General features: G+C 37.5%; 1 protein-coding gene across 8 annotated transcripts; it reads left to right on the top strand.

Annotated features, from left to right (window-relative positions):
- Positions 1–4,523: 4,523 nt before the first annotated feature.
- On the top strand, positions 4,524–59,599 carry DPP8 (dipeptidyl peptidase 8). Of its 8 annotated transcripts, XM_087428533.1 has the most exons (22): positions 4,524–4,708; positions 6,473–6,609; positions 9,113–9,382; positions 14,227–14,339; positions 24,501–24,674; positions 25,508–25,676; positions 30,560–30,670; positions 31,896–32,024; positions 32,862–32,923; positions 34,644–34,744; positions 35,442–35,619; positions 36,487–36,646; positions 38,492–38,571; positions 41,808–41,960; positions 42,225–42,360; positions 43,697–43,842; positions 49,301–49,447; positions 50,681–50,833; positions 52,097–52,239; positions 52,807–52,918; positions 53,155–53,226; positions 55,363–59,599. In XM_087428533.1, the coding sequence occupies exons 2-22, from the start codon at positions 6,573–6,575 to the stop codon at positions 55,483–55,485; spliced, it is 2,769 nt and encodes a 922-aa protein (XP_087284659.1). In that variant the 5' UTR covers positions 4,524–4,708; positions 6,473–6,572; the 3' UTR covers positions 55,486–59,599. The 8 variants fall into 8 exon arrangements, with proteins under 8 accessions (XP_087284659.1, XP_087284660.1, XP_087284658.1 ...); XM_087428534.1 differs by lacking the exon at positions 6,473–6,609; XM_087428532.1 differs by lacking the exon at positions 4,524–4,708 and having other exon boundaries at positions 4,729–6,609.
- The last annotated feature ends 2,659 nt before the right edge of the window (positions 59,600–62,258 follow it).

The following is a 62,258-nucleotide window of genomic DNA, read 5'->3' as shown; positions in this document are numbered from 1 at the left end:
CCACCCCCATGACAGGTTGAGGGATCTGGGGAAAGAAAAAAACCTGTGCTCATGCCCAGGCATTAGTGCAAGGCCTTAGAGAAGCAGGCCCTTAGTTTAACAGCAATGAGTGGAGATAGAGGTTAAGTGTTGACAAGAGAAGGCCTGAGGCTTCACTGGTGTGATTGTAGGTGCATCTGACAAGGGCCTGCACTTGGAGTGAAGAGGAACAGAGAGTATGGGCTGACAACTGGAAACTGACAGATAACAGATATCTCATTGGGTACATCATGGTGGGGGAAGGTCACATCTGAGGATTAACTAGCGTATTCATTTCCTAATGCTGCCATAACAAAGTACTACAAACCAGGTGGCTTAAAACAACAGAAATTTATTCTCTCACAGTTCTGGAGGGTAGAAGTCCAAAATCAAGGTGTTGGCAGGCCACGCTCCCTCTAAAGGCTCTAGAGAAGTATCTTTCCTTACCTCTTCCTAGACTGTGGTAGCTGTTGGCAATCCTTGGTGTCCTTTGGCTTATAGCAGCATCACTCCCATCTCTGCCTCTGTTGTCACATGGCCTTCTCTGTGAGTGTGTCTGTGTCCCTATGTCTTCACATGGCCTTCTTATAAGGATACCAGTCATTGGATTTAGGGCCCACTCTAATTTAATATGATTTCATCTTAACTAATTACATCTGCAAAGACTCTATTTCCCAATAAGGTCACATTATGAGGTTCTGGGTGGACATGATTTTGGGAAGATACTATTCAAACCAGTACAGCTGGGATAAAGGACATCTTAGGGGATCCTGGTATGGACCAGGGACTGGCCATCATCTCCTCCACCAGGGAAGATCCTAAATTGAATGACTGGGTTTGCCTGGAATGAATTAAGATTACACTTTTTACCGTTAAGTGAAATGGGTCATATAAATACAGGTTGCATTGAATTATAGAGAAACTAAGGAAATTAAATGTATGTACACATCTGTATGTGGCTTAAAAATGTTGCTCCTGCTACATATGTAAAATATATTTACAGAACAAAAAAGTTATGGTAGGGTAGTTGGATTATTGGTGGATCTTCCTTTAATAATGTCAGGCCAGCCCTGTGGCTTAGTGGTTAAGTGCGTGCGCTCCGCTGCTGGCGGCCTGGGTTCGGATCTCGGGCGCGCACCGACGCACCGCTTCTCCGGCCACGCTGAGGCCGCGTCCCACATACAGCAACTAGAAGGATGTGCAACTATGACGTACAACTATCTACTGGGGCTTTGGGGAAAAAAAGGAGGAGGATTGGCAATAGATGTTAGTTCAGAGCCGGTCTTCCTCAGCAAAAAGAGGAGGATTGGCACGAATGTTAGCTCAGGGCTGATCTTCCTCACAAAAATAAATAAATAATGTCAGAAGGTTGTGTTTACACTAAATTCAAGTTGGAAGAATGATGCATGTTGTTGGGTGGAGGTGGTACAGGTAGTGCCATCCAACGAGACTTTGGGCATGTCCCTCTGGGAAGCCAAGTTTCCCAGAGTTTCTCTTCCTCTGCTCTGGGTCATGCTGTAAATCCAGGAAGATATTAGTACATGTTGTGGATTGATTTTGGAAGTTCTATTTGGAAGTTGCCAATAAGTAGCTGTGTGACTTTGGGCAGGTCATGCTCCCTCTCTGGGCCTTGGTTGTCCTGTCTGTGAAATAAAAGAATTAGGCTCAATCATCTCTAAAATCACTCCCAATTCCTTGATTCTATGATTCCTTGATTTTAAGTGTAAATATATACATATATATATAGTATATATGTGTGAATATATTTTGGAGGGCTGGGGCCAGAGCCAGAATGGTCTTTCCCAGGGAAATGGCCCCTGCCCTAACGCTGGATCTCTGGGACACATTCAGGGCTCATGTTTATGTTAGCTGCCTCCTCCTTCTTTTCCGACCTTCTCAGAGGAAAGGTTTCTGTTGTTACCTTCATCATTATCACCACCATTAATAAATAGAATTAATAAATGGAATGCTTATTGTGCACCAGGCATTGCTAGGCACTTTAAATGCATTATTTCATTCATTCATTTCAACAGTGTTACTGTACTCATTTTACAGATGAGAGACATAAAGCTTAGAAGGGTCCATATTACTGTTAGTAAGGAGAGGAGCTAGGATGTGACCCCAGGTCTATCTGACCCCAGGACTTCATGTTCTTGCTCATGTGTACCCAAGGGAAAGTACCACTGCCTAAAGATTAGGGACTGTTAGATGCAGAAGGACTGTTAGACAGGTTGGTCTCTGATGAGGCCCAGTGTGGAAATGTGTCAGGTTCTCTAAAACATGAGCCCAGAACTGGACGAAGACCTGATTATCTCAAGTAGGCACTTGCTCCAGGATGCAGCGCAGGTTTCCCCAGGGAGAGTCTCACCTGGCCTTACCACCCTAGCTTTCACTTGGACTTATTTGCACACTGTCCATTATGCCGCCATAGGACTGTTTCATTATGCTTTGGAATTTGTTTCAGTCTACAGCAGAGACAGATTTGTGTGAGCCCTGCCATATTATTTATTCAGACATCATGTAGCAGATAACTTGCCTTTTCCTGATGAGTTCCTAGAGTGCAGGGCAGCATAAAGCTAAGTAGGCTTTGTCAAGCACACACACAAGTTTGGCAAAGCCCAGGCCAGACTGATTCAGCCAGTAAAGATACGAGCCACTTTAGATTCTGACAGTTTATTACTTACTTAAACAGCAAAAGGAAGAATGCATAAAGGTGCCAACTGCCAGTGGTCCTTGTCCTACACACCAAAAAGGATAATACTGAAACAAAAGGGGCCAGATGCCTGCAATGTGGTTATGGAATATCTGGTTGCTGAAGAGCCAATTCTAGACTGCAGCTAAGAGGCTGTTATATTCTGCAGCTCTATTTAGAGGGCGGTGGGGCAGAAAGCCCCACACTTCATCAGAACCTGGGAGGAAATGAGAAGCTGTCTCGTGACAGCCTCCCAGGGGAGATTGCCTTGAGGTCCTCATAGGCCTCCTGTCCTCTCCTGTTCTGGAAAGATCACAAAGCATTCTGCTAAGACCCAGATAAGCTTTGGTTTAAGCCTTTGCCTGTGAGGCATATGTGGATACACGCAAGGTTGCCAGCGTTCATGGTGGAGATGTTCCCTTATAGCTTTCTCAGGGTTTGAGGCTTGTTAAGCCCGCCATAGAGGAAAATAAGACTGAAAAACAAGAAATCTGAATTCAAATCTAGTTCAATCCATAATTAGCCATGTAATTTAAGCAAGTCTTTTACCTCTCCAGGCATTGTTTTTTTACATCCATAAAATTATATATTTTTTGTTTTTTTGCTTCTGGGGAGGTCTTTTTCCTCTTATCAGAATGTAAACTACACAAAGACAGGGATTTTGCCCACTTTGTTCACTATTGTAGCCCCAGTGCTTAGAACAGAGACAGGTACATGGCAGAGATTCAATAAACACTTGGATGAATGAAATGAAGTGCAAGATATTTTATTGTATTTTGTTAGTATGTGCATAGTGCAGTCAAAACCTAAAAACCTACTTTTTTTTTCGTTTGCAGAAAATTCATAGAGGAATCCCAGTGAAAATGACTATACCTTTCTTTTAGGAAAGCTCAACTAAAAAAAAAGCCTGAGGGAAGACTCACTTAATCTCAGAGTGAAAATTATATACTGAGGTGTGGAACATGGCACCCAAATAGATCTTTATTAGTGCAATTATAATAAATCTTAATGATGCCTCTGGCACATGGTTTCTTGTAACAACAGAAATAGGGGAGGCTCACATTTTCCACTGTTTTGTTCTACTCCTACCACTCTCCCAGTCATATCCCCAAACTCTCCTTTTCTCTTTCTCTCAGCCAATGTGTGGTGTAGACAAGGAAAGAAACTGCGGGTCAAGGGACCTGCCTGTGGTTCTAATTACAGCATTATTTCCCTGCTCTGGGCCCCAGATTCTTCATCTTTATGTGTTAGTATGACACACATAGTTTTCCTTAATTGCAACTAAGTGACCAGTTGTTCCTTTACAGATAAAGAAACCATGGCTCAAAGAGATTGAGTGACCTGCTGAAGATCACTTATTAGTACTAGAGCCAAACTCTCTGACTCCAAGTTCAGGTTTCTTTCCAGCATAACAATGAGACGCTCAGAAGATCCCCAAGGCCCTGGTCCTTTCCCTCTCTATGGCATCTCCATGAAGGGGCAGGGATTTTTGCCTGGCTTGCTCTCTGCTCTAATCTCAGCGTCTACAACTCGGCCTGGCACACAGCAGGCACTCGCTATATACTTGTTGAATGAAAAAAATGGATGAGTAGAGACGCGCCGCAATTCGTCCCGTGACTTGGAGCAAGACGCTGCCCCTTCCCGGATTTCATCTCTGTCCCCTACCCCGACCCAGTCTCTTTCCAGCGCCTCGTGCGCTCCTCCAGCCAGTAGACGGCACTGTCGGAACGGACCCAGCCCAGCAGGGAGCGGCGCTCTTCTTGGCCCCGCTGAGCTTTCGCAGGTTGGAGGGCCGGTCGCGAGGAACCGGAAGTGCCGAAGCCGCCACCGCCGCCACCGACGCTTTTAAGTGCCGCGTTCGCCGGCCGGGTTACCACCGGCGTTGTCGCCGAGGAAGCCGCTGCAGCCGGGTCAGGAGTGGAGGCGGCGCGGCATGAAGCGGCGCAGGCCCGCTCCGTAGCGCGCGTCAGGACGGTCCGGGCGGGGCCGGGGGGGAAGGTGCAGTATCCGCTCCATCTCCTTCCCCTTCGCCCGCGAGGCCTGGGCCCTCGGTCACCCGGGCCCTCTCCGTCTCACGGAGGAACTGCCCGGCGCGTTCTCCCGGTTGTCCCGCTCTGCGGTTTTCCCCGGCGCGCCGCGCGCCCCGCGCGGGCCAGAGCCGGCGGCGGGGCCCCGCTTGCCGGAAGAGGAAGCCGAGGCTCTGAGATTCCGAGTCAACCAACGTTCACTGGGCGCCCGCTGCGCTCTGGGTGCTGGCCTCCGGACTTGCACGTCCGTTATCTTAATTGAGCCTCGCTGGGTTTGGGAGCCGGGTATTGTCCGGGCTTACAGATGAGGAAACGGAAGCCCACAGAGGCGAAGGGATTTGCCTCAAGTCTAGCGGTGGCAGATCAGATTCGAACTGAGGTTTTATGGATTCCCAGCTAGTGTTCCCTTCTTTCTACTGCCTAACTCTAGGTCGATTCCCTCCTTGCTCACTGGCCTCCTCTCATTCTATTTCACCCGCCCGGGGCGGGATAGATACTTTTCTTTCCTTTTTCAAAGTTCTCCCCTCACACGCTTCTCCTAAGACTTCTAAGATTTGGCACCTCCCCCCCCCATCCCGTTCCTCAACATTCTCTGCTGCACCTCTCCTCTTGGTCATTCATAGCTTTCAAGATCTTTGCCCTCTTTGTGATAATGAACCTCTCAACTAGCTGTGGACCCTAAAGTGAGATAGCTAGGCTTCAGTGAGGTTTGTGTTTAAGTGGACGACCGTTTGGCCCTTGGATTAAAAATTAAGGAATGAGCTTTGAGTGGGTCCAAATTCAAGAGCCCTGAAGCTGTTTTCTAACCCAACATGCTCTTCTCTGAGTGAGGGGCTTAGTGCATGGGAAAGTGTCTTGACATTAGTCCATTGTTGCGGTGCTAGCATAACTTCACTGTTTTCCCTCCGTCTGCCACTGAGCTTTTCTCACGCCATCTCTCTCCATCACTTACTTGGGCTATGAGAACCCAGAATTAAAACCGATAGCAAAGTAATGGGTAAAATCACAGAATCTCCTTGTTTTTTTCATTTACTAAGCCAGAATTTCATCAAATTTAATGCTTCCTTTTCCAGAAAAGTTACCTAATTCAATTATTTTCAGATTATACGTGGAAAGGAAAGAAGCAAAAGTGGAATGCACTTAAAATGGATAGTACTTTCTTTATCTTATGAAAATCTTAAATTATCAAATGCAAGTTAGTTCTCTTTTCACAAAATGGCCTGCTCCATAATTCTTATTGATTATTCTACTGAGTCTATTCTGTCTCTAACCAGCTCAGTATGTATTATGTAAAATAATACAAGTGTATTATTATGTAAAAGAGAAACAGGACCAGGCACATAGAAATAAATTTTATTAATCATCTGTCATTTTTGAGGATTTGTGGTTGCCATGAATAACCTCACATCTGTATGCCCTTTATACTTTTTAAAGTTCTTCCATAATTTTCCTTTTAATGTATGTCTGGACATCAGGATTTACACTATTTTTAGGATATTCTTTTGAGTAAATTGGGCTATACATTTCTGAAACAAAATAATTTTACAATTTTAATAATTTAAAATGCAGATACAAAATGAATATTCAGACATTGTATATTACACCAAAAACAATATTTCTGTGTCGATGTTAAGTACTATTTAAGACATTTTAGATTTAATCTTTTTGGCCACATATGATCCATTTTAGTAATGATCAACAGCCTTATATCTGATTTCGTTATCCTGGTGAGCAGGATTGGATGGTGAGAAAAGGAAAGACTCCTGTGAGAAGAGAGCAGGATGAGCGGAGGGATCTATGCTTCAAGTTGAGTCACTTGAAAAAGATCTCTTTGAATGTGGAAGAGATCTGAGCAGATGAAAATACAATCAGGTAGGCACCAGGGAAGGCTTTAAGTGAAGAGGTAGGTGGGGCAGTGAAATATATGCACTGTGCTGAGAATGTTTGCTGATCCTATTTTATTTCTTTCTTTCTTTCTTTCTTTTTTGTGAGGAAGATTAGCCCTGAGCTAACATCTGTCTCCAATCCTCTTTTTGCTGAGGGAGATTGGTCCTGGGCTAATATCAGTGCCCATCTTCCTGTACTTTACATGGGACACCGCCACAGCATGGCTTGACAAGGGGTGCGTCAGTACGCCCTCCGGGATCCCGACCCTGCGAACCCGGGGTCTGGCAGTGGAGCGCAGGAACTTAACCACTATGCCTCTGGCCTGGCCCCCGGACCCTATTTTCTAATTTTTGAAATTAGAAAATTCAGGTCACATATTTTGTGAATGTGTTTGTCTATAAGATATTATGGAAATCTGAAAATTAAATCATTTAGTTAAACATTTGTGTAAATTACTAAAATTCTATAATATCAAGTCTATCCTGGAAAATGCAGGGTATATATTTACCATAGAGTAGTACAGTATCATTTGAACTGTAAAATTTGTGTGTATAGACAGAAAAGTAGTGAGTCCAGGGACCTAGTACAATCTAGGAATACCAGATAATTTTGCTTAAGTGCAAGCAAATGCAACTTTTACATAGGAGAGATGTCAAGTTAATGATGCCTTAAGAAGCTGAGCAGTAAGGCTTGGGAAGTCTGTCTGCTGAGCTTTCCTTTTCTATTCCCTTGCCCTATTCTTGCATGCAGTGGTTTGGAGATGAAGTTCCAGATGAAACACAAGGAGAGTTAAGAAAAATGAGCCCAGTTTGTGTAGCTTCTTCTCTCCTTTGTCCTTTACTCTGTTAGAAATAAAACTAGATCCTTTGACATATATGATAGAAAATAGAGCCTCCACTAGCTTTTAGATGAGCAAACAACCACCACTGTCATCTACTGCCACTTAATATCAGTATGCTGAATACCAGGTGAGCTAAATGACTTTTTCTCTGCTGAGCTGTTTGGATTTTAATTGTTGGAGATAAATGCCCAGTTGTTATAATATTATAAGTTATATACTTGATATAACTCTCTAATGGTTTTCTGGCCACTTTTGCTAGTGTTATATTGAAAATGGTAGTATAGTTCACTGTAGGATAAAAAAAGACACAGTATTTTGGCCACATAGTTCAGTTCGTTTTGCATGCCATAATGCACTCCTGATGGACTAATTCACAACCCACACCTGCTAATTACTTTTTCTCTGTGGTTGGTAGTTCTTACCACAAACTCCTGTTAACCTGTGAAATTGAGCTTTAAAACAGACATCATGTTAAATACACAGCCATGTATTGATTGTTGTTCTAGAAGTAGTTAATCATTATGTGAAATTGGTTATTTAAAAGCAATTTAGTTTCCCTCTCAAGTCCACATGTTTTTGACATGTCTTAGTTCAAAAAGAGCAGGTTGCCCCAGAATTTTTGTTTATGTTACTTCTTTTTGGTAGTGTCATGAATAATTTATGTCAGAATGTCACACAGTGGCTTATGATGATACTTGTTATTTTCTCTGATACTTTGCTCCTTGTTACATTTAAATCTTGAAATAGATAAAGGAAAAATAAATCCTCTTCTGGATTTGTAAAATGAAAAGAAACATTAGTAGATGAAATATTAACACTTTTGGGATTGAACTGGTATATTGGGTTCAGACTTATCAAAATATTGATAGTAAATACATTAAATGCTTTCTGCATCAACTACTTCAATTAAAGCCACTTGAAGACAGTATTTTTTCCTCTTATTAATCATGAAAATAAAAGTTGTATAATCTATATTAATAGTCACATAAATTTTTTATAGTATGGAGTCATCACAAATGTCATAAGATAGTGATGTCTAGGCAAGAACAGAAGACAAAAATGTACCAGCCAGTTAGGTCTTTTGTTGTTTGGAGTTCTGTTTAAAAGAAAACAGTATTTATATTATCTTGGGTAAGTGCCCTAGGAAGGTTATTACAAGTACATTGTTTGCAACAGTTTTATTACTGTTCTAATTGGTCCTGATTATTTCTGTTAGCTAAATAAGTCCACATTTATCAAATATGTTACTTTTTTCAATGCAAAAACACTTAATTCCCTTGGCACATTTAACTTCACTATTGACATGCTCTTGGATAGAGCATAGCAGCCAGCTGGCATATGGCCTGTTTCCTTCCAGTGTGGGAAAGAAAAAAGGAATTTTGGCAAGAGGTACCTAAGGAGAGCCTTTTATAAAAGTTCCCAAAGGGATTTATAGTCACTGTGAAACAGACATGACCTCGATTTTTTAAAAATCTCATTTTTAAACTAACACAAAAGGGGGAGCTGTTGCTTTTGTTACTAGGTTTCATTGCAACTATACTGAAAAGCAATTTTTTTTGCCCTTTTTGGGGGAGGGTACCCTATCAGTGTCATTCTGATTAATATAAGGCAGTCCTGTGAACAACTTCATGTGCCTTGTTTTTCTAGGAAAATGCAACATGGCAGCAGCGATGGAAACAGAACAGCTGGGTGTTGAGATCTTCGAAACTGCAGAGTGTGAGGAGAATATTGAATCACAGGATCGGCCTAAATTGGAGCCATTTTATGTTGAGCGATATTCCTGGAGTCAGCTTAAAAAACTGCTTGCTGATACCAGAAAATACCATGGCTATATGATGGCTAAGGCACCACATGATTTTATGTTTGTGAAAAGGAATGATCCAGATGGGCCTCATTCGGACAGGATCTATTACCTTGGTGAGTATGAAGTCATAGTTCCTGAGAAGAAATGCTTTCTTAGTTCAAACTTAGAGGCTGGACACAATTGGCGCACTAATTTTGGTGAATAAATAAATGAATCCATGACAGTTCCGTTAAAGGGAAAAAAAACTAATTTGAAGAACTTCAGTTTTGGTGCTGTTTTAATTTTGGTTTGTCCCATTAACTATTTTTACTTGCAGGTAACAAATGATGAATTGATTATGATCTTACTTTCAAGGTCAAAGTTAAAGATGCGAGAAATTACTTCTTCCTAAAGCTAGTTCGAAATGCCTTTCCTTAGGAATGGTCAGATTAGGAACACAAATAAATCCTTAGTTTGTTCCCACTCTCAACAGCTGCTGCTTTCATTTTTTTAAACCAAGACTGGTTGTTTTTTTGTTTTTTTTTGGGTGAGAAAGATTGGCCCTGAGCTAACATCTGTTGCCTATCTTCCTCTTTTTGCTTGAGGAAGATTGTCCCTGACCTAACATCTGTGCCAATCTTACTCTATTTTGTATGTGGGATGCCGCCACAGCATGGCTTGATGAGCGGTGCCTAGGTCCAAGTGGGGATCTGAACCCCTGAACCCTGGGCCACCGAAGTGGAGCGTGTGAACTTAGCCACTACACAACCGGGCTGGCCCCCAAACTAAGGCTGGTTTTGGTCTCTTCTCCCTCAGCCCATTCACTCTAGATTTAAGGTCTAAGTTAAATATATTATGCCATCAATTTACTTTTTTCTGCTTATTAAATTTTTAAAAACAGGTTTCCTCCCCTCCTTGAAAGCTGTTTCATATATGTGTGTGTGTATGTATATATATATTTTTAGAGATATTCTCTGCATGAGTCTACATCAGTAATTATAGATTCATTTTTTTTAACAACTCCAGAGTATTCCATTGTATGATTGTGTCATATTTTACTTAACCAGGCCTCTAATAATGTGCACTTAGATTTTTCTATTTTCGTATTACAAAAGATGAGGCAGTGAATATCACTGTATTAGATCATTTTGTCTATGTGTGAATTTACTTATAGGACTAATTCCAAGGAGTGGAATTGCTGGGACAAAAGGTGTATATATCCTGAATTTTGATTGATATTGACAAATTGCCCCTCCAATGAGATTATAGAGTTTAATTCCTCTCAGCATTGTCTCAGAGTATCTGTTTCTCCACACCTGTACCAATAGTGAGTAATCAGACGTTTTTATCTTTCCCAGTCTGATTAGTGAGTAGCAGTCTCTCATTGTAGTTGTTTTTTATTATTATTATTTTTTAATTGAGGTATGATTGACATATAACATTATATTAGTTTCAGGTGTACAGCATAATGGTTCGATATTTGTATACTTACCAAAATGATTGCCACAATAAATCTAGTTAACATCTGTCATTTTACGTAGTTAACAAAAAAATTTTTTTTTCTTGTGGTGAGAACTTTTAAGATCTACTCTCTTAGCAACTTTCAAATATGCAATGTAGTATTATTAACTATAGTCACCATGCTGTACATTACATCCCCATATCTCATTGTAGTTTTAATTCTTATTTCTCTTATGAGTGAGGTTGAGCATCTTTTCACATGTTCAAAACACATTTGTATTTCCTTCTCTGTGACTAATCTGTTTATAATCATCGTCTATTTTTTATTGGGTTGTGGGTGTTTTTCTTATTGACTTAAAGCATTTTTTTGTATAATGAGGGAATTAACCCATTGTGGTATTTTTCCCTGAGGTTTAATTTATTTTTTTGCCATGTAGAAGTTTGTGGATTTTTATTTGGTAGTTAAATTTTTACTTTTTTGTAGTTTTGTATCATATCTAGAAGGGCTTTTCCAACTCCAAGATTATATTTGTAAAACTCTTTATATATTTTTTGTTCCATTCATCTGTCTGTCAAATCAAGTGCCAATATTACGCTGCTGCTACTACTATTATTATTCTTATAGCTTTATGTGTTTTACTGTTTGATAGCACTGGTCACCCTTCATCACTCTTTTTCATACTTTTCTCGACCGTTTTTGCTTGTTTTTCTTTTTTTTGTTGAGGAAGATTAGGCCTGAGCTAACATCCATGCTAATCCTCCTCTTTTTTTTTGCTGAGGAAGACCGGCTCTGAGCTAACATCTATTGCCAATCCTCCTCCTTTTTTTTTTCCCCAAAGCCCCAGTAGATAGTTGTATGTCATAGTTGCACATCCTTCTAGTTGCTGTATGTGGAACGTGGCCTCAGCATGGCCGGAGAAGCGTGTGTCGGTGCGTGCCCGGGATCCGAACCCGGGCCGCCAGTAGCAGAGCGTGCGCACTTAACCGCTAAGCCACAGGGCCGGCCCATCTATGAGAATTTAAAATTAGCTTGAATAGCTCCTTCTTTGTACTGTTTTAGGATTACATTATATTTATAGACGAAGTTAGGGAGACTTGATAATCTTTATTTATTTATTTATTTTTCTGTGAGGAAGATCAGCCCTGAGCTAACATCCATGCCAATCCCTCCTTTTGCTGAGGAAGACTGGCTCTGAGCTAACATCTATTGCCAACCCTCCTCCTTTTTTTCCCCCAAAGCCCCAGTAGATAGTTGTATGTCATAGTTGCACATCCTTCTAGTTGCTGTATGTGGGATGCCGCCTCAGCATGGCTGGAGAAACGGTGAGTCGGTGTGTGCCCGGGATCCGAACCCAGGCTGCCAGTAGCAGAGCGTGCGCACTTAACCGCTAAGCCATGGGGCCGGCCCTGATAATCTTTAAAATGTTGAGCTTTTCAAGAAAGCTGTATGCCTTTTCATTTGTTCAATTATTTTATATCCATCTGAATTTTAATTTTTTTCTCCATATAAATCCATTGTTTTAAAAATGTTAGTATTCTTTGAACACTGATAAATACCAGTGTGTCTTCAGGAAAGAAACAATGGGAAAAGCCCGTTTTGTGCTTAGACAGAACTGGTGTGTGTGTATGTAGAAAGCCTTGGAAATTTTTATTGGTCATGGATGAAGCCAAAGAAGACATTATGGAAAGGAGTAGTTTCAAGAGGGGCAACAGAATGATTCTGGGAAATGGCTCTCATTTGAGGATAGATGAGAACTAGGTTTTTTGTTTGTTTTTTTTTGTGAGGAAGATCAGCCCTGAGCTAAAATCCATGCCAATCTTCTTTTTTTTTTTTTTGCTGAGGAATACTGACCCTGAGCTAACATCCATGCCCATCTTCCTCCACTTTATGTGGGACGCCGCCACAGCATGGCCTGACAAGGGGTGCATCAGTGCGCGCCCGGGATCCAAACCTGGGCCGCCAGCAGCAGAGCGTGTGCACTTAACCACTACGCCACAGGGCCGGCCCTGAGAACCATTTTTTTTATATTTGAGGGCTGAAGGCCCTTAGAAGGAGAAGGCTTAGGAGAATATGATCACATTTTGTAAAATTAGAATGGTATGGATAGGTGACTGCAATCTTAAGAATTCTATAACAAATTAATTCTGGAATATACAAAATAGATTTAAGACAAAATCAAGTGCTGAAGTAAATGTCAGCTGGTATCTGACTTTCTACTCTAAAAGGCAACACAAACTAAGAAAGGTTTAAGAAAAGTTTAGGAAAATAAAGGGATTAAGGAAGATGTGGATATTTGTGGGCTCATCCCCAACCTTTGCAAGGGTTAGCGTGCAAGTTACCATGTCCTTCCACAGATTACCATCTTTGCCATTATCAAAACACTAGATAGAATATGTGCCATCTGAGAGAGAGTTTCTTGTTCTTCCTGTGTGATTTGTTTTCTTCTTCTTTCCCTCTCCCCTAGCTTTTTTGGAAGTGATTCCTTTCTAGCACCTTCTAAGGTAGAAAGGCTTTGTTTTACTTTGTTTTGAGTGTTCTTTGGTTCACATCTTCATAACCATAGTGTATTTCTATTAATTCTCTTATATGTAGCTCATTCTACACTGCTATGATCTTCCCATTCATTTATTGCATGATTTCACAGACTAGACCTGGCATCTACTTAGTGTAGACCTCTTCCTTCACCCTTCCCAAATAATGGACAAAGAGATTTTTAGCAAATCAGATATCGGAATCTCTGTTGTTTTACTATGAATATACTTTCATTTGAAACTTATTAGTGATTACAGTTATAGAACATTTATAATGAAGAAAACCTAGAATTCAGTTAGACCATTGTATGTTTTTTTTTGTGAGGGAGACTAGCCCTGAGCTAACATCCAATGCCAATCCTCCTCTTTTTGTTGAGGAATATTGGCCCTGGGCCAACATCCATGCCCATCTTCCTCTACTTTATATGGGACACTGCCACAGCATGGCTTGACAAATAGTGTGTCGGTACGCACCCAGGATCCAAACCTGCGAACTCCGGGCCGCCGAAGCGGAGTGCGCGAACTTAACCACTACACCACCAGGCCAGCCCCACCTATGTATATTTCTAAATAAGTACTCTAAATGATTCAGGAAAAGAAGAAACTTAGTAATCTGAAGTTGTCACAAAGCACCTCCGTTTGGAATCATGTGAGTCTATTGCCAACTTGTAAGAGACTAAGAATTTTCAAAAAAACTGAAAAGGACACTTGTCCTTACATCACCTTATACAATTTTTTGTTTGTTTTGAGAGGGGCTAAGATCTGAATTTCAAAATGAAACCTGAGCATTTTTCTTTGAAGCCTGGGTTTTACTGAAGAAAATTTCCATGGCATATAGCATGTGCATCTCCTACTTGTTAACATTCATTATAGATCCCATAGTGCAAAATTTTGCAGTATAGAAAAGGCATTATGTACTTAATACTATGATTGCAGTAGATTGCCATTTTTAAAAATAATAAAAAGTGATTGTTTTCTCTTGTAGCTATGTCTGGTGAGAACAGAGAAAATACACTGTTTTATTCTGAAATTCCCAAAACCATCAATAGAGCAGCAGTCTTAATGCTCTCTTGGAAGCCTCTTTTGGATCTTTTTCAGGTAGGATTAAACATTGTTATTCCTGGATTGGTGTATGTTTTCAGATACTGCGTTTATTGACAGGCAGAAATTCAATTGAGATTTTATATTTGAAGTAGATGTGAATCAAAAGGAATTAATACATTTTTATGTTTTTGCATGTTTAACCCTTAAATTCCATTTAATTCTCAATATCTGAAACTAAGGGATATTACACTTCACATTTTTTATTTATTTATTTATTTATTTTTGTGAGGAAGATCAGCCCTGAGCTAACATCTGTGCTAATCCTCCTCTTTTTGCTGAGGAAGATGGGCTCTGAGCTAACATCTATTGCCAATCCTCCTCCTTTTTTTTCCCCAAAGCCCCAGTAGATAGTTGTATGTCATAGTTGCACATCTTTCTAGTTGCTGTATGTGGGACGCGGCCTCAGCATGGCCGGAGAAGCGGTGCATCGATGCACGCCCGGCATCCGAACCTGGGCCGCCAGTGGTGGAGCACGCTCACTTAACTGCTAAGCCACGGGGCTGGCCCAATTCAGATTTATTTTTAACTACCTTCTCCCTGTTTAACCACCTTTCCCCTCTATAAACTTGCTAGTTACGTAGTTCTCATATTTTTTGGGAGGAGTTATTCACATAAAAGAAGTAGTATATATGTCCAGAAAGCTTTTTATTTAAATTTTTAAATTGAATGTGTAGTTTTAATACTTAGTAACAGTACTCACTTAAGGGTTAAATAAAGGTACTAAGTTCAGTTTTTTTTCCTAACTAATGTAATTCAATTTATGAAAAGTCAAAGCTTAGGGGTTTTTTGTGTGTGTGTGAGGAAGATCAGCCCTGAGCTAACATCCATGCCAATCCTCCTCTTTTTGCTGAGGAAGGCCGGCTCTGAGCTAACATCTATTGCCAATCCTCCTCCGTTTTTTTTTTCCCCCCCAAAGCCCCAGTAGATAGTTGTATGTCATAGTTGCACATCCTTCTAGTTGCTGTATGTGGGATGCGGCCTCAGCATGGCCGGAGAAGCGTTGCGTCGGTGCGCGCCTGGGATCCGAACCCTGGCCACCAGTAGTGGAGTGCGCACACTTAACTGCTAAGCCACGGGGCCGGCCCCACTTAAGGTTTTTTTTCAATATTCTGTCTTTAGACAAAATGTGAATAGTTGAAAATCATTCTAAGGACAAGATGATAGTTTGGGTGTGATTATTTGCCTTTTTGGTCCTCATTTGTTATTTTTACATTTCCTAAATGTAGGAATGAGAATTTCCTATTGAACAGCATGTTTTGGCTAAATGAACCTAAAATGTGCTATTTCTCTTAGGAATTAAAAAAAATAACTTGTGGGGGCTGGCCTGGTGGTGTAGTGGTTAAGTTCTTGCGCTGTCCCGCCGCGGCCTGGAGTTCGCAGGTTCAGATCCCGGGCACGCACTGGGCCAATGCTTGTTAAGCCATGCTGGGGCAGCGTCCCATAGAAAGTAGAGGAAGATGGGCATGGATGTTAGCCCAGGGCCAATCTTCCTCAGCCAAAAAAATATATATATATTGATCATTTCTTCATATGAAATATTCGTTGTGTTCAAATTTCCCTGATTTTTAAATACATTTTCTCTTTTTTTACACTTGATTTGTTCAAATCGAGATCTAAATAAGGTCCATATGTTAGAATTGGTTGATAGATCTTTTAAGTCTCTTTTAATCTATTGGTTTCCCCTCCATCCTTTTTTTTTTCCCCTCATTGCAGTTTATCTGTTGAAGGAGAGTCTGTTTTGCTGATTGTATACCTGTGGTGTTATTTGATATGTTCTCTAATCCCCTGTATTTCCTATAAATATAAATAGGTAGTTAGATCTAGAAGCTTTATCAGACCCAGGTTTGCTTTTTTTTTAAAGAATACTTCATATATCAAAAGAATTGAAAGCAGAGTCTTGAACAGATATTTGTACACCCATGTTTATACCAGCGTTATTCACAATAGCCAAAAGGTGGAGGCAACCCAGGTGTCTATGGACAGATGAATGGATAAACAAAATGTGGTATATATGTACAATGAAATATTATTCAGCCTTAAAAAGGAAGGAAATTTTGACATATGCTACAGCATCGATGAACTGTGAAGACATTATGATAAGTGAAATAAGCCAGTCATAAAAGGACAAATACTGTATGATTCCATTTATATGAGGTACCTAAAGTAGTCAAATTCAGAGACGGAAAGTAGGGTGGTGGTTGCCAGGGGCTGGAAAAAGGGAAAAATGGGAAGTTGTTTAATGGGTAAAGAGTTTCAGTTTTGCAAAATGAAAAAGTTCTGGAGGTGGATTGCAAAATAATGTGAGTATACTTAACACTACTGAACTGTACACTTAAAAATAGTTAAAATGGTAAATTTTATGTTACATATATTTTACCACAATTAACAAAGAAGAGGATACTTCATAGATAATGTTGTGTGCTTCCATCGAGAGGCATGTAGATCCTTATTTCTCTTCTTTGATGATAGCACCTTTTGATCATTGCCTAGATCCATTAATTTATTAGGGGTTATAAAATGGTGATATTTTATCATTCCTTGTTCGTTTATTAATTGAAATACTTCTATAAAGAGAAACTGCTGTTTGACACCTATTCAGTTATCTTGAGGTCCAGTTCATAATGGAAAGGCAGGATAATGTTTGATTCTTCCCCTTTATTTATCATTTTTTAAATAATTTGTTTCCTGCAGTCCTCCATAGATTATCAGTTAGAGTTTTTGGAGGGTTTTTTTGGTATCTTTGTAAGCTTATAAAGAAACCTGTTTGATACCTTTTGATCCATTGACAGTTATTACTATTATAATATAAATTATCTTATTTTTGGCTGGTGGAATCCCCTTCAACTTGACATGTCAAATCCTTTTGACATGACGCTGGTAATAGTTGATAGCTCTCTAGCTTTCTGGTATGATGCAGATGTTCCATGCTCATCTTACACATTGCCTATCCTATGCTTGGAATCAGCCATTTCTTCAGGGCGCTCTGGTTCCTTTAGAGGAAAGCGGTATTAAGAGACCATGATCTGGGCACTAGGGATGCTCATTATTATTGAGTTGGTAATTGTTTCTAGGTCTTTTTATTGAATGAACTAGAGAATACATACATTGTGTGTGTGTATATTTGAAATATAGGTATTAATATGCACTCATATCAATTCAGATAAAATATAAGGTGAGACTGATATAGCCAATTCAAATTCTGCACTACAGGATTTTTTTTTAACCTCATTTATCTTATATATGAATCTCCTTTCTCTGATTTCAAAGATCCCAATCTAAACAACAATATAATTACTCTTAGTTTTACTGCATACTACACATACAACAGTTTCAAAATAAAAAATAAGTCAATGCTATGATTACTTACAACAGTAACTTAGAATTGTTCTCTGTGTGGTTATGCCACCAGTTCTTATACAATTAGATGCATTTGCTTCATTTTGTTTTCAAGTGTTAAGAATTCCTTTATTTTTAATTTAATTTTGTTTTATAAAATAGTTATATGATTCCAAAGTCAAATCCACAAAACAAAGTATATTCAGAGAAACTCCCTGTCTCCTCCATCCTATTTCCCTCCCTCTCATTCTAGATAACCTTTTTGTTTTTAACCTTTTTTTTGGCTGAGGAAGATTTGCCCTGAGCTAACATCTATTGCCAATCCTCCTCCTTTTTTTCTTGAGGAAGATTAGCCCCAAGGTAACATCTGTGCCAGTCTTCCTCTATTTTGTATGTGGGTTGCCGCCACAGCGTGGCTGATGAGTAGTATAGGTCTGTGCCTGGGATCCGAACCCATGAACCCAGGCTGCCAAAGCCGAGTGTGCCAAACTTAACCACTACGCCATGGGGCCGGCCCTTAACCTTTTTGTTTTTAAATGGCTCATCTTTCCTTTTTAAAAAATATAAGTGAGTACATAGATATTCATATCTCGCCTTAGATAAATAGTAACATACAATATACATTTTCTCTACCTTGTAATTTTCAAATAACAATGTATCCTTCACATCACTCCATAGGAATATATACTTAATCTTTATTTCTTTTTACATCTGTGTTGTGTTGTGCAGACAAATCGTTGTCAACCTGTGCCCTCTTGATGGACATTTCAGTTATTTTCAGTCTTTCTATTACAAAATAGTACTGTGATGAAACGGCTTGGGCATACAACTTTTTACATTTTTGCCAGTATGTCTTTAAGCTAGATTCTTAGAAATGACATCACTGGACCAAAAGGTATTTGCTTTTGCAGTTTTGCTAGATGTTACCAAATTTCCCTTCATAGAAACTGTGTCATTTTGAATTCTCACCAGCAAGGTATAAGCATGTCTGTTTTCCCACAGACTCTCCAACACAGTGTATGGTCAAACATTTGGATTTTTGCCAGTCTGATAGATGGAGATGGTATGCCAGTGTAGTTTAATTTGCATTTCTGTTATAGGCACAGTTGATCATCTTTTTATATAGTTAGAGGCTATTTGCATTTCTTTCTCTGTAAATTGTTTATTCATATCTCTAACCCATTCTTCTATGGGGTGAATGGTCTTTCTCTTCATTTTTAGGAGGCTTTTACTGGGAATATTAATCCTTTGTCTATGATATAGTTTGCCCATATTTTTCCCAGGTTATCCTTTGTTTTTTTACTTTCCTTATGGCATGTGTGTGTTTAAATTTTGAGGAACTACTAAATTGCTTTCCCGAGCAGCTACACCATTTTACATTCCCACCAGCAGTGTATGAGGGTTCTAATTTCCTGTGTCCTCACCAACACTTGTTATTATCCATCATTTTAATTATAGCCATCCCAGTGAGTGTGAAGTGTTATCTCACTGTTGTTTGATTTGCATTTCCCTAGTGACTGGTGATGTTGAGCATTTTTTCATGTGTTTATTGGTTATTTCTGTATCTTTGAAGAAATGTTTATGCAAGTCCTTTGCCCATTTTTAATTGAGTCTTTTTTATTTATTTATTTATTTTTGTGAGGAAGATCAGCCCTGAGCTAACATCTGTGCTAATCCTCCTCTTTTTGCTGAGGAAGACGGGCTCTGAGCTAACATCTATTGCCAATCCTCCTCCTTTTTTTTTCCCCAAAGCCCCAGTAGATAGTTGTATGTCATAGTTGCACATCCTTCTAGTTGCTGTTTGTGGGATGCGGCCTCAGCATGGCCGGAGAAGTGGTGCGTTGGTGCACGCCCAGGATCCGAACCCCAGCTGCCAGTAGCAGAGTGCACACACTTAACCACTAAGCCACGGGTCGGCCCTAAATTGAGTCTTTTTAATGTTGAGTTGTAAGTTCTTTATATATTCCGGATACTAGACCCTTATTAGATATGTGATTTGCAAATATTTTCTCCCATTCTGTGGTTGTCTTTTTGCTTTTTGGTTTAATTGCAGTAGTCATTAATTTATTAGTATAAAATTATCCGTAATTACCTTTGGCAAGTGTTTAGTACCATAATCATTAATTTGAATCTATACATTTAAACACAGTTACTTTGGTCTCTCCCTTATGGAGGATAAGACATTTTTGTGACTTCCTCTTTCTTCTATTCATCATTTACCTTAATCTAAAGTTCTTATACCATCATTTAAAAAAAATTGTGCTGAAATACACATAATATAAAATTTACCATCTTAACCATTTTTAAGTGTACATCAGTGGCCTTCAGTACATTCACATTGTTGTGCAGCAGTCCCCACCATCCATCCACAGAACTCTTTTCATCTTGCAAAACTGTTAACTCTGTATCCATTAAACAATTACTTCCCATTACCCCTCTGTCCAGCCCCTGGCAACAACATTCTACTTTCTGTTCCTGTGAGTATGACTACTCTAGGTACCTCATATAAGTGAAATTATACAATATTTGTGATTTTGTGACTGGCTTATTTCACTTAGCATAATATCCTTAAGGTTCATCCATGTTGTTGCATGTGTCAGAATGTCCTCTATGTATATACCACATTTTCTTTATCCATTCATCTATTAATAGACTCTCGGGTTGCTTCCACCTTTTAGTTATTGTAAGTAATACTGCTATGAACATGGGTATACAAATATCTTTTTGTCCCTGCTTTCAATTCTTTTAGGTGTATGCCCAGAAGTAGAATTGCTGGGTCATATGATAATTCTATTTTTATATTTTTGAGGAACCGCCATACTATTTTCCATAGCAGCTGCACTGTTTTACATTCCTACTAGCAGTGCACAAGAGTTCCAATTTCTGGGGGTCGGCCTCATGGCCTAGTGGTTAAGTTTGGCGTGCTCTGCTTCCTTGGCCTGGGTTTGGTTCCTGGGCGCTGACCTATACCACTCATCAGCGGTCATGCTGGGCGCTGACCTATACCACTCATCGGCAGTCATGCTGTGGCAGCGACCCACACACAAAATAGAGGAAGATTGGCACAGATGTTAGCTCAGGGCGAATCTTCCTCAAGCGAAAAAAGAGGAAGATTAGCAATTGATGTTAGCTCAGGGCGAATCTTCCTCAGCAAAAACAACAAAAAAAAAGAGTTCCAGTTTCTTCACATCCTTGAACACTTATTATTTTCTGACTTTTTGATAGTAGCCATCCTAATGCATATGAAGTGATATCTCACTGTGGTTTTGATTTGCATTTCATGTGCTTATTGGCTATTTGTTTATTTTCTTTAGAGAAATGACTATTCAAGTCCTTTTCCCACTTTTTATTTTATTTTTTTCTTCTTCTATTGAGAAGATCATTTTTTTTCCATTATTGTATTAATATAGTCTGTCACATTGGTTGCTTTTTATATGTTGAACCAAGCTTACGTTCTTGGGATAAATCCCAATTGGTCGTGTATAATCCTTTTAAAACTCTGCTATATTCAGTTTGCCAGTATTTTATTGAGGATTTTTGCATCTGTAGTCATAGGTGATATTGATCTATAGTTTTATTTCCTTGTGATATCTTTGTCTGGTTTTGGTATCAGGGCAGTACTGACCTCATCAAATGAGTTAGAAAATGTTTCCTCCTGTTCTGTTTTTTTTGGAAGAGTTCGAGAAGTAAGAATTCTTTAAACATTTGGAAGAATTCATCAGTAAAGCCGTCTAGGCCTGGGCTTTTCTTTGTGGGAAGTTTTTTAGATTACTAACTCAAGCTCTTCATTCATTATAGATCTATTCAGATTTTCTATTTCTTCTTGAGTCAGTTCTGGTGGTTTGTATGTTTCTAGGAATTTACCCGTTTCATCTACATTATCTAATTTGTTGACATACAATCGTTCATGCTATTCTCTTATAATCCTTTTTATCCCTATGATATTGTTAGTAACAACCTTCTTTCATTCTTGATTTCAGTAAATTGAGTCTCCTTTCTTTTTGTTTTTTTGATCATTCTAGCTATTTGTCAAATTTGTTGATTTTTTTCAAACAAGTTTTGGTTTTGTTGAGCTTTATTGTTTTTCTAGTCTCTGTTTTGTTTATTTCCAATCTAATTTATATATTTCCTTATTTCTGCTTGCTTTGGATTCAGTTTGCTCTTTTTTTCCCATTGTCTTAAGGTGGAGAGTTAGGTTATTGATTTGAGATCTCTTTTTTAATATAGGCATTTACATGGGCTGGCCCCGTGGCTTAGCGGTTGAGTTTGCGTGCTCCGCTGCTGGTGGCCCGGGTTCGGATCCCGGGCGCGCACCAACGCACCGCTTCTCCGGCCATGCTGAGGCTGTGTCCCACATACAGCAACTAGAAGGATGTGCAGCTACGACATACAACTATCTACTGGGGCTTTGGGGGGAACAAATAAATAAATAAAAGCTTTAAAAAATATATATAGATATATAGGCATTTACAGTTATAAGTTTCCCTCTGAGCACTGCTTTTGATGCATCCCTTAAGTTTTGGTATATTTTGTTTTCTTTTGTCTCACTATTTTCTGATTTCCTTTGTGATTTTTTCTTTGACCCATTGGCTTCCCACTGCTTCTGCCAACATCTGGAAACTGTCGAGGCATTTAGCTGGGGCAACTGTAAGGCTCACCTCATTTGGTTCCCAGTTCTCAGGGATCACTGTCCTTTGTTGTCTGATGTCCAGTGTCTTGAAAATGTTATTTCATGTATTTTGTCCATTTTCTCAGTTGTTTCAGATGGGAGATGAAATCTGGTCCCTTGTTACTTCATCTTGTCTGGAAGTGGAAGTTGGTTTCATTTTTAGCATTTAAATCTCTGACCCATTTGGAAAGTGGATCCAGTGTTATCTTTTTGCATATGGCTATGCAGTAATTTCAGCTGATTTAAAATTTAAATCAATAATCACTGCTTTTAAAAGTCTCATCTTTTCCCACCATTTTTTCTTATTAGTTTCTATATTCAGCTTTCTATTTTGGATTTTCTATTCTGTACCATTGTTCATTCTGTTTATTCAAGTTTTAATTTTTTAATACCTGATGAAGCTAACCTTGTTGCCCATAATTGATCTTTTTCAGAGTTCTTTTTATCATCTTGCTTGTGGTTCTTTTAAATAAATTTTATAATCACAAAGTTATAAATACAGAGTTCTCTTGTGAAAGTTAATTTCTTAGCTCTGAAATTTCTTGTGTTCTGATTTATTAAGCATAAAGACATATTAAGTACTGACCAAATCTGGTGACATTAAAGGAGAATAAAAGGGGAGAAATTAAAATATAATCGGATACTCAGAATTGCTCTTGGCTTCAGTGGAAACAGTCTTAAGAGATATTTAAAACAAAAAGATAAGAATTAATAAAACTATTTGTTCATTGAATTTGCTAGTTTTTTCCTATTAGAGCCTAATACATGTACAAATGTATATATATGTAATTAAACCTTAATTTAAAAAATGATACAATAAATGCAAAAAACTAGGTAGGTTTTTAGCAGGATTGCAAGGTTGTCTTATTTTTAACCTCACCTAACATTATTTTAGGTTTGCAAGTATACACCTGTATTGGCCATCCTTGAACAATGTTTACTTTCAATGTGCTGGCTTAATTCTAGAGTGATACATTCCTGCCAGTAAACTTATCTAGACTCTTTTTTAAAGTATTACTCCTTGATAGCAGAAACCATGTCTGTTTCCCTTATTTATCATACTCAAATAAAGTGTCAAGAGCTCTTAGTGAGAGAAGATGTGGATGTAATTTTTTTTAAGTTAGCACTTATTAGATTTGTTTTCTTTATATTCCTTTTAAAATTTTATACATGTTATCAAATAATATTTCTAGCTTGGGAAAACCCCTCATCATCATCAGTCATTAATTACAAATATTCTTTGAGAGAGATTTTAACAGGCACTGTAGGTAGGAAAACAAAATGACACAGATTCTGCTCTCAAGTTGTTTTTTTAATCTATTTCTACTCAGAAATACTGAAAAAAATTAAAAACAATACCATAGCTAAATGAGTATATATGAGTGTAAATGAGTACACCATAGTGGATCAGGAAACTTTCCTGCCAAAGGTTGAATTAGAACTAAGGTTTGAGGATATCAGTAAAACTTGGATGGATAGAAAGAAAATAGCCTTTCAAGGGGGGAAAATGGAACAGACAGAGGCTAAAAGGCAGAGCATCACATATTGGGTTTTAAGTCAGTGATGTGACCAGCCAGACCTAGGGTTTTATTAGAGGAATATGAGTAGATGTAGTGGGAAGGTACTAATGGCAGCTGATATTTGAAAACTTACTCTATGCTAGTCATTGTGCCATAAACATTTTACATATTTTTATCTAGGTTAATCTTCACAAAGCTGAAGTAAATGATTTATTAGTGTTTTGAAAGTGAGGAAAACTGCTTTTGAAGAAATTAAGCTACTTGGCCAAAGTCAGAATTCTAGTGAGGGTCAAAGCCTAGATTCAAACCACTTGACTCCAAAGTCTGTGCTTTTAATTGCATGTAAAACTACTAAATTACATTTGGGTTGTAGGAGATCTTGATTGCCAAGCCAAAGTGATGAGACTTAATTCTTATTCTCTAATGTATGCAGTAATCACCTAGAGACCTTTTACCAAGAAGTCTTTCAGCAGACTTCCTGAAATTAATCTGCTCAAAGTTGCTGGCAAATTTTGAGGTCACTCAAAATGTAGACTCAATAGTATTGGAGATGCTAGGATTTAGTACTAAAAGCAAAAAGCAAGCTTTCAAAAGACTGGAATAGGTGACTTCTCTTTCCTTTTGTATTAGGCAACACTGGACTATGGAATGTATTCTCGAGAAGAAGAACTATTAAGAGAAAGAAAACGCATTGGTACAGTTGGAATTGCTTCTTATGATTATCACCAAGGAAGTGGAACATTTCTATTTCAAGCTGGTAGTGGAATTTATCACGTAAAAGATGGAGGACCACAAGGATTTACTGTAAGTTGGTGTTATTAGTTGTTAAATCTCTTTTTGGGTCTTAAAGATTATTTGCACCCAAATCAGAAAGGTAATTAAACAAACCAGAAAATTCTGTTTACCTACCAACTAAGAAATTTAGTAGTAAAGAAAACAAGAAATATGGGTATTAATTTCTAATTTTAAGAGTTAATAATTTTTCCAGTGACATACAATTTTTAAAATGCTAAAACAAAAGCACTTGCTGTATAGGAAGATATAGTAAAGGACATCAATGCCCATTTTCTCAGCACTGAGGGGTATTTTGGAAGACAGTGTTGTTATAAGACAATACATTTTGGTTCCCTTAAAAGCTTGATTCATCTTTATAAATGGTTTTAATGTTTGGTTTTATTCCAGGCAATTCTTTATGTGCTATTAGAACTATTCTTTTGATAGGATTGTGATGATCCTGGTTCTCATTACATTTTTATGAGCAAACTGTTTTATATTGGTAAAATTAATTTGAAATATTTATTAAATAAAACATTCAATAAATACGTGTTTAATAAAAGTATTTAACAAACAATAATTACTCTATTAAACAGGTTTGGGCAACAAAACTTATGAAGTGCTATTATATTGTCTTTATTTCCTCTACTGTTACCCTTAGCTTTCTAATTATAGTAAGAAAAAATGAGTCCTTCCTTATAAGTTAAGGCATATGGAAGTATGGAAGTATATTTTTCTGGGGAGCAATTATCATAGTTGACATTTTACTTGGAATCATTGTTCATTTTATAAGAAGGGTGCTGGCAAATGAATATGTATGTATCAGCCTGATACTTGCCTTAAAATGTTGTTTACTTTACTAGCAACAACCCTTACGGCCCAATTTAGTGGAGACTAGTTGTCCCAACATTCGGATGGATCCAAAATTATGCCCGGCTGATCCAGACTGGATTGCTTTTATACATAGCAATGATATTTGGATATCCAACATTGTAACCAGAGAAGAAAGGAGGCTCACCTATGTGCACAATGGTAACGCATAGTTCTTCAAATCTACTTTCCTGAAAAGTGTTTTTAAAGTTTAATTTGCTTGTGCTTACATTTTGAAATTGAAGCAAGCTGGGTGATCTTTATATTTTAAATTCAAATCTTTAAAATTAAAAAACAAGTACAGAGGATAAGTGGTATGTATCATCTGTATAATCCTGCCTTGTTTTAATATTCATTTTCAGGCAGCACAACAATAGTACCTCTGACATGATTATTCTTTTAGCCTAAGATGACTGCCAGAATTTCCTCAAAACTGTTCTCATTAAAATAAAATTTTAATTAAAAATTAAAACAAACAGAAAAACCTAATACACATTATAAGAGCTATCTGAAAATTTATCTCCCCTTTTTGGCAAGCCTACTTAGTTATTTTATCGTAATGGGAAAAACAGTTCTTTGTAGAACTGTATGTATTGTGGAAATATTTAGTTTTTATTGAAGTGACTGTCATAATACTAAGCACTACTCAGCACAGAGAAGATGTGGATGTCTTTCTCTAAAGCTTTCATACACATGAAAGATGGGAAATGGTGTATTGCTTTTTCTTTGAACACATGAAACAGAGCTTAAGATTAAACTCTATAATGAAGGATGATCATTCTAAAAATTAATTTGTCCAACTTTTGCTTAATCTAATATTCACAGAGCTGATTTATTGGGCATCTTCCTTTTTTTTTTTTTTTTTTTTTGTTAGGAAGATCAGCACTGTGCTAACATCTGCCAATCCTCCTCTTTTTTTGCTGAGGAAGACTGGCCCTGGGCCAACATCCGTGCCCATCTTCCTCCGCTTTACATGGGACGCCGCCACAGCGTGGCTTGCCAAGCAGTGCATTGGTGCGCACCCGGCCTCCGAACCGGTGAACCCCGGGCCGTCGCAGCGGAGCGCACACACTTAGCCGCCTGGGCCACCGGGCTGGCCCTTATTGGGCATCTTCCTTAATAAATTATTTTAGAATACAATAGTGTATTGACAGCAGACATTTTTTTGTCATTAGGATAATCAGTGTTGTAGAAGAAGCCTTTTCCTGAACAAGTTACAGTGATAGAAAGAGCACTGAATTAGGAGTCAAGGAATCTGTTCTAACTAGTCAACCAACGAAAATACATTAAGTTCCTGTGTGCCAGGCAATGTGGCAGGAACTAAGAATTGAAGAAGACATAGTCCTGTCCCTCAAGGAAACTGTGTAAACAAATAACAACAAAACGGAATGATAAGTAACCATAGGGTGTTAGAGAAGTACCAGTGAGGGGTAGTGGTCAGGAAAGGCTTCCCGGAAGAGGTGACACCTAAACTGATCTGAAATATGACTACACATTAGCCACTACACTCAAGGCGAGGAGACTTCATGAGAAAGGTCTTGATGCAGAAGGTACCGTGATGTGTATAAAGAATTAGAAGCAGTCTGATGGTCCTAAAGCATAAGGTATGAGTCACGAAGTAGGGAAAGATAAGGCTGGCAGATAAGAAGAGCCAGGACAAGGGTAGTATCTCACATGAATGAACATGGTCTTTATCGTGATGTAGGGCTCCATTGAAAATTTTGTGTGTGTGTGTGTGTGTGTGTATGTGAGGAAGATTCGCCCTGAGCTAACATCCGATGCCAATCCTCTTTTTGCTGAGGAAGATTGGCCCTGGGCTAACATCTGTGCCCATCTTCCTCTACTTTTTATATGGGACGCCACCACAGCATGGCTTGACAAGCGCTGAGTCAGTGCGCGCCCAGGATCCAAACCTGCAAACCCTGGGCCACCACAGCGGAGTGCCCGCACTTAACTGCTGTGCCACTGGGCCGGCCCCTCCATTGAAAATTTTTTAGCAGTTAAGTGGTGTGGTCAGAGTCATATTGTAGATAAATTATTCTAGTTACTCTGTGAAAGTTATATTTGAGAAGCACAAGACTGGAGACTGGGACACCAAAGCTTAAATGTTGGAATTATCTAGGTTTTATGGTCTAAAACTAGAGCATAGGATAGAGAAAAGGGGATGGAGTAGGGAAAATTTTAAGTAAAAAGTACATGTTTTGATGTTTAATGGGTCTCGTTTTGGAGTCAGAGAATCAGAATAGCTACCAATGACGGTAGAAAGATTAGGTTGGTGGTTAATAAATCTGGGTCGGAAATCCTAGCCATTTGTTCATGCTTTCAACAAACATTGAACAGTCACTATGAACTAGTTATTATGCTTGAGGCTAGGACTGCAAAGCTCTGACAATAACTGTTAGAATTAAGGCATTTTTTAGTTTACTTTTTTATTCTCTAGAATTGTTTTCCATTCAGGATTGTTATGAAGACTGGCAGAATTTAAAATAGAAAGCACTGAAACCCTGCAGGATGCTATAGTAGTGTTTTTGTTAATTTTTTCTGTGTGTGTAGTATGTGGTATATTTATTATTTTCGGGGCTAGTGTAGTAGTTAAAAATATAATTTAGAACCAGACTGTCTGGCTTTGAGTCCCAGATCTACCGTTTTTTTAGCTTTGTGACTTTTGAGTAAGTTATTTAACCTATCTCTTTGTTTCCATATCTGTAAAAAAGGTTAATAGCATGTCATTATAGAGTTATGAGGTTTTAATGAGTTAATATTTGTGAAGTGTTTAGAGCAGTGTCTAAAACATAGTAAGTGCTATGTAAATGTTTGTTTAGATAGAAAGGTAGAGAGTGAGCATCATCACTCTTATTCCATTTATTCACAATAGATTTCCAAGTAAAAGTCTGCTTTTAGATGGGTTTAGTCAGTCAGCATGTGCATGTGTTTATTCTCTGCCTAGTAGGATAGAGGAATTTAAAAGTAATATAATGCAAGCCTCTACTCTCAAATGACATATCTTAGTGGGAGAACAAGATGATATTGTTTATTCATTTAATAAATAACTCTTAGTAATTGAGGTCTGGAATAAGTATAGGGAGATACAAATGAGTGGTGCATATTCTCACGTCTAAAGGAGAACAAAATATAAAACGGTATGGGGGGTATAACTTTGGGATAGTTGAAAGATCCAAGAAAACTGAGAACTGGTTTTGGCTATATCATTCATTCCAAAATTTAAAATGAAAACTGAGCTTAGTTTTCATTAGCTTGGTGCTAAAACTCATTTGGTGGCAAAACCTGACCTGAACTGACCTAAAGATATTTATAATCTTAATCCTATTTAGTGTGCTTATTCATAAGTTTGCTGCATGAGTATTGTGTATTTGATTATAGGGTATTTGATTTCCCTGTTGGAGATGTTACGTAATTATATGGTAGATGTATAATATATGAATAATCCCCCAAATTCTGAGTTCCAAACACTTCTGGACTCAATTTTTGGGTAAGGGATTATTGGTCCATACTGCACATTTGTTTCAGACAATATATGGAAAATACGGATAAGCGAAAATAATACATTGAAACTTGCCTATAAAATTAAAATCACTATGAGATATTCCTACACACTGATCAGACTGGCCAAAGTGAAAAAGATTAAGAACACTAAATGTTGGAGAGGAACTTGCATATGTTGCTAGTAAGAGTATATATATGATAATACAAATACTTTGGAAAACTGTGGGGCAGTTTCTTATAAAGTTAAACATGTATTTATCATACTACCCAGCCATTCCACTCCTATGTCTTTTTTCTAGAGAAATGAAAACATACTACATCCACAAAGATTCTTATAAAAGAATGATCATAGCATCTTTAATCATAATAGCCAAAAACTGGAAGCAGCCCAGATGTCCATTAACAGGATAAAAGCACTGTGGCATACACTGGAATACCACTCAGCAATAAACAGGAATGAATTACTGATACATGTAACAACATTGATGAATCTCAAAAAGCAGACAAAGTATATACTGTATGATTTCATTTATATGAAATTCTAGAATAGGCAAAACTCACCTATGGTGATACAAAGCAGATCAGTGGTTGCTTCTGGGGTGGGAATGGACATTGACTGAGAAGGGACATGAGAAAACATTCTGGAGTGTTGGAAATATTCTGTGTCTTGACAGGGTGTGGTTATACAAGCATATGCATTTTTCAAAAATGAATAGTATACTAAAAATTTTATATATTATAAAGCAATTTTTAAAAAAAGCTTATCTATAGGCTTACTATTTGGAGAGAACCACATTTTGGTTTATATCCCAGCACTTTTTTAAATATATATTTGTATAACATTTTTATAAATGGAATCACAGTGTACATGCCGTTTAGTAATATGCTTTTTTTTAATTCAAGTATATTTTAAACATTTCCCCATGTCATGAAATCTTACATAATTATGGCTTTGTGGTTTTTTGGTTTTTGTTTTTAGAGCAAGAGTTCCTTCCCTTCAGATATTTCCTGGAAATCTAAGTGTAAAATAGATAAAGGCTGAGCTGCTCTTGTTGAATGGGAGGAAGGAGAGGCAGGAAGAATGGTGAATTACATGATCTGTAAGGCCCATTCTAGGTCTAAAGATGACTTCTCTGTGTAGGAGAGTTCCAAGTCACCATGACCCTTCACGTGTATTCTTTTTTCCATGATCCTAGCTAAATGGGAAAATAATAACTAACATTTATGGAGCATGTCCTATGGTTCAGGCTTTGTTCTAAGTGCTTTATGTGCATTAACTCATTTAATTCTCATAACAATCTTATAAGGTACGTTCTTATTCTCATTTACAAATAGGACCTGCAGTGGAATGAGATTGGCTGATTTGCCCAAGGTCAGTCGGTTAGTGAATGATGGAGTCCAGCTTTGAATTCAGTCCATTTGGCTCCAGAGTTCACCACTATATTACAGCTACCTTTCAAAATAAGTTGAGTCGTTCTGCTTTGTACCTATAAAAAGATAGAGAACTTCCTGTGATAATTTTGCCTTTTATGTTTGTCTAGAGCTAGCCAACATGGAAGAGGATCCCAGATCAGCTGGAGTTGCTACCTTTGTGCTTCAAGAAGAATTTGATAGATATTCTGGCTATTGGTGGTGTCCAGAAGCTGAAACAAGTAAGAGCATTCAAAATAATATAGGTCAATTAAAGTATTATGAGATTGAACTACCAATTACTTAACTGAACATATTCTAAATTCTGAATAGTAGACTCTGAAGTGATGAAGATGGGATCCTCCCAGTAGTTATTTACAATATACAGGCTATATCCCACCATAATGAATTCTAATAAAAACAATTTTATTGTGTTTCAGTGCCTTGGTCCTTCAACTCCCCTTGCCAGTTTTTCTTCTAGAAGCTAGTCTTGGTAATGTTGTTGGTGACATTGGTGGCAAAATAAAAAATACCGTACCTTAATGAGTTGCTATAAAAACGTAGGATTGACTACAGAGTCTGCATGAACAGGTGACCAAATTAGTGTATGGATGGACCAGAAAAAAGGGCACAAATCCTCCTTTTTCCTGGTGAATTCACAAATATTTTACTGCCTGAGAAACAGCTCTCTAAAGCAGTGGCTTTCAGACTTTTTGACCATGATCCGGTTAACAATTTGCTTTACATTCTAGCCTAATACGTTGTACATATACTGTACACATAAAACTGAAAACAAATTTCGTGAAGCAATACTTATCCTTATGTGTAATGCACTCTGATATTGTATATTTTCTGTTTGGTGTATTTTTTAAATGCTAGTTATGACCCATTAATAGATTTCCTGACCTACTAATGGATTGCAGCTAGCATTCTGAACACTTCTCTAAGGGGCCATGCAAAGTATTTATTTTTAAGCCATGTCTTAGATTTGGACATTTTAATATGTAAAATGTTTCGCCATAACTGTATTTGTTAGAACAAGATTTTGACTTGAATCAGAGAAACTATTAAAAAAAAAAGGGGGGGCTCTATTTAAATAGCATTTATTTTGTTATAGGAAATATTATAAATGTAATTAAATAATTCATTTTTCAACAAGGAATGCTTTTTAAGTTAAGCAAGGACAGAAGTCCTTCACAAGTGTGTTTCCCCTGTTTTAAATATGTATATGTACATAATTTTCTTCAATTTTTGCCCTCCGAAAGGAGTAACCTTTAACCAAAGTGGCTTAGCAGTAACTCACCTTACTACTGCAAAGACTAGTGATATTTTCATACATAAAAGGCAACATATTTTACACATAAATTACTTTTCACTATGGGAAATATGATACTAGGGGGAATGGTCAGTTATGATCACTTTCTGGAATAATTCTTCTAAATTTTCAATATTTAAATTCCTTTTAAGCTCCTAGTGGCAGCAAGATTCTTAGAATTCTTTATGAAGAAAATGATGAATCTGAGGTGGAAATTATTCACGTTACATCTCCTATGTTGGAAACAAGGAGGGCAGATTCATTCCGTTATCCTAAAACAGGTACTATATTCCATTGACATTTATGTTCAGTCATTTCTGCTTTCCAAACAAGATTCTCTCTGCACTCATCAAAGGTATGGTCAACACTGGTCATTTGCAGCCTTAGTAAGGATGGCTTGTTCATTAAGTGTCACTGAAGTAGATTTTTTAATTACAGGCTGATCTTTTTTAATTATTTTCAAAGATGAGGAAGTACAAAAAACTGATTATTTCAAGGAATGAATAAAAAAGTGTCTTTGCTAGGAAATAAAGATTTTTAAAGGATTATGTTCTTAAATTAGTAATTTTTTTCCCCATTTTGCTCTTTACAGCATTTCAATTGTAAAGTGATACAGAATTTCTCTTCTTTATTTCATACTGACTATTGATATTTTTCAGGCTCTTTTTTTTGATAGCCATATTAAAAATTATGCATTTGAGGAGCCAGCCCAGTGGCGTAGTAATTGGGTTCACGCGCTTCGCTTCAGCGGGCCGGGGGTTTGCGGGTTGGGTTGAGATCCTGGGCGCGGACCTATGCACCGCCTATCAAGCCATTCTGTGGCAGGCATCCCACATATAAAATGGGGAAAGATGGGCACAGATGTTAGCTCAGGGCCAATGTTCCTCAGGAAAAAGAGGAGGATTGGCAATGGATGTTAGCTAAGGGCTAATCTTCCTCTCCAAAAAAAAAAGATATATATATGAATTTGAGATGGAGTTCTAAGATTCTTATGCAATAAAGCCCTGACTCTATACAATATTCCTGACTTAACTAAAGTGTAAAGAGGATTGATCTGGCAAAATTAGTTTGAATAATTTTGGATATTTGTTACTATTCACTTGTGTCTCTTTTTAAAGGCACGGCAAATCCAAAAGTCACTTTTAAGATGTCGGAAATAATGATTGATGCTGAAGGAAGGGTAAGTATAAAATGTTGAGTTGACATTTTGTGTCAGTTGACTAGTCTAGTCAGTCTAGTAGAGATCTTAGATACACCTTATTTTTTGGACTTGTTGAACTTGCTGAGATATCTGTGGATCATGATTTCAGGCTGACCTGATTTTCTACTTTGAAAACTTTCCACTGGTTCCCAAGATGGGAATATGGGGATATGCATATTTACCACTCCTTTCCAATATTTTTTCCTCTTTGCCTTTGTTAATTCTTCAGATCAATATTAAAAGAATAAGGTTATTGACTGGTGGGTTACCTTCTGTGTTGGATATTTGTCTATGGTAGATTAAATATCCCACATTGCTCTTGTACTGCTTCTTTCCATTTGGACAGTCAAATGCTTATAAGCTGAATGCACACAAGATTAATTAGAAAGCAGTCTTCTCTGCTAGATTTATTTTTCAGCAGCTTTATTGAGATATAATTCACATACAATACAATTTGCTTATTCAGAGTTTAAAATGGCTTTTAGTATATTCAGAGATGTGCAACCATCAACACAGTCAATTTTAGAACATTTTCATCACCCCAAAAAGAAATCCCTCATCTCTTAATTGTTACCCCCCAACCTCCCCATACCCCCAGCCCTGGGCAACCACTGATATACTTTCTGTGTATAGATTTGCCTATTCTGGACATTTTATATAAATGGAATCATACAGTTTCTAGTCTGGTTTGTTTCACTTAGCATCATGTTTTCAGGCTCCATCCATGCTGCGCCGTGTATCAGCACTTCGTTACTTTTTATTGCCTAATAATATTCTATTGTATGGATATACTATATTTTATTTATCCACCCGTCAGTTATATGTGACATTTGGGTTGTTTCCACTTTTTGGCTATTATGAATAATGCTACCATGAATGTGTGTGTACAAGTTTTTGTGTGGGCATACATTTTTATTCTCCTGGTTAGATACCTAGGAGTGAAATCATTGGGTCATGTGATAACTCTGTGTTTAACCTTTTGAGGAATTGCTTGTTTTCAAAAGTGGCTGAACTGTTTTATGTTCCCACCAACAGTGTATAAGGTTTACAATTTCTCCACATCCTCATCAACACTTGTTATTGTTCATCTTATTTATTATAGACATCCTAGTGGGTTTGAAGTTGTATCTCATTGTGGTTTTGATTTATATTTTCCTGATAGCTAACGATATTGAACATCTTTTCGTGTGCGTATTGGCCGTTTGTATATCCTTTTGGAGAACTATCTATTCAGATCCTTTGCCCATTGTTTTTAAGTTTATCTTTTTAATTGTGGCAGCTAGACTTTTAAAGAAAAAAAGTTTGCTTCCTCGAGGCCATTTCACTTACATATTACACAAATAATATTTTAGTCTAAAATATAGGGAACTAGGGACTATTATTTTTCTTAAATACTAGAGTCTAAAGTAATTAAAACTTGCTTTTACCAGTTATTATCAAGAGTTCTATTAGTATAAACTCATAGGGAAAGACTTTTAGACTGTACTAATTCTTGTGGTTAGAACTTTTTTAGGCATAAAAAACACCAGAATAGATAACCCACAACGTACGGCTGGTTTTGCTATATCCTATGTGCTTTTTTAAATACCTGAGTCTGAAAAAGTATCATGCTGTTAAAGATAATGATTTAAGTAGACTAGTTAAGCTAGTTATTTATCTAAGTCTTCTATAACTAGATTCCTTTTTTCTTTTTTAATAGATAATAGATGTCATAGATAAAGAACTAATTCAGCCTTTTGAGATTCTCTTTGAAGGAGTTGAATATATTGCCAGAGCTGGATGGACTCCAGAGGGAAAATAGTGCGTATGTTAAATTGTCACTTCTTTACAAATAATTTAGGATCCAGAACTTTAGAAATGTCTATGCTGTTAGGTTTACCTTTCAGTTGGAGCTACCTTCACTTGTAAATTTGCAGTGTAGTTATTTCTGCACAAAGAATTTTTCCGGAACTAAGTGGACTTGTGGATTTCCTATATAATCCTATAAGCATAGGAACATTGCATTTTAATTTTGTCTGTTACTTAGCCAGTCATGGTTTCATAGTGTTATTTGTGGTTAAATTGTATTACTTTAAGGCTCACATGTAAGTGTATTTTTTTTATTGTATAATTTAAGTAGAAATATTTGTAGAGCCTTATATGAAGATGATTACATATAGTTCCTGTGTCTAATGTAGACAACAGGAGTTTTACAAGGCTGGCATTTGTTGACACTAAAGGGAGAAAACAATTTCAAAGGCCATCTATGGTTTTGGAAATGTAAAGAAAACCACTTTTAAAAACTCTATTCAAGCCTAACTTTTAAAAATAAGTGTAGAGTAAGCTAATACTTTTAATTAGCCATTTGTAAGTGATAATTTAACATATACTAAAGCAATTCTTTCATTGTGATTATAGAAATAACTGATGGGTACTGGTGGGGGGAGAGAGCAGGGGAATGTTTATTTTCTGAGAGCTTGCTTTATTTTTGGTGCTTTTCTTTTATTTGTTTAAATAGTGCTTGGTCCATCCTACTAGATCGCTCCCAAACTCGGCTACAGATAGTCTTGATCTCACCTGAATTATTTATCCCAGTAGAAGATGATGCCATGGAAAGACAGAGACTCATTGAGTCAGTGCCTGACTGTGTGACGCCACTAATTATCTATGAAGAAACAACAGACATCTGGATAAACGTATGCGTGTTTTCCTTTACTTGGTTAAATATTTTCTCAAAATGCTAAAGCAAATGAAGTTTTATAGCAAACTATTTAAATGAATTTTTTAAGTTCAAAGTAACCATGAACGTTATTTGCTTAGTTCGAACATTTCAAATTGGAATGATGGTTCTAGAATGGAATGGTGTGTAGATAGAAAGTAGATGCTATTGAAATTGCATCTCCCTGGCTGCAGATTTGCCCCTGTTCCTGGACACATCAGATACTGAAAACACAGCCTCATCAGTGCCTCTGAGAGGACCCTAAGGATCCTGTCTAGAAAGGACTTTCTCTTTTGAGTTGGCAAACTATACCAAAATATACCAATTTTGGACTGAGTTTTGCATTTTCCAATTTAGTGAAAAAAAGATACAAAATAAATAAAACCAGCTAACTCTCTGACTGGGCATATGCTTCATATCATTCACCTAAATCAGATGAACATCTGTTTTCTCTTCAACTGTTAGAATATTTCTCTTTGGAAAAGAAAAGTAAAAAAATTTTTTCCTCCTCATTTCTGTAATAAGATTTATATCATTAAACAGACCTCATGGCATGTTTCAAAGGATTACAGAAATGGTAAGAAAAAGCTTTTGGTCATATATTTTTCTTTTTTCTCTGTTTGGAAACATTTATTTTTCAGTGGATGAAGTCTTTGACTAAAGTAAGATAAATCTGAAAGGCCCAGGCAAAATCTATAATTGTAAATATACCATACCCCCTAGCACTGACAGTTATTTATATTTCAGAATACGTTTATCAAGTAAGTCTTCTTTCTCTAGTTTAATTGAATTGTTGATGTATTTTCATTAATGTGTGTAGTAAATTAAACTATTCATTTTACAGATCCATGACATCTTTCATGTTTTTCCCCAAAGTCATGAAGATGAAATTGAATTTATTTTTGCCTCTGAATGCAAAACAGGTTTCCGTCATTTATATAAAATCACATCCATTTTAAAGGAGAGCAAATATAAACGATCCAGTGGTGGGCTGCCTGCCCCAAGTAAGAAATCCTTTTTTATTTAAAAAAGAAAAAATGTTGGGGGCAGAAGATGGGAGGGGCAGGATAGTTTAATGTCTCTTTTGTGTACTTTATAAGCATTAATACTTGCTTTATTAAACTTAGTACATAAGTTAAACTAAAATATAAATACACGCATGTGTAAAAACATAAGTCAAAGATCTTGATAGGTATATAATAAACTATTAATAGTGGGTAGTCTGGGCCGGCCCCGTGGCTTAGCGGTTGGGTGCGCGAGCTCCACTGCTGGCAGCCCGGGTTCGGATCCTGGGCGCGCACCGACGCGCCGCTTCTCCAGCCATGCTGAGGCCGTGTCCCACGTGCAGCAACTGGAGGGATGTGCAGCTATGACATACAACTATCTACTGGGGCTTTGGGGGGAAAAAAGTAAATAAATAAAATCTTTAATAGTGGGTAATCTATGGGTAGTGAGATTACTTATTTTTACTTGCTACTTTTGCCTTGACTAATTTTTAGTTTGTTTAAAGTGAGCCCATATCCTTTTAGATTAAAAAAGCTATTTTTAAAACATTACATAGTTATTAGATATTATTATATACTAGATTTTTTTATACTGTCTGCGTCTACACTGAAGTTAATTTATAGTTAAAGCTCTTGAGATTGATATAATTATGTTGCCCAAAGTGAAATTAAATATTGTATCAGCTGAAGTTAATTTCTCTTTAAAAAGTGATGATTTTCCTTCTGGGAAATGTAATACAGAATGGATGTGTAAGCCTAGAAAAAGTGAAATGGTACATCAAATGCTTCTCCTGTGTTTTTTTAAAATTGAGTTATGGTTTTCTACTTTAATAATATAGAGTTTGTTTTAGAATAGTAGGCACTTTGTGATGTTATGTTATATACTTAACTGCTATTTGTAACTTAACGTAGCCATTTTTTAAACATTGTGGTAAAACATGTATAACAAAATTTAGCATTTTAACCATTTTTAAGTATAGAGTTTAGTGGTATTAAGTATATTCATATTGTTATGCAACCATCACCACCATCCCTCTCTCAAACTTTTCATCTTCCAAAACTGAAACTACCCGTTAAATAATACCCAGTCTAGTGGAAAATAAATAATAACTCCTCGTTCCTCCTTCTCGGCGCCTAGCAACCACTCTCTATCTCTGTGAATTTGACTACTCTAGATACCTCATTTAAGTAGAATCATACAGTATTTTGGCCTTTTTTGACTGGCTTATTTCACTTAGCATAATGTCATCAAGGTTCATCCATGTTGTAGCATGTGTCAGAATGTCCTTCCTTTTTAAGGCTGAATAATATTCCATTGTAAGTATATACCACATTTTGTTTATCCATTCATTTGTCCATGGACACTTGGGTTGCCTCCACCTTTTGGCTATTGTGAATAACGCTGCTATGAACATGGGTGTACAAATATCTATTTGAGACCCTGCTTTTAATTCTTTTGGGTGTATACCCAGAAGTAAAATGCTGGATCATATGGTCATTTTATTTTAAATTTTTTGAGGAACCACCATACTCTTTTCCATAGCAGCTGCACCATTTTACATTCCCATTAGCAGTGCACAAGGGTTCCAGTTTTTCCACATCCTTGCCAACACTTGTTATTTTCTGTTTTTTTTTTAATAACAGCCGTCCTAGTGCGTGTGAAGTGGTATGTCATTGTGGTTTTGATTTGCATTTCCCTGATGACTAGTAACATTGTGCATCTTTTCATTTGCTTATTAGCCATTTGTATATCTTCTTTGGAGAAATGTCTATTCAAATTCTTCTTTGTTTGATTTACTTATAGTCTGGTATAAAGTGCTGAATTAGAACTATATTTATCTTTAGGTGATTTCAAGTGTCCTGTCAAAGAGGAGATAGCAATTACCAGTGGTGAATGGGAAGTTCTTGGCCGGCATGGATCTAATGTATGTTCTTTTCTACTGATATGTTTTATCAACGTCTGCTGTGTGTATGCAGTACTAAAAATCAGTGCAGCTTCATATGACCCCAGTGTTTTGAAAATACTAAGTTAGGGCCTAAAAGAACGCAAGTTGTTAGAAAGAAAGAATTTTAGTTTAAATTATAAATCTCACCCATTTTACACACCTAGTATTAGATGTGTTCTGGTTACTAAAGGTCACCATTTTCAAATATCTTGTTGCTACTTAATAAGGAAAGGGCTGGTCCATACTTCTTGAGTCTAGCAAAAGTTGTGAGTTAGGATATAGTTTGAAAATTATTTTTAAATCTCTTATAGACTACTCATGTTATTTCTACATTAGAGGTTGCATTTACCACTTCTGAGGTGGTGATTCTCTTTCATTCACTTGTTTTATCTTATTTCACAAATTTAAGGTTTCATCCACCCCCTGCAAGGAATGATGGACATTTATACAGAGTGTAGATTGATAAGGAAAAGGAGGGAAATCCACCCTCTGTTTCACTCTCAGCATGTGGCTTTCTGTAGCAATTCAATGACTTCTAAATGTTTTCCTTTGGCCTTTCATAATACCTTGTATTTGTTTCAGTTTTCAATTAGGTGGTCAGTTCCATGAGATCTCTAAGAACTCTGTCCTTTATATGTGTGATACATACAGTTAAGTTGATATATGCTACCAGGATTTAGTGAAGGCCTGTGCTTTCCTCCAATTGATTCAGAGATTTATTGAAGGATTATGTATACTGGCTACTATAGAAGTCACTTGTAGTCCCCAAGTGATTAAGGAGAAAGAATGAAGATCCAGATTCCAGGTTTGTTTTTGTTGGTAAAAACTTCAGAATACCACAGGTGACCTTTTTTTTTTGATGTAACATTGGTTTAAACATATAAATTTCAGGTGTACATCATTATATTTCAATTTCTGTGTAGATTACATCATGTTCACCACCCAAAGACTGGTTACCATCCATCACCATACACATGTAGACAGGCAACCTTTAAAGGCTAATTTCCACTGAAAGTCTCACATGGCCTTCTGGTTATATATCCAAATATATTTTTTTCTGTTTGGGGACCTTGGATGTTATTGTCACCTGAGAAGAATCTTGTGGAATTCTAAGTTCTGACAACAAAAAATTACACTAATGTAAACTTCATGCTGTGTAATGGTTGGATAATACTGAGGGAACCCCCGAAATTGTATTTATACAGATCTGAACCTTATTTGGGCAACCGAAATGTCTTTCTACTACTTGCCATTAAGTACATCAATTTTCTTCTTTGTTTATGTCATGCTTATTTATATGACATGTTTATGTCTCTCTTAACTCTTCTATTTTCCTTCTATCCTTTATTTTTTTTACGTTACCTTTTCTGCCCTACTTTTTTTTTTTGCTGAGGAAGATTTGCCCTGAGCTAACATCTTTTGGCAATTTTCCTCTTTTTGCTTAAGGAAGATTAGCCCTGGGCTAACATCTGTGCCAGTCTTCCTCTATTTTGTATGTGGGTCACCACCACAGCCCAGCTGACAAGTGGTGTAGGTCCACGCCCAGCGTCTGAACCTGCGAACCCAGGCTGCCAAAGTGGAATGCACCAAACTTAACCACTAGGCCACAGGGCTGGCCTCCTCTTACCTACTTTTGCCAGTGACCTTGTTCCCCCGCAAAACTTTCTAATGGCAGTAATTGGGTAAAGCTTTGAGACTTTTAAGCCCATGTGCCCCTTACTGTTGAGGAGTGGTTCTCAAAGCGTAGTCCCTGGACCAGCAGCAGAGCATCAGCATCAACTGGGAACTTTTTAGAAATGCAAATTCCTGGGCCCACCCCAGGCCTCCTGAATCAGAAACTTTGGAGGTGGGACCCAGTAATCTGTTTAATAAACCCTTCAGGTGATTGTGATACTTCTGTTGCATAAAGTAGTTTACATGAAACAAAGAAAAAGAACCATTATAGCGGGGGTGGGGAGGTGAGGAATTAACCAGTTACTTCAATTTTGAAAGGCCTGACACCCAGCTGCGAGGTCAAGAGTAGAACCAGTCCTCCAATCTCTTCTCTATATCTGTGTGTTTGTTGGTTGTTTTATCATCCACATGAGTGAAATCATATGGTATTTGGCTTTCTCCATCTCACGATGTAGATGTAGTCTGTATAGAAGTTGAAATATAGTGATGTACACCTGAAGTTTATATAATGTTATAAACCAGTGTTACCTTAATTGAAAGAAATAATAAAAAAAAAACATTAAAAAAGAGCAGAACCTGTCCTAACCTTTTGCACAGATTAACACATACCTGTGAAGCTTCATGAATGTTTGTTCTGTGGCTTCCTATCACTTGTATCCTCTCTGTATGTCATATAGGCCTGCTTAATCTCAACTGTGTTTATTTCTGTATCCATGTATGCTAAAAGATGTTTAATGATGAAGAAGAAGCTTCTTGGAGAAAATGTGGCATTTAAAAACGCTTGCTTTTAGAAATGTATCTGTGTTTTCTTTGCTGTGTAAAAAAATTTTAATTTTATTAAACATTGTTTGAGTAGTCTGGTAGAAGATTTCTAAAAGGGACAATAAAAGCCATTTATTTAGAATCTTACTGTAAATTTGGGAAGAATATTAAGTGAATTCAGCTGTGAGTTTACTTGCAGTTTTTTTGAGTTCTGAATGAAGACTTAAAGGATCTTATCCACACTTATTTATAAACTATACCAGTATTGAAACTGTGATTGAGTTCAATTATTCCCAACCAATAGGTAAAACACTTTTGCAAGTTTGTACAAAAGACCAAAAAAGTACTACCTAAGATAATACGGCACTAACTGAAGAATATACAGGATGCTAAAATTAGACTCTTTTAAGTGTATATGTGGTTGACCTAAGCTGCAGTATAGGTATTTTTTTCCCTGTGTTGTCATTTTAATGAAATAATTCTTGTATTTTAAGAAAAGCACACATTCTGACCATATAGGAAACTCTGTGAAATAGTGTGCAACTCAGGTGTCCTTTTTCCGTCTGGACAGGATCTAGTCTTAGCTATAAGTCATAAACAAAACTGACTCAGGTTTATTAACATTTGTGGCAAAATTTTTAAAAAGAGGCATAAGTCAAAGGGTGACTAAGATGATTCTGGATTAAAATTGGGGATTGATTTATATAAAATTGGGTGTTGAATTACTGGCCTTGCCAAGGTCATGCTAGCACTGATTTTTTTTGTTGTTATTTTGGCAGATCCAGGTTGATGAAGTCAGAAAGCTGGTATATTTTGAAGGCACTAAGGACTCTCCTTTAGAACATCACCTGTACGTGGTCAGTTATGTAAATCCTGGAGAGGTGACAAGGCTGACCGATCGTGGCTATTCCCACTCTTGCTGTATCAGCCAGGTATTAAGTCTCTGCTTGAAAAGGATTTCCTGTCATATAAAAAACCGTTTGCACATGTAATACTTCGAGTAATGTGAAAATTGGCCTGCAGAAGTCTGATTCTCTTAGGAAAAATTTTAAAAAGCTTTAACTGCAACATTGTGTATGTACATAAATGATCAGACTCTTATCATACTCCTGCTTTAGCATCAGTGCAGATATAGCAGCAGATAACCTTTTTTACTTTTCCCTAGGGAAAAAGTAATTGTTTTCTTCTTTCTCTAGCATTGTGACTTCTTTATAAGTAAATATAGTAACCAGAAGAATCCACACTGCGTGTCCCTTTACAAGCTGTCAAGTCCTGAAGATGACCCAACTTGCAAAACAAAGGAATTTTGGGCCACCATTTTAGATTCAGCAGGTACTCATTTCCCTGAACCTCATCTTAAATAGGATTAGTACATTTGCACTAAACCTGTGTCATATGTCCATATTTCCTGGACAGAATCTTCCCATCTCTCACCACTGCCTGTCCCTGAGCTGCTGGGTTCCTGATTGATCCCACCCCTCCTATCAACTACTGAATAAGATGGGTTACCTGCCACTCTAGGCAGGAGCAGGTCTGGAAGGCCTTTTTGAAAATAAGGTTAACATAGTAAAGATATCAACTCAGAAATGATTTATTCACACTTTTGGATGATTTTCCAGATAAACAAATGAACTTGAAGATAATGGCCATATTAATAAAAGAACACTCGTTCAGTATGGGAGTGAGGGTCACTGTGAATTATATAGTTTTTTAAATGCTTGATTTCTTAAACATAAAGAATGGACTAATGTTATGTATTTTTTGATCCACTTTATCCCCAAATCCTTTTTCCTGTTAAATATTTTCACTCATTAGTATCTGCTAAGGGATTAAGTGCAAAACCACGGGGTATAAGTATGTTCTAATGTCCACAAGCAGAATTTGTAACATGGTGATGGTCTCTGCTTAGACTGTAACATCATGCAGTATACACAGACATAGGATAGGTCTGTATAGCTTTGGTAAACCAGAGACTGATCATGACTTTCTTCTTTTCTGGGTTCTGGTTAGGCTTATATAATCTCTAGTGATCAGAAATAAATGTATTGAGCCCCTGGCATGAGCAAGTTAAACTGACTACATTAAATTTGTGCTTCCAGTTTCTAGTCAGGTATAAGGCTTAACCATCAGTAAGTTATCCCGAACCAAGCACAAAGTATTTGTATAGTTCCGCACGTAAATACCTCCTAGGTTCCAATATTATTCACAATACTGTGGGTCTGCTTCTGGAATAGATAATTTGATATGTTGGTTAGATTTTCTTTTATTTTTTTGGTGAGGAAGATTGGCCCTGAGCTAACATCTGTTGCCAATCTTCCTCTTATTGCTTGAGGAAGATGGTGCTTGAGCTAACATCTGTGCCAGTCTTCCTCTATTTTGCATATGGGACGCTGCCACAGCATGGCTTGATGAGCAGTGTGTAGGTTCGCGCCCAGTATCCGAGCCCGTGAACCCCGGGCCACCAAAGCACTATGCCACCGGGCCAGCCTCTAGATTTTCTTTTTTAAAGATAAATGTTCTTGCTTAATTTCTTGCTTATTGTCTGAAAGGGGGATGGTTAGTTATTTGTGTGTGGGGTCGTGGGTTTATGGTATCTTTTCCTTGCTCTCAGATTATAGAGCTCCCGTAAGAACTCCTTTTACAGACTCTGTATATTACCTCCCCGCAGGTCCTCTTCCTGACTATACCCCTCCTGAAATTTTCTCTTTTGAAAGTACTACTGGATTTACATTATATGGGATGCTGTACAAACCTCATGATCTACAACCTGGAAAGAAATACCCCACTGTGTTGTTCATATATGGTGGTCCTCAGGTGGGCATATTTATGTACATATATATACACATACATATTTTTTTAGGTGAGTTGTGTTTTAAATGTCTAGACAATTGTTTAAGTTAAGATTTGAGCATTGTTGGGCCCCCGCTGTTATTGACTCTGGCTTATGTTCTAATTATCCAATTTAGGAGTTCAGGAAGCTGGGTTTTGTTAGATGGTTAATTTGTAAATCAGTGTCAATTTCTTAATTTACAATGAGAACTGTAACTGTCATGGGGAATGGAATATTCACGTCAGTAGGTAAATGTGTTGTTTTCTATGTAGAGAAAGTTGTTTGGGACATGAAATTAAATAATTAAATGTCTTGGTAAATAAAAAGAGTCTTAATAGATATATATTCAGAAAGCCTTGGTAGCCTAATGAATTCTTCCTCTTCATTCTAAGACTATATCTCTCAAGCAAACTAGAATAGAATCTTTTCTTTTATCAGCTAGTTAAGGCAACTGTTTACTACTACTCAGCCCTGTAAGAAGTTTATGCCTTGATTTTCCTTTTTCTGGATTAAATACTAGCATATGAGTATTAAGTAAATTCTATTGACTATCAGTAAAATATTTTGGGTAGGTGAATTGGTTAATTGGTAATTTTTAAAAATATTTATTCTTGAGTATATATCTTTTTTTTTTTTTCGTGAGGAAGATCAGCCCTGAGCTAACATCTGTCAATCCTCTTCTTTTTGCTGAGGAAGACTGGCCCTGGGCTCACATCCGTGCCCATCTTCCTCTACTTTATATGAGAAGCCACCACAGCGTGGCTTGACAAGTGGTGCGCTAGTGCGCACCCGGGATCCGAACCCTGGGCTGCCGCAGTGGAGCGCATGCACTTAACCGCTACGCCACCAGGCCAGCCCCTTGAGTATATATCTTACTTTGAGCCCTTGAAGAAATTAGAGTATAATTACACTGTTTTTATAATGCAACTCTTGGACTCAGTAAATATCCTCTATTCCTAGTTATTCAGTATCTGGAAATGTATGTAGATGCCAATTCATCCAAAAAATAAAATAAAAGTAAAATAACTACATAAGCCATAAAATCTCAGCAGTGATGATCATATATCAAGTTAAATCACTATGCCATCAAGTATGTTTTACAAAAAAACAAAACATGATTCGCTTTTATGTTATAGTCATCTACACATAAACCATAAAAGAGTTAAATTAGATGTCTGTTAAAAACTTGAAACCGAGTCTTGGTAAACTCAAAAAAAAGGCTTAATACAAAGAAATTGAAGAGAAAATCACAGGACACTCTCAGAAAATTACAGGGCACTCTCAGACGTTTTGTTATATTGTTTTCATATTAAGGCTAAGAAGGGTGTTTCTTCTTCCCAATGAAGAAATGATATATGAGGGCCGGCCCCGTGGCTTAGCGGTTAAGTGCGCGCGCTCTGCTACTGGCGGCCCAGGTTCGGATCCTGGGCGCGCACCGATGCACCGCTTCTCCAGCCGTGCTGAGGCCGCGTCCCACATACAGCAACTAGAAGGATGTGCAACTATGACATACAACTATCTACTGGGGCTTTGGGGGGAAAAAAAAAGGAGCAGGATTGGCAATAGATGTTAGCTCAGAGCCGGTCTTTCTCAGCAAAAAGAGGAGGATTAGCATGGATGTTAGCTCAGGGCTGATCTTCCTCACAAAAAAAAAAAAAAAAAAAAAATGAGATATATGAAAAATACACTATAAAAACTAGCTGGTTATCTACATTTTAAGACTAAAGGACTCTTTATATTAGTAATTAAGTTTAAAAAGTCTAAGCTACATTAAAAGATACTCAGTATCACTAGTCATTAGGGAAATGCAAATCAAAACCACAATGAGATACCGTTTGACACCCATTAGGGTAGCTATTATCAAAAAAAAAAAGGAAAATAACATGTTGGTGAGGATATGGAGAAACTGAAACTCTGATCGATTGCTGATGGGAATATAAAATGGTGCAGCTGCTATGGAAAGCAATATGGCGGTTCTTTAAAAAGTTAAACACAGAATTACAATCTGATCCAGCAATTCCATTTCTGGGTGTATACTCAAAAGAATTAAAAGGAGAAACTGGAACAGATACTTGCACACCAGTGTTCATTGCAGCATTATTTACAATAGCCAAAAGGTGGAAGCAACCCAAGTGTCCATTGACAGATGAATGGGTAAACAAAATATGGTATATAATGGTATGTTATGCAGCCTTAAAAAAAGGAGGAAGTGAGAGCCAGCCCTGATGGCCTAGTGGTTATTAAAGTTCAGCGCGCTCTGCTTCAGTGGCCCAGGTTTGGTTCCCGGGCACGGAACCACACCACTCATCTGTCAGTAGCCATGCTGTGGTGATAGCTCACGTAGAAGAACTAGAAGGACTTACAGCTTAACATATACAACTATATACTGGGGCTTTGGGGAGGGGAAAAAAAGAAGGTTGGCAACAGATGTTAGCTCAGGGCAAATCTTTCCCACCAAGGAAAAAAAAAGGAGGAAATTCTGACACATGCTACAACATGGATGAACCTTGAGGACATTATTTCTAACTTTCTAAGTGAAATAAGCTAGACACAAAAGGACAACTATTATATTATTCCACTTGTATGAGGTATGTAGAATAAGCAAATTCATAGAGACAGAAAGTAGAATAGAGGTTACCAGGGGTAGGGGTAGGGAGTTACTGTTTAATAGATATGGAGTTTCTGTTTAGGATGATAAAAAAGTTCTGGAAATGGAGAGTGGTGATGGTTGTACAACAGTGTAGATGTACTTAATGCCACTGAATTGTACACTTAAAATGATTGAAATGGTAAATTTTATGTTATAGATATTTTACCATAATAAAGTCTTAGCCAATGCAATTAAAATTATTTAATTATTTGGAGAACTTTATGAATACAGCTATATATTTTTGCACTTATAGAAACAGTTTCTTTCTCAAAATATTCTTTGGAAGCATTCAGATTTGGTGAGGCCTTCAGAGAATGTGGTATTCAGTTTGCAGGGGCATTTCCCCATGAGACTTTGCACGATGGAATGCCTCTTGCACTTTAACCCACTGGGAGATCATTCATCCTCTTGTTTGATGACTCCTTTTGGGTTAGTTATGAAAAAGCCTCCTTAATGCAAGACCAGGTCTTTCTAATAGCACACAATAGCTTTGTGAAATTTGATTAAATCTTATCAGTGGTCCAAACGATATTCTTTCTTGGTGTATCTATTCAGGTCAAAGTGGGAATCTATTGAACAGCAACAGTGTCACGATTCATAACAGGGAGTGAATTACTTTGTCACTAAATGCAGCAATGTCTGTAGTTGGACAAAAGTGAAATCCAAGAAAAGCAACAAATATTTCCCATTGAAGTCATCAAGGCTTAGTTCTTTGAACTCTTCATTGATAACAGCTGTATGTTTAAAAATGTCTATTTAATAAATTCTTATGATGCTCCTTAAGTGCCAGACGCTGTTCTGCAAGTATAAATGGCCAAGAGAGCAGGCTAGGTGATAGCAGGACACAAATTCTGAAGAATTGATACCGAAGGAGATTTTTGAATTCTCAGTACCAAAAGCATTATGTTTAAGTACCTTCTTCCAGAAATAGCAGGCAGAAACACTGGCTCTGAGGAGAGACGTTCATATCAGGCAATTGAGGCCATCTTCTGTGTGTGACAACAGGTAGTTTTCTTTAAATGCTCGTATTTGTGTTCTCCTATGCCTAGTAGTTCTTTCAGTTCCCTCCCTTTTAAAAAAGCACCTTTGCCCACCAAACCCCTCCTCCCAAGGTCAGAAGGGAAAACATCATTCTCCTATCTCTATTTTTCATTCATTTGTTCAGCAAATAGTTATTGAGTTCCTATTATGTACCAGGTACTATTCTAGGCAATGATACCACAGTGAACAAGTCAGACTAATGAGGAAAGAAATAAACAAGTAGACATATAGATGATATGACTTCATGTAATGGAAGTGCTATGAATAATTGTTGGGAAAGAGGATGGCAAAGTGACTAAAATGGGAGTGCTGATAGGAGGGTCTCTGAGGGTACAGAGGATGAGAAGGAATGAGCCACATTAAAGATCTGAGAGAACATTCAGACAGAGGGAACAGTAAATGTCAAGGTGCTGGGGCTAAAATCAACTTGATGTAGTTGATAATATGGTTAGAGTACAGTGTGCAAGGGAGAAATGGTATGAAATGAGATCAGACAAATAGCCAAGAACCAGGTAATGTAGGGTCTCAAAGGCAATGGTAAGGAATATAGATCTTATTCTGCTCTAAACTCCGTACCATTGGAGGGAGCTAAGCTATAAAGTCATATCTGATTTATATTTTTAAAACATCACTCTGCTACCATGTAAAAAGACTATAGAAGAATAAGAATAGAAGCAGGAAGACCAGATTAGCAGTTGTTACAGTGGTACTAAACGTCCAAAAGTTCAAAAAGAAAAGATTCTCCATGCCGCTGCCCCCCACCCCCACCCATCTAGCCCAATAAATGCTCGTAGATACTTATTGAGTGAAGATGGTATTGATGGTTACTTAACTCCTGGCTGACTTGGTTTTCCAGTTGGTTTCAGCCAGAGAAAACTTCCTTCTCATTTTTACCAGAACCTTTTTTTGTTGTTTAATATCTGTCTTAGTGTCCACCAAACCTTGAACTTCTGTGACTTTCTGTCCACTAATTAAAGTCCTCTTTTTACTAGATAGTTTATTTCTGGTGAGGCACTAAACTGCATTTAATTTCTCAGTCATTTTGAAGTATAGTTTCTAGGGCAATAAAGTGTTTTAAGAATTATCCTACCTTTTGCACTGATTTGTGTAACAGGAAAAAGGAAGCTGGACTGGTCACAGTGTTTCATTAAAATACTAAATTTTCCTGCTATTGGTCAGAGACAATCCCAGAAAAGATGAGTAGAGAGGAAAAATTATCTTATTTATCTTTGTCTCCACCATTTGAATGACATAATTCAGGATAGAAGTAATCATTTTAGTAACTTTTTCTATGGGGTAGGTTAAATCTCTTGTCTTATATGTAATTAATATCTAGGTTATAGTTTTGAAGTCTCTAGTTGCTCAGTAATTGCCCTGAACCTTGATTGTAAAGTTAGGAAAGAAAAGAAGCAACATAAACATGAAAAGATTTAAGTTAATTTGAAAATAAATCAGGTAGAGAGAAAATGGGGAGTTGCTAATCGATGGACATAAAGTCTCAGTTATGAAAGATGAATAAGTTCTAGAGATCTGCTGTACAACATTATCCTATAATTAATGATACTATATTGTACACAATTTTGTTAAGAGAGTAGATCTCATGTTAAGTGTTCTTGCCACAAGAAAATAAAGTTTCAAAGACAAAATAACATAAAAATTTATGCTTTCTGCTTTTCGCAGTGTCCTGCCTCTCTTGTGCATTTGTATGCTACCATATAATAAATTTCACTGAAGTTGTATTTCTTCCTCAGGTGCAGTTGGTGAATAATCGATTTAAAGGAGTCAAGTATTTCCGCTTGAATACCCTAGCCTCTCTGGGTTATGTGGTTGTAGTGATAGACAACAGGGGATCCTGTCACCGAGGGCTTAAATTTGAAGGCGCCTTTAAATATAAAATGGTGTGTGAGCATACAAACATTTTTCTTTTAAAGACATTTACATTTTCTGGTGCATTGTTTGGTGTGAAATCCCAGAGAGAGAGTTGGGAGAAAGGGCTGTGAGAGTGTGTGTGTGTGTGTGTGTGTGTGTGTGCGCGCGCGCATGTGTGTTAGAGTTTGGGGGTGGGAGGTAAGATGCAACTTGATATTCACTAGACTAGCTCATGTCTACCTGTATATAACTTTGGGGAGCAAGATAGAACCACTTTTACATAGAAATACCCTCTCTTTCTGTTTTGTATGTCCAGTTTAGCCAGAAGGCAGCACCATTTAGTTTTCAGCATCCTGTACACTATTGAGAGGAATACTTGAGATTTGTTCTGTCCTCTGTGAAGAGAGAAACCAACCGGTTAGTGCCTTCCTTGTGACAAGCCTCTTTCTCTCTACAGGAAGCTTTAAATGCTACCTTTTAGAGATGCCCCATGTCCTTTCTGCTGCTTTGGGAAATGATGAGAATCCGATGTTCCTTTTCCACAGTAAGGCAGTTACTGTGTTTGCCAGTGTATTGGACATGCTGAGTAAGACATGGGGATTTTCTCCCACAGCCAGTTCTTTGACCTTATGTTGTATTCTCATGTAAGTTTTTTTGTTTTTATTTTTGTTTTTGGCTCAGTGAAGTGAAATTGTGTGCACTGGCAGGCCTAGTAATACAGACAGGGTGGTGGTGGTAGGAATTAGGACTTAATAGGACTTGAAAGAAACAGTATATTCAGTTCCTAGAGGAAACTGATGGGGAAATAGGAGGATAAGGCCTCAAGAGTGATTCCATCTGCTTTACTGCGTTAACTTTTAAAAAGGAGAGGTAAAATTAGTCAACCACTTAAGGGGACTAATTTTTTATCCTTGGGTATAGGAAGGCTTGTTACAAGGAAGATGCTGACCTCTTAGCAGACAACAGAACAAATGGAAATGGGAAGTACCCATATAGCAAGGAACAGTTTGGGTGGCAATAGGAAAGAACTTTATGACTAAGGGGTAACTAAACTCTAGGACAGGCTAGCAACAGAAGCTATCGGACCCTATCTAAGTAGAGTTAAATTTTTGGGGGGGCAACAGAATCTCAATTGATAATGAATTCTAATCTAAAGAAAACTACAGGTATTTTTAGTAAAAACATTTGTCACCTTTAAAAGCACTCTTATAATGAGTGTTTTATTCATCAGAATCAGTGAAATGTTCTTCCTTTTTTGACAGGGTCAAATAGAAATTGACGATCAGGTGGAAGGACTCCAATATCTAGCTTCTCGATATGATTTCATTGACTTAGAGCGTGTGGGCATCCATGGCTGGTCCTATGGAGGATACCTCTCTCTGATGGCATTAATGCAGAGGTCAGATATCTTCAGGGTATGTGAATTTCCTATTGTACTCCTTTTTGCAATAAGGATAGAATTTTCTCTAAATTGAGGATATGTGAAAATACTGATTTTCTGAAGGTTTATAGAATTGACAGTATTATGGAATGTTAGGGTTTGTGTGTTCAATAGCCATGTGAGATAATAGATATTTCTTGTCGACTTGTGATATCCATGTGAGATATATATTTACATATCTATATCTCTATATATCTGTATATATAACAAAACACATCAACTTGATGACCAGTTATTGGCTATTTATAGACATATGCAAAAGATTATGGGAGATAGTCATGATTAGTAAAACATACACACATACGTATTGGGTTGTAATTACTTGTTTAATTGTTGAACTACAAGCTCCAAAGGCAGAGACTTGTCTGCCGTGTAAATCACTATATCCTCAGCAGTCAGGTAGGTCCTAAGTAAATCTGTATTGAATGAATAAATTTTAAATATATAAATTATGGTAACAATTCTATAAACAACTTATTAGAAAAATATGCTAGAAGAAAAAATATAAAGATGCTAACAATTTTTACGGAAGTGGGAATGATGAGTAGTGTTTTTCTTTTTTTAATAGTTCAATAACATTTTATTTTACAGTGAAAAATATTTATTTTTAAGAATAAAAATGATAGGGCTTTTGTTCTTGTATGTATATTCAGATAATCTTTATTTATAATAACCACAAAATGAACTCTGAAAACTGCCATAATTTTCCCAGGCTTGCAGCTGTCGAGAAAGTAATTAGAATATTTAAATATAAAACTGTGTGTGGGAACCTTAAAATGAGGCAAATGTTTAGTGCTTAAATGTGTTTCATTCATTGTTTTAAATTCTGTACTACCAACAGAGGCTAAAAGAAAATGACTGGTTTTCCTATACAAAGCTGACGCTTCTCACACATTTTTTTCCCAGTAGCAGGAATGAGTTTACACTGAGGCATTCATATAGTCTAGTTCAGTCAACCCTTTTAACAAAGGGGCCCATGTTTATATTTCAACTAGCCCAGGTTATAAGCTTGGTATGTGGCATGCCTGTGGAACATGAAGCTAACTGACTCACAAAGTATCAAATTCTTGACCTTGGCACTCCACTTTGATTCTCTGAGTTGCCTAAGACCATGTATGCCCCAGTCCTGGGGCTAAAGCCTAAGGATAATTTTAGTCTGTAAATTTGCAGTTACAAATTCTGATTGCTAGCCCTTCTTTTCTGGACCACCCTTGACTGTCACTGTTGTCTTATGTAGGTTGCGATTGCTGGGGCCCCAGTCACTCTGTGGATCTTCTATGATACAGGCTACACAGAACGTTATATGGGTCACCCTGACCAGAATGAACAGGGCTATTACTTAGGATCTGTGGCCATGCAAGCAGAAAAGTTTCCCTCTGAGTAAGTTCAAGCTTTAAAATTAAGATTATAAATTTAAAATTGTGTTTTTAAAAATTGTCTTTAATAATCATGAAAACTACAAATACTGCAAAACCAAGTCTAATATTTTATAGACTACTAGAATAGCATGGCTGTTTCTCAAAGCTGAATTACCAGCCAGTTCATATAATTTGATCTTTTTACAAGTTGTATTTGAAGCAATTGCTTGTGCTGAAAGAAGTTTAAATATACAGCTGTTTCAAGGTGGAAAAATTCTATTTCTCGTTAAATACATTTTACAAATAATGTTTATGAATTTTCTTTTTCTAGGGACATGCAGTAATTATTGATGTGTGCTAATATCTTAATAGGAAATTGAGCACATGATCTTTTTATTTTTTTAAAATCTTTCATTATGTGTAGCAATGGTTAATATATTACAACTTTAATATTGAAAATGTTGCATCCTTATTCTAACATTACAGTATAAGGAAGTTAATACAGTTGACTGTGATTAGTTTAAAGGCATTATGTGGTTTTCCCAAATACTCTATTTTGCCTAATCCTCTGATATTTCCATTTCTCCAGACCAAATCGTTTACTGCTCTTACATGGGTTCTTGGATGAGAATGTTCATTTTGCACACACCAGTATATTACTGAGTTTTTTAGTGAGGGCTGGAAAGCCGTATGATTTACAGGTGAGTGCTACATTTGCTGATTAAATTAAGTAGTGATTAGGGATTGATTACTTTGAAATATAATAAACTATGGAGTATGGCTGAATTTTCAGCTATGGCCGCTCTGCTTAAGAGAACTAAAGTAGTCGACATAGTTAGTAGTGCCTCTAGTTGGACAAAAATTAAGATTCTGTTGAAGTCAGGCTGAAAACTGGCCTATCGGATTACATGACTTGTGTATCTGTATCTGCTTTCAGTTTGTAATCATGGAAAAGATGACAGGAGTCCATTCACTATCCTCCTTTGCTTTTCTTCTTCCCCATGGAAGGGTGAGGAAATGCTACCTGATTTCGTTGTTATAAGAGGATTTTTAGGACCTGATGACACCGTCTTTTAATTTTACTTTATATTGACATTGGAGGAGAAACCAGCAAGTTACCCACCTTCATTGCTCCATTACTCAAAAGGTTTTGAGAGAAACTGTTTGTCCTTTCTTACTCCTATCTACTCCTTATACAGCTTATGTGCTCATAAGAAATGAAAAATATTACTTTTTCCTTTTTTATGTTTCCGTTGACATTTATGTAGGTAAAGTATTAAATATTTGTCTTTAGCGGCAGTTTTCAAGCATTTTGGTCTCAGAACCCCCTTACGTACCAAAGACTTTTGTTTGTATGAGTTATGTCTATCAATATTTCTCATATAAGATATTAAAATTAAGAAAATTTTAAAATATTTATTTATTTTAAAAAAAACAATAATAAACTATTACATGTTAACACAAATGGGGGAGAAAAACTCTTCCAAAACAGCAACAAAAAATTACTGAGAAAAGTAGCTTTGTTTTATACATATTTTTATAAATCCCTTTAATGTCTGGCTTAGCAAGGAAGACACCTGGATTCTCATATCTACTTCCACATGCAGTCTGTGGTGAAATGTTGTTTTGGCTAAAGTATCTGAAGAAAATTTGGCCTCACAGAATATGTAGTTAAGAAATGGAAGTAATATTTTAGCCTTTTCAGATGACTGTGGATATTCTTCTTTGATACTGTACCAAAACTGGGCAAATGGTAGTTTTTTTAAAGGTTAGTTTTAGTGTAGAATCTGAAGCCAAATCTATAAGCTTGTCATACTCTGTTACATTAAAATCTGTTGGATCTTGTACTTCAAATGGATCTTTTACCCATGTGTTGGTCATCTGGAAAATATTGGTTTGCTATGTTATGCCAATCTTCAAAACGTTGACTCATTTCATTATACAGTATTTTAAAAATCACATATATTAATATTACCACTGATCTCATTAGAAGAATCTCTAAGTATTGGGAAGCTCATGAGCTGGTAGTGGTAGATGCAAGTTTTCCAAAATTCTAATTTTCACTTAAAATTAAGCTCAAAATTTATCATTGGCAACAAATACTGTCAATCTTCTTGAAGTGACCAGCTCACTTTGTTCATTTTTGAGAAAATATTTGCCAGATACCCAAGTCTGAATCACCATAGTTGTCAGTTATTCTTTGAAGTTAAAAATGGGGGCCGGCCCAGAGGTGTAGTGGTTAAGTTCCTGTGCTCCGCATCGGCGGCCCAGGGTTCGCAGGTTCAGATCCCGGGTGCTGACCTATATACTACTGCTTATCAAGCTATGCTGTGGTGGCGTCCCAAATAAAGTAGAGGAAGGTGGGCACGGATGTTAGCCCGGGGCCAATCTTGCTCAGCAAAAAGAGGAGGATTGGCAGCCGATGTTAGCTCAGGGCTAATCTTCCTCACCAAAAAAAAAAAAGAAAAAAGAAAGAAAGAAATGAAGTTCCACTTAAAAAGTGGCAGTTCAGCTTGCAACTCAGTTGCACACGTGCTTTCCTCGAGCCATCCTGTAGCCAAAGTCTTTGTGCATTCTTCCTGTTTCATCACCACAGAATATTAAAAAAGACATCTACTCAGGGGTTGCAATTTGATAAAAATTCTAATTTGTACGGCTACTTAAGTGAAATCGACATTTTTCTTTTTTACTGCAAGTGTGTGGTGGTGAAGAATACTGTGACTTCTGGTACAATTTAATGTCACTACCTTGTTCATACTAAGGCAGCAGCACTTCTACTCACCATTGCCTTTGCATTATCAGTGCAAATGCCAACACAGTGAATAAAGGCAAATAATGTCTTAGTATTGTTCTGAAAATAGTTTTGACTTTGTGTATCCCTTGCAAGGGTTTCCAAGGACCCCACAAGTCTGCAGACCACACTTGGAGAGCCCTTGGTCTACAGATAAATCCTTCTGTAAGCCTAGTGGTATGTAGGGAATTATAAAAAGAGGAGAGGGGCCTTTAGATAGGATATATGTGTGTAGTATCTTGGAGAGGCTGTCCTCCATATTATTAATCCTTTTGAAAATCTCTAGAAAGCTTTGGAAGGAGATGTATTATTAAATTCTTATTTTTTTTATTTTGATTTTTTGTTGTTGTTAAGATCTATCCTCAGGAGAGACACAGCATAAGAGTTCCTGAATCTGGAGAACATTACGAACTGCATCTTTTGCACTACCTTCAAGAAAACCTTGGATCGCGTATTGCTGCTCTGAAAGTGATGTAATTTTGACCTGTGTAGAACTCTGGTGTACACTGGCTGTTTAACCAAATGAGGAGGTTTAATCAATAGAGAACATAGAATTGATCATCACATTTTGGTACCTGCCGTATAACATCTACTTCTGAAAGTTTATTTGGTGCCATGCAGGCGTCTGCAGCTTGTGGGTAGTAATCTAATACCTTAATCATACACACAAAAAATTGAATGAAACATATTTTGGAGGGACCCAGCAATACCATGAGAATTACTGAAAGAAATAAGACGTAAGCACCATGTATCCCTACTACCTTATTTTCACTTTTAATAGCATTATAAACCTCATGGACTTAATTAGTGTATTTTTACAGTATACTATGGAGTTTGTTAAAATATGATGATATGAGATTGGTTTGGTTCAATTCCAGAATCTCTGACTAGTTACAGATTTGAGCACTTAAATGTAATTGACTAGCTTATGCTTCATTGCTTGGGGTGTATCCAGCATGTTATGAACTAATCACTATTAAACGTGTGACTTAACCAGTCATTAATGATTTTTCAAGGATAACTTAGTGGCCTCCTAAAGAAACTTATTTTGTTTCATTCAAGCTCTGACAAGTTTTTAGCCAATTTAAACTGTATCGAGTATAAATAGTTCTCTTTGATGATAAGACAGAGTGGGTTTTTCCTTTCGCCTAAAGGCGAGTAACCGTATATGTAGCATGGATTTAATTAGTCTTATAATATTGATAATTACAGGCAGAAAAATTTTAATCAAATGATTAGAGCTTAAATATTTGCAGGCAATTTCTTTTCCTTTAGGAAAAGAAAAAAGTACACATTCACTTGTATTCTTCAGAAAATTTAGTGGTGCCAGTTTCCATCAGGTACTTCCTTATTAAAAGTTCCAGAGTTTTAGGGCAGTGGAAGGGAATTGTGGTGGAGTGGGGGAGACCAGGGTGTGGAGAATGACAGGGAGAGGAGAAGGCAAGGGTCTGCTTAAGAACTAAGCAGAAGTATAATTTGACCAAAAATATTCATGAAAAAATTTGGAAAGTGAAATTTAAACTCCTAGAATGTTAGCTAAGGAGAGCAGAATTAAGAAATCACTCCCCTGCCAACACAGTTACAGACTAACATTATTCAGGAGAGGAAAAGTTCCTTAGAATTACTTTTATAATTCTAATTTTTGTTATGTTTAATTTTAGAAACCTTAAAAATTTATTCTTTATCCCTTTTAAATTATTTGAGCATAATTTAGTTATTGTGAGCTTAAACTAAAGAGGTTTCCAGACAACCTGTTTACCACAAACTGATCCCTGGCAAGCCATGGCTCTGTTTTTCAGTGTTCAAAGCTTATAAGCAATTCTTGAGTGGCCGTGACATTTTCCTGGTTTAGCCCTAGCACTTGACTAGTAAGGGAGCTCATAGGCTTTCAGGTGCTGATTGGGATCTGTCCTTGTAGAGTCTTGAGGTGCTAGATGGGTCACATTGGAGCCAGTGGCAGAGAAGGCACCCATGAGTTTGACTGTTTTTATCACAAGCCTCAGTGTTTGGAAGGTTGTTACCAGCACTTTTAATAAACGCTCCAAAAAACATTGCTCTTTTTCTTTCTCACCACTACACAGAGAGTAGATTTCTCCCATAGAGAGCACAGCCTCCATTAGTAAGAATGGTTACTGTGCGTCAAAGGTGGACTTTGTCACTGAGGGCCAGATGGGAAGTGAGGGAAATCCAGAAATGGCAGGGTGTCCTGGTGGTTCTGTCCTTGGGAAGGGAATTGGGTTTTGCTGTTTGTGTATTTATACTGTATAATAGGTACCACGCTTTTCCTTATTTTCTGTATATGTATTGATTTTCTTGTTGATGATATTTTCCCATGCTGAGATTTGTTTATATTTTTTTCAATGTTAAATTAAATTGATTTGGATAACTTTTCTTCCCCAAGAAAGTATTTTCCCCCGTGACTTACTATGTATCTGACTATTGAAGGTGGTTTTTGTTTGTGAACTAGTTGACCTCCAAGGATATATACTTATTATGCAAAGTAGAAATGGTATACAGTAGCTTTTAGACAGCTACTCATTTGAAACTTTTTACCCATTAAGGCTGTTTCTTCAAAATAGCATTGCTTATTTTACCAAAACAAACCTTAAAGAACCTCATGTACTCTTGAATTCACAGGTTTTTTCCTTTTGCATCTTGCCTTTTCCTTTCTTCCTATCACAAGGAATGCTTCTGTTATAATTCCCAGTCCCTTAAATGCCATTCTCCTTCTATAGGGGGAAAAAATACCTGACTGAATTCACTTGCAGAAAGACAGCTTGACTAAATTTGATTTTTAAAACTGGTGTGGAAAACATGATAGTCAATTCAAGCAATCAGTAGAAATCCCACTAAAACTGTTTGTACCCTACCTATGGGTAACAATTTAAAAGGCAAGAGTATATAAAAGTAGCAACAGTTTTGGTGAGAGCCAAAAAGCGCTAGGTTAAACATCAAACGGGGTTTTTGTGGGCTTGATAAATGGGTGCACTTGAGCCACCATCAACAGGTATAGTTGCTTGTGCGTTGTTGAGCAGCAGGATTCAAAATCTGAGATTCATCTGGGATGCTTACTAAAGAAATGCAGTCTTGAACCTCACTCTTAGAAATTTGGGTTCGGTTGATTTCGGTGGTAACCAGGAATTTGCATTTCTAAGAAGCTTTCCAGGTGATTCTAAAGCAAGTCATTTGTGGGCTACTTTAAGAAACTCTTCTATGGAGAATGGAGTTGGATTAAGAAAATAATAGGTGATTTTTACACTGGACTGATTTACAAGAACCTAAAACAATAGTCAAGACAGCTGCTCATCTCTAATAATTATTGGCCCCTTCTCACTCTAAAAGAAGCAGAAAGTATTGTTAACTGTGTATCCACTTTGTCTGGAGATTCATTTTGGAATGAAGGTTTTTCCCGCTACGCCATTCCTGGCTCATCTCCAAAGCCTCATGCAGAAGGATGAAGTCACAGTGCATGCATTACCTTTTAAAAGAATGAGATATAGATACTGACACTCACTTTTTTTTTTTACTAGTTTTATTCTTTACAGAAGGTGTATCCCACCTCTCTGTAACATCCTTCTCTCTTTAGGTGGAATGATTCCTGTAAGATCTCTTGTTATTATAGAATCATAAATTTTTCAAGCTATTATATCTTTGATATAATCTAATGTTCTCATTTGTTAGAGGAGGAACCTACATATAGAGAGAGGAGAAAATATACCCATGGCCACACAGCCAGTTAGTGTTCAGTTGGTACTAGACTCCATCCAGATGTCTTGACTCATGGTAGTTAAATGATATGTAGAAAAGGCAAATTTTTAAAGAAGTATTTATTAATATATTCCTATGAAACATTTTAAAGATAACATAAAATGGTTAATTTTTCCATTCTAAAGTAAATGCTAAGCATGCTTATTAATGAAGCAGTACTTCTAATTAGTATATGACATTCTCGAGTTAATTAAAATTGTTACACTAAATGTGTCTTCCTTGGTACAGTGGGGGATTTGGGGATTGGGATATAGAGTAGAGTGCTTGCTTAAGCCTGAGAGCCCAATTTATAGCTATTTGAAGTAAGAAAAGAGACATGGCCATATCTAAACTAAGATATGTAAGGTGAGTGTCCATTCCGAGCAGACATAAAGGAATAAGGTAACTTCCCTGATTCCCACCTTCCCAACCCCACCCAGCCTCACCTATCCATCTTGCAGCCTAAAATATGGAGACATGTTAGTGCAAGGTGCTGGCTCCTGCTTTTATTACTTTGTCAAGAGACAGCTGTAGGTAATCATTTCAGAAGTCCCTTACAGAGAGAGAAAAAGTAGTGTTTATTTGTATGTTTGTTTTTAAATAACCCAAATACAAATTTATGTTGTATTCAGCACAATTGGAGTTCAGGTCTTTAATTTTAGAACATAAAGTGCCTGCTGTTTTAAGCATTGACTTGTATAAAAAGAATTGCATGTCTCACTCCAGTAAGTTGATGGGTTTTCTCATTTTCAGCTACATGGCTTTTAATCATGTAAAGTGAAATATTAGTTTTGTTGCGTTTTATTACAGGTTCTTTGTTGCAATAAAGATGCTGCTAAAATTAGTTGATGTAAATATTCCTTTTTCCCCCAATCCCAATTTGTGCAATCTTGCCTTGATTAGTGGCAACTGTGGAGTGATTAATAAACATGAACAAGGTCATGTGCTTGCAGTGGAAAAGGGAGACTACAAGGTGATTACATGGGGTTTCTAGTGTAAACACTAACCAAAGACATGTCCAAACCCAAAGGGAGGTGTGCAGAGAACTGCTTTGTACCTGTAAGTGGTTCCCAACAACCAGCAGTTGGTACTGCAAGGGTAGTTTGGAGCTGGTGAATAGCATATCCTCCCTGAGCAGCTGGGAGTTTCTTGAGAATGCCACTTGGAGTGGGTAGTGGTTTCTGCACACTCCCCAGGAAATTTCAAAGGAGTCAGTGTACTACTTTTTTTCAGAGATTTCTTTGACAATTCTCTGATCTTTTGAAGTGTACTAGAGAAAGGGTAGGGGAAAAGCAGATGAACTCCTCTAAAATTAGTAAATTTGGGGGGCCAGCCTGGTGGCGTAGTGGTTAAGTTCCTGCTCTCTGCTTCAGCAGCCTGGGGTTCACAGGTTCGGATCCCAGGGGTGGACCTACACACGACTCATCAAACCATGCTGTGGCGGCATACCACATATAAAATAGAGGAGGATGGGCACGGATGTTAGCTCAGGGCCAATCTTCCTCACCAAAAAAGAAAAAAATGAGTAAATTTGGGTTTGTCTGATAATCCCTCCAGCATCTGAAATTAATCTGGAGTCTATAACCCTCTAAAGTTGTATGTAGAATATTGCATGAATGAGTGGAGGTGCATTCTGGGGAGAAGGGCTGTGGCTTTTTCAGATTCTCAAAGGGATAATCATCCAAAAAAAAAAAAGAACCACTGCTGTATTATGTATAAGGGTCTTAAACTTTTAATTTGTATACAAAAGTTATTAGAAATAAAGATGACAGGGTAATGCTATAGATCAGTGCTTCCTAACCTTTTCACTTCATGATACATAAAAAAAGACTTTTGTATAACACTGGATAAACAGAGGTACACTGGGTTAACCTGTTGAGGCAGCCAGAAGTAACCAGCCAGGCCCACCCAAGCTCTAAAGAGATTAATATCTCAGCATTTGTATAATACATTTATGGCACTCTGGTTGGGAAACTTATAGAGTAGCTTGATCTCTTTAATTCAGCCTCGATTTATTGCTAATCCAAAATCAGCTTTCAACCTGGCCGTAAGACTGTGCTGCAAAGTGCAGACCTCCCAGTGTCTCTAGGGCTCCAGTGCTCCAGAGTCATAGCAGAGCAAGTGCTATGGCCTTGAAGCCTTTGGGCTTCCTTTTGGCCTAACCTTACCCACTCAGTGGTTATGAGGAAACAATGATTGATCCCTTGGTGCTTTTGGGGGGAGCAGAGTTGAAACAGCTGCAGTATGAGAATCTCATAACCATAATTTGATTTGGGGCTTGGAGTGGTTTGGGGAATTACTAGGATTTAAATGATCATCAGCCTAGTTCTTCCTAGAGATCTGGTGCCCTGGCCCTGCCTCCCTGGAAGAGGTTGAGCTCCCATTGAAATGGATTAGATGGGATTCAGCTCTGACACAGGCAATGAGATTGAGATTGTGCTCCTTACTGAAAAGATACTCTAAATTAGCTCCCAAACTTGAGTTCTTGAAATAGAAGTTTGGGGGAACAATTAGCCAGGATAGTTGTCCTTAGCCGGTTCCAGGAATTCCGCGGCCCTCCCACCCCCCCAGCTCCTATCTTCACTGGAAAAGCACCCTGCAGAAGTGGCATAATTTAACATTCTACTCACAGGTGACAATTCTTTGCAGGAAGGTCCTCTGGCCAGGTAGGTTCTGGAAATCACACTGCTCTTGTATAAAAAGAACTCTCTGTGTTGGTTTGGGTTCTGAGTGCAAAGATGGTCACAGTTGCATCCCTAAGCATGCATGTGAATGCTACTCTTTGTAGTTCAGTTGGGTATTTAAGGATGTGTTGCCTCACCAGTTAATTGCTTTGCATTGTCTCACTTGTCCATTCTTCCTCATTCCTATTGCTGCTCCTGCCTCAGGCTAGGACCTGTGATGTCATGCTGGGTAACTGCAGCAGCTCTCTAACTAGCCTGAGTTGGAAGTGAAGATTAAGAATGCCAAGTGAGGGCCGGCCCTGTGGCTTGGTGGTTAAGTGCGTGCGCTGCAATGCTGGTGGCCCGGGTTCGGATCCTGGGTGCGCATCGAGGCACCACTTCTCCATCCATCCTGAGGCCGAGTCCCACATACAGCAACTAGAAGGATGTGGAGCTATGACATACAACTATCTACTGGGGCTTTGGGGGGAAAAATAAAATAAATAAAATCTTTAAAAAAAAGAATGCCAAGTGACTTCAAAGAAGCAGTTCTCAACTTTCATTCGGCAAATATTTAGTAACAACATGCGCCAGGTCTGTGTTAGGCCATGAGAAAACAAAAATGAAGAAGATACAGCCCTTGCCCTCAGCAGATTCTCAAGGCCAACTTCACCTCCCACCTCACTAGCACACCCAGCAGAACACTGCCACTCTCTTAAAGGCATGATGAATTCTCACTTTCCTGCTCCAGTCCCTAATCAAATCCAAGTTATGCCTAATATTCAAGGCCCTGTGTCACCCGACCTATCCTCACTTTCCTGCACCGAGGCTCTTCACTCA

This window comes from Ceratotherium simum, chromosome 3, assembly GCF_057802395.1.
Source record: "Ceratotherium simum simum isolate JZ-2026a chromosome 3, ASM5780239v1, whole genome shotgun sequence".
Taxonomy (NCBI): Eukaryota; Metazoa; Chordata; class Mammalia; order Perissodactyla; family Rhinocerotidae; genus Ceratotherium; species Ceratotherium simum.
Note: the sequence above shows the minus strand (reverse complement) of the source record. Positions and strands in the feature narration are given on the sequence as shown.

Bases quoted from the DNA above. Each gene is read 5' to 3' on its own strand.
- DPP8 (XM_087428533.1), top strand. From the start codon at position 6,573: ATGTGGAAGAGATCTGAGCAGATGAAAATACAATCAG. The intron at 24,675-25,507 runs GTAAGTTGGTGT...TTACTTTACTAG, and splicing joins GAGGACCACAAGGATTTACT to CAACAACCCTTACGGCCCAA. The intron at 50,834-52,096 runs GTATGTGAATTT...TGTCTTATGTAG, and splicing joins AGAGGTCAGATATCTTCAGG to GTTGCGATTGCTGGGGCCCC.